This window comes from Tiliqua scincoides, chromosome 8 (genome assembly GCF_035046505.1).
Source record: "Tiliqua scincoides isolate rTilSci1 chromosome 8, rTilSci1.hap2, whole genome shotgun sequence".
In the NCBI taxonomy this organism is placed as follows: domain Eukaryota; kingdom Metazoa; phylum Chordata; class Lepidosauria; order Squamata; family Scincidae; genus Tiliqua; species Tiliqua scincoides.
In genome coordinates this window covers 155872-227515 of record NC_089828.1, presented here as the reverse complement: position 1 = coordinate 227515, position 71644 = coordinate 155872, and the positions used below count along the sequence as shown (strand labels likewise).

Genomic DNA, 71644 nt, shown 5'->3' with positions numbered 1-71644 from the left:
AGAATGAAAATCTGTCAGAACCCACTTGAAGTGATGTCATGACTGGAAGTGACATCATCAAGCAGGAAAATTTTTAACAATCCTTCCCACACTTGCTCAGGAGTAAGTCCCATTTACTATCATGGTTAAAAGCATATATATGATAGCTTGTTGAAAGTACAGATGTGTCACATTTCCCCAAATGCAGTCACATACCATAGTAGCATCAAGTCTAATATATTAAAAATAAAATACTGAAATGAATGGGGACTCACCAGGAATTGGCTCGTGACCCACCTAGTGGGTCCCGAAACCACAGTTTGAGAAACACTGTTCTAATTAATATTGGCGGTGGTGATTTACTTAACATCATTAACTTCCCAGTATTACATCATTTGTGTTTAAAATGCACACATGCACATGTCCATAAAAACCAGAAGGTAGTATAAAACTACCTGTCAACACAGGGAGCAGCCTTTGTACTGAGTCAGACCATTGGTTCATCTAGCTGAAAACTGTCAACACTGACTGGCAGTAGCTCTCTAAGATTTGAGACAGGACTCTTTCTTTGCCCTACTTGGAGAAGCCAGAGATTGGAGCTTCAGTTTATTATACAGAAGATGTTCTTCCACTGAGCTGCAGGCCCTCAAATCAAATCAAGAGTTGTTCTTGGTTTTGTGTTTCTATATTGAGTTCCTAGCTGTGTAGGGTTCACTCCCGACAACTTGTGATTCCAAGCACAGCAACAATGTACAACACAGAATCAGCTTTATGAAGCAGTGCCAACGTTCTGGAACTCCCAAAGAACTGGACGTCCTTGTACGTTTCAAACCTTGTGGAGGACAAGCAAGATACGCTGCCCTGTGTGATGGTCTCATCTGAAACACACCAACTTGGCTGTAGTAACAAACAACAGATGTAGCTCTCACAAAACAGGCTTTCTGCCAACCAAGAAACAGCAGCTATCACCTGCAGGTGTGCACATAAACTGTATGCCGGCATAACTGGTCACATTCCTTAATGTTTGCTGTTTATAACTTTCCGTCAGCGAGTGGAGAGAGGAATTTGGGATGTGTCCAACGTTAGGAAGCTCCCCCAGAAGATGTGAACATTAGACACAAATGGCTCAGACCTGACTTTCTGTAGAAAAGCATTGTCTATGGTGTGAGAAGTGAATGCTGGAGTGTCATATCTCTTGGAATTGCGTGTGCAATTTTGATCAAATGGTACCAAAGTACCAAACATTTATCATAGTGGATACATGCAAGCCTCTGTCTCTGGTTGTTTGTCCTTCTGGTGCTACTGCCTGCCCCCCCATCTGTTAGTGTCTCCTTGCCCTTCCTTCTCCCAGACGTCTCCCAGACTACAGACCAAGACCCCCTGGCATCTGAGGTGGTATGCTCGAAATACCCTTGTCTCCTTCACACTTCTGCTCTGCTCTCTGCTTATTTTCAAAACAAATTTTCAGATAAGTGGGAGAATGAATAGCCATCAAGAAGGCAGCCAACAGAGGTGAGTACCGCCTTCCAATCTGCCACTGGAGGCAATCGTGTCTGACCGTCTCAGTTATGGGCTGGCCCAATATTGCATGTGCATTTCATGCCAAAGCTTTACTGCCAAAGCACAGCGCAATCCAAAATATTATTAATGGTCGCATACCAATTATACAACTGCTATGTTCTCATATTGACATACTATGCACATTTGAATAGGCTCACCTGTCTGTAAATCTTTCTATGGGTAGAGGTGGGATTTTCAGTGATAAAATAAAAACACACTTCTCATTTTTATAAAAAAAAACAAACAAAAAAAACCATTTTCTAATATCTCTGCATATTCTCTAGCACTTCCACATGCATCTGCTGACACTCTATCACCTACCTAGTACACTTTTAAAGCAATTGTAATTTATAATTAAAATGTGCCCTTGGAATAAAAATACATAACAGCACTTTCTGCATTTCTAACGTTGGAAAACAGCAAAATCTGTGGAAAAAATAAAGCTGTTTTTACCCACCTCTGTCTATGGGGCATGCATTTTGGGTGTCCATCTACAAAATGTTGACCCTGCTAAAGCCAAAAATGTTACAGGATCAAAGCAGGCTCCCACCTGACCTCTTGTAGAATTGTGAATTCCTCTTGTCGGGAAGAGAAGGAGGATAAGAAGGGCAGAGATAGGATGGGAAGGGGAGACACAGCTCTGATGTCATAATCTTCTTGCTTATGTCACAGCTTTACTGCTTCCAAGGAAGTAGTACACAGGGCAGCAGAAGGAAAGAAAGAATGTGAACAGGGGAAGAGGAAAGAAAGATGAAGAGGGTGAAGAGGCATGGAGGAGAGAGGAGGTGCTCCAAAAATCTGATGTCCTCAGATGCCTGACACACACCTTCAGCCGTTAGCTGTACAGTTTGACTTGTGGTTCTTCAATGTGTTCACGAGTGTGATGTTAAGGACACTCAGGACCACCTTCAGCCATCAAATTCCTCTCCTCTATGGTTCCTGCATACTTACATAGAAAGCCGTGCCTGGCATGTACTGTGGATGGTTGATGTGAGATCGGTAAGTGCTCTATGCATGTATCTCATTCTGTTTTGGTACAGGCCAGCCATTTTCAATTGGTGTGCTGTGCCACATGGATTGGAGTGCAGTGAAAGGTCCACAGCTGTGCTGCAGGAGTCTGTGTGACGTGGCTGTCCCCAGTGCCTTTCTTGCAGCCATGCACTGACTCAGTCTTCCCACCTAAGAACAGCCCTGCTGGATCGTCATTCTAGGCCCATCTGGTCCAGCTTTCTGAATCTCACAGTGGCCCATCAGAGGCCTCAGGAAGACAAGAGTATCCTGTTGCCACTCCCTTGCAGCTGGCACTCAGATACAAGTTACATCCAAAACCCAGAGGTTGCATATAAGTCATCACAGCTTGATAAGGCTTCTATCTCATCAACCCTCTCTCACTCTGTCCTCCTCTTCTATCTTAAATCAAGGAATTGGGAGGAGAAGGTGGTGGCATGTAGATGGGCACCTCCCACCAATCTGCTGCGGAGGCAACCACCTCAGTCGGCCTCATAGGCAGGCAGGCAGGCCCTGGCATCACTCCTGCTGCCTTATCCCAGTGGTTCTGTGTTCAAGTCTTTCTTGAGAGATTGTACAATTTGGGGAAGAGGCCAGACCAGACTGCATGTGAAATGAGTCTAGGTGCTAAAGTCCCAATAGGAGAGAATACTTGTCTTCAGAGAAACATTTTGCTGTGGGGGTAAAGAATTACTTAAAAAGAGAAAAGTTTTGTCTTGCGTTGGCAATGCTACTTTCAGCAAACTGTGGGTTGGGACCCACTGGTGGGCCACAACCTGATTTTGGCGACTTGTTAAAGGGTGATGGAAAGATCAGATAACTAATTGCCTCAAGCCCTGAGGCTATTCCAAAATCAGATATTATACTGCTAGTTACCCTGCAAAGAGCAGAGCTTCTGCAGTTTGCAAGTTTGTGTAAATATAGGGAGATAAACCTTTGAGGGTCTCTTTTTCTGGTTATTATTACTTATAAATAAAATATTATTTCTTTCTAGACCTTTTTAAATGTCTGGTAAATCTAAGTGGGTCCCGACACAGTTTCATTTAGAAAAGTGGGTCCCAGTGCTAAAAAGTTTGGGAATCACTGTGCTACAGTATGACGGACTATAAAAAGAGACCACATCAATTGTTCTGAAAATGCACAGCTCGTCTGCGAGTTTAACCTTGAATGTATCCAAGAGCAGGCCATTGCATCTTTCTGAATCTTGCCTTCCTGACTCTAAACTGGTCTGAAATTGTGCTCCCAAACCCTTTCACGCTATTACCTAAAGCAAGCATTTTAAATGTTAAGGATGCAGTCTTATGCATGTTTACTTGGGAGTAACCTTCATTGAATATGTACAGTCATCGCCAGAGTAGTCCTTTCAGATGGAGTCAGTTTACAGGTGCAGCTGGGAGCCATTGAATGTATGGACAGTAAGCCAGCAAACAAGGATTGTGGTGTAAATGCAAGCATGAAACAGAGCAATCAAAATAATGGGGAGCTCACCTTTCATTCAAGCAAATGTTGAAGAATTTCAGGTTTTTTAGTTAGGAAAACTAATGACTAAGGGGAAGGAGGAATGAGAGAGGTTTATAAAAGTGTGCTTAGTGTGGGTAGAGAGAAGCAGTGGCTTAGGTAGAGGGGGTGCAAAGCACTAAGTTTTGCAGGCGCCTGAACGCGCCGTGCAAGTGGCCCCCCCCTCCCCTTTGGAACCATTCTGGTCTGTGGGAGCAAAACAGAGGTGTCCCACCTTTACGTACACAGAGCTTTCAGATGCCTGCAAAACTCAGAGCTTTGCACCCCCTATAGCTATGCCAATGGAGAGAAGTCCTTCATCATATGAGAACTTGGGATCATTTGATGGACTTGATTAGTACTTGCTTCAGAACAGACAACAGAAAGTACGCCTTCATACAGCATGTAATGAACTTTTGGAATCCATTGCCACAATACATACTGATGGCCATTAATTTAGATGGCATTTTAAAAGGATTATATAAATTCATGGAGGCTCTATGAGGATTTCTAACTACAGGCAGGGGGTGGACTAGATGACCTTGTGCATCCTATCCAACTGTATGATTCTAACCATCAGGAGCTATGAGCCATGATAGCTAAATAGAACATCTAGGTTCAGAGGCCATCAAGTAATAACTGCTGTTGGGCTACAGCAGGAGAAAGCGATTGACTTCATGCCCAAGCCCAGCTGATGGGCACCCCAAAAACGTGATGGGAGTCCAGATGGACACATGGGCTGATGCAATCGGTCTCTTCACTGCCCTTACAAAATCAATGAAGATGAATTTGCTTCAGTTGAAAGAGGATTGTGGACTGGAGTAGAACAGATTATCTATCTCATCTTCTGAGACTTTTAGAGGGAACGGTCGATGGTTTCTATTAATATCAAATGCAATTTTCCCTTATATCTAGTAATAGTTTTGACATTAATGATGGAATTTGGGGGTGTGGGGTGGGAGGAGGAGGAGGTGAGCAGATGACAACTGGCCAAATGAGAGCAAACTGCAAATGAGTTTAGCAGAAAATTGAAACAAGATCGTGTCCTCGGGTGGAACCAGAAAGTGCCAGAGGAGAAACCAGAGACAAAGGAGTGCAACAGCCCAGAAATGCACCTGTGCTTCATGGGCAGCCCACGATAAGAAAGCAACGGGAAAAATGGGAGAGGACAGCTGTGTAACCAGCAAGTCTTCCTTTGCTGCCTACACAAGCAGCCAAGTGCATTGTTAAGAACATAAGAACATAAGAACGGCCCCTTTGGCTTGTCTTCTTTTGGAGTTTGCTGTGAATAAACACAAGGAACTATATGAGCAGAAGCCTCTTCTCTTGAATTTCATTCGTCTACTCCAGTGGTTCTCACATAGTTAGCACTGGGACCCACTTTTTAGAATGAGAATCTGTCGGGACCTACGGCAGTGATGTCATGACCGGAAGTGACATCATCAAGCAGGAAAATTTTTAACAATCCTCGTCCGCAATCCTACCCACACTTACCCAGGAGTAAGTTCCATTGACTATCATTATTAAAAGAATATACATAGCAGCTTGTTAAGAGTACAGGTCTGTAACATTTTCCCCAATGCAGTCACATCCCATGGTAGCATCAAGTCTAATATATTAAAAATAAAATATTGAAATGAATGGGGACCCACCTGAAATTGGCTCACAACCCACCAAGTTACTCGTGACCCACAGTTTGAGAAACACTGGTCTACTCTATGTAGGGCAGCCCAATTCTAACCTGTGCTGGAACAGACAAGCAGGCTGGCCTGAGCTGTATCCAGTGCAGGATTGGGGCTGGCTGCGGTACAACTCAGAGCAAGGGGAATTATTTCCCCTTACCCAGTGTCACATGGCAGCCACTTCAATAAGACTACTCAGAGCTGCACTACCGAAATAGGTGGTGCAGATCCGAGCAGCCCAGCGTAAGGCCGAGCTGCTCAGGTGGGGGGGGGGATAGGATCATAGTCCCGCCACTCTTCTGGGCCTGGTCTGCTCACCAGCTCACCCACCCTCACCCATCCCAAAACGCCCTCCTCCACCCTTCCAGAACTCCTGGTGTGAATTACCTTTGCCAGGCCTGGATCTGGCATGGGGAGGCATCCTTGTGCAGGCTTCCCCAACTCCTACTATGGCATAAACGTGCTTTACAGCATGTTCACAACGTCTGGAGGTTGGTGTAAGGGACTTGTTCTGGCTTAAGGGCTGCTTTGGATTGCACCCTAAGAGAAAGTTCTGCTGACTGACTATGAGCCAGTGGAGTCTAGTGGACAGTTATCAATGGGATCGATACTAGCTCCATTTTATTATTATTATTATTATTATTATTATTATTAACAGTATTTATATACCGCTTTTCAACTAAAAGTTCACAAAACGGTTTACAGAGAAAAATCAAATAACTAAATGGTGCCCAGTCCCAAAAGGGCTCACAATCTAAAAAGATGCAAATGAATACCAGCAGACCGCCACTGCAACTATTAAAAATCAAGTGGGTTTTATTTCAGTTTGTTTTGTCCTAGGGGTAAGGGGAAAGACCCCCCCCCCCAGATCTGTGGCCAAATATGAAAAATTAGAATAAGCAGATGATCCCCAAGGCTGGTTATGAGTCTGTAAAACACATTAGTCCATTAAACTGCTATTTGAAGGATAAAAAATAATATCGTAGGATAACACTAGAAAAACAAGTGACATAATAAACTAGGAAAGCTCATAAAAGTGACTTTGGTGCCATGAATGTATTTATGAAACCAAATAAAGTTAACTGCACATTTTTTATGTCCAAAACAAAATAAAGAGAACATGCCCTGTGCATTTTATTTTAATAAGACAGAATTATCTTGGTTTCCAGTAAATAGCAATCTCTTTCTAGACGGAAGTCTGCAATGCAGGGAGCAATAAATAAATAAAAAATGATATAAAATTAAAATATCAAGACACCTGTGGTTTATGGTAAGAGCTAAGCTGCTTTCAGTGTGCTTCATGGCTGACTGTGATTTTTAACCCGAATCTTCAAGGTCTGAGCCTGACTTTCTAGTCTCAAAACTCTTACAAAGCTCGCACAAAGTATATGCTCAGAAACACGGGACGCACCTCACCTTCTCCACCTCTCTCTTGCTGGCTTATGTGCAGTTGTTTCTATTGGCAAAGTACCTCTGGATTAGGTGTCATTAAGATTTCAGTGGCTGAAGTCACACAGGACCTATGGCTGAAAACACACACTAAAATCCTTGTACATCATGGGTGAGGTCTAGTCCTTTACACAAGTAGTGCCTAAGGGCCCAATCCTAAACTTTCCCAGTGCTGGCGCTGAATCCTAACACTGGCAACTGGGTGCTGCAAATGTGCCGTAAAGCACATTTACGACATCCGGTGAGTAGTGAGCACTGGCGCTGGGCCCTCGCCAGTCAGGCAGTAGGTTCAGCACTGGCTGGAGGAGGATGCACAACCACTGTGGGTAAGTGAGACCATCGGGTGGTGGAGTGACCTCTGGGGGCAGGAGGAGGTGGAGGGATGGTGGGAAGAGAGGGGGCATGGGAAGAACTGGAGTGAGGGGGTGGGCCAACGGAGCTCCATTCCGCTGGATCCTGAATTCCATGTTGGGCCAGAAGGCCAAACACAGAGGCGTTCACATCTGTACTGGCAAAATAGCCAGTGCAGAAGTGAGGAGACTCATTGCCAGGGCTGGGACTTTCCTTCCCCCATAGAGACTCCCGGCAGCTTCCCAGCTGGACACAGCAATAGCCGCTTTGGCACCACTGCTCCAGCGGGTGCTGGGAAGCGTAGGATTGGGAGGAAGACTGCAATCCTATCCATACTTTCTTGGAAGTAGACACAATGGGATACTTCTGAATAGACATCCCCATGACTGGGCTATAAGTAGCTGTGGGTGAAAATGGTGATAATGAAATAAAAATACGTAGCACTGCTTCCTGCACTTTTTTTGCAAAACAGAAACAGAAACAAAAACCCTTACATCTTTGAAAAAATAAAACCATTTTATTTGGTTTTCATTTATTATTTAATGGGGGGTGTATGGGTAATGACTGTGATTGCATCTGCTGACACTATACCACCTACATCACCTACCTAGTACATGTTTAAAGTTATTATAATTTAAATTTTGGATAAGTACACATAACACCACTTGCTGCACTTTTAACTTTTGGAAATACCAAAATCCACAAAAAAATAAAACCATTTTCTCCCACCTCTAGCTATAAGGCACAGTATCCATTCCATTTGAGGGCTTATTCTGGCTGAAGCTGCAGTGGTGATGGAGGTGTGCCAGTCTAATGTCAGGAACCACAGTCTATCTCCTGGTGGAGCTGAAGCTGCACCAGTAAGGCTTCTCTGCTTCCAGGACGGCTGTCTTTGTACCAGCATCCAAGGATAAACACTTATCCTATAGCGCTGAGAAAGGCATTTCTGAACTATAGGATTGGGCTGTTAATTTATGTAGCCAGAATCACAAAGCATGTGTCACTTAAAGAAAAACTTAGCTGGCAATGAGACTGGGAAAGCAGAAAAAAGAAAATAAAGTTTTTTAATGAAATTATTTCAAATGTGGCAATACAACCTAAGAAGGAGAGAGAACTCTGGTCCCAGAAAAGGCTCTTTGATCTCACTCCAGAAAGGAGAGCAAAATTCAGAGTGGAGCAAAATTCACCAGAGAGGAGCAAAAATCAGTTTTCTTAGTTGGGAAAACATTTCAAGAATCTTGATTCCTGAGGATCTGATGCAATCAGGAAACTGTCTTTCCCAAGGATTGCTTCAAATCTGATTCAATCATTCTTTTAAGTACTGTAATCAGATTTCTTATCTCAAACCTGCCACTGTTCCATTGTTTACTATAAGACATGCAAATGGTGACAAAGATTTAACAGAAAAGGACAATGTCATTTGCAAAAGACATTGCAGAAAAGGACACAGACAAAAGGACATTGCAGAAAAGACACAGAAAAGGATCAGAAAAGGACAATGTCATTTGCAAACATGCCTATGAGATACATTTTGTTCCTCATGGACCAATTCTGCATATCAGGGCTATTCCAACATAGAGCCACAAAAGATGCCGACCAATTTATAAATAATTTAGGGGAGTGTACCAGGAGAACGCAGGCTGATTGAGGGGAACAGAGCCTAGTGGTTAGCTTCCTGCTCTCAGCTTTAAGTTTTTGCAAAACTATTCATGCCCATTAAATCATCCAGGCCTGGGTACTTGAGATGTTAAGCTTCTCCAGTATTTGTTTGGTTTTGTCCCCTGAAACACTTCAATTAACTAATTATTGATGGTCTGCACTGATTGACTCCAGCCTTCTGTAGAAGGCTATTGATGTTAGATAAATCAGGGGCATTAATGCATTGTATAAAGGTCCCGACAGAAATTGGCAAATTGTCTATCGATTTCATAATTGTAAAACAAAAACAAAAACCTGACCACCATTTGCTAAGTTGTCAGTTCTGACCTTAGTTTGCCTCCAACACCCCTGAGCCATCAGCAACTTAGTGAAATCCTATGCATGTCTTTTCTACACAGATGTAACTCTCCCCATGTTCAAAGGGAGTTACTTCCAGGTAAGTGTGTATAGGATTGCAGCTGTAGAATTCTTTTGTCCTTACTCATAATATCTCAGATGCATAAATGCTAGAGAAATGCTTTGCCCACCCAAAGCTTATTTATTTTGGACCTCCCTATTGTTTTAAGTTTAATGTTCAGTTGTGTAATCTCTTCCTGGAGGTGCTACTGCATTTCTGTGGATTCTTTTGCAGCAGAGCTGTTTTTACTGATGCAACCACTCAGTAAAAGTAAAGACCACATCCAAAGGAACCATTCCATACAAATGGGTTGTGTTTTTTTTTAAGAATCCAGTTCTTCTCAAACTGCCCCCACACCTGATTCCTGATGCTTGAGAAGGACTTGGTTTAACCTCCAGATTTAAGTGCAAGCCCTGGGAGTCAGAGCATGCCAAGTCCTTAACCAGTTGAGTGTGGTCAGAGTCTGTTATAGGGTTATTTTCCTCCCTCCATATATTTATTAGAGAATTATCACACAATAACTCCTCCAACCCTAAAGCTATAGGACAACAACTCCATTGTAAGAAAAAAAAATTATTTTGGGATTGGAATGGGAGGCACTGCAGTAGCAGAACTTGGGTCAAGAGAAGCTAAAATGTAATCAGGCCTTGTGTATGTTTTCAAATTTTTGAAAAAGGAGGTGAAATCTGAAACCCTGGGTTATTTTCCTCCCTCCATATATTTATTAGAGCAGTGTGGGTCAGGACCCACCAGGTGGGTTTGCGAGCCAATTTCAGCTGGGTCCCCATTCAATATTTTATTTTTTATATATTAGACTTGATGCTGCCATGGTATGTGACTGCATTTGGGGAAATGTTACAGATCTGTAATTTGAACTGGCTATTTATTGATTGATTGATTTGATTTGATTTGATTTGTAATCCGCCTTTCTCCCTGGAGGGCACCCAAGGCAGCTAACAACATTAAAAAGTCATAAAGTACATTAAAACAACAGTAATAAAAAGGTAAAAAAACAACCAGCAGCAATAAAATCAGCAGTAAAAACAGGCTCGGGGGTTGCATAACTAACAGGCTACCATGCGTATTCTTTTAACAATGATAGTAAATGGGACTTACTCCTGGGTAAGTGTGGGTAGGATTGCAGCCTAGGATTTTGAAAAATTTTCCTGCCTGATGATGTCACTTCCAGTCATGACCACTTCTGGTGGGTCCTCCTGACAGATTCTCAGTCTAAAACGTGGATCCCAGTGCTAACTGTGTGAGAACCACTGTATTAGAGAATTATCGCACAATAACTCCTCCAACCCTAAAGCTATAGGACAACAACTCCATTATAAGAAAAAAAAATCCTTTTTGCAGAGAAGCCTGTTCAAGCTAGTGAAGGCTGCAGGTGCAGAAAAAGAGCAAGAATTTCACTGACCCTAACAAGATCCACCATCTGTTTGCAAGAAGCACACCCTGGCTTGGGGGAAAAGCTTCAATATATAATCTAAACTGGAGCCAGATTACCATTGTATTGGTAGGCACAGTTGGGTCTCCTGCCAGCCTTCGTAACTTGTTGCGTCTCCTTGTACATAATCATGACTTCTGCAGTCTTGTTCACTGTACTGTATGTACCCTCTCAGGGCTGCTGGCTCTCTTGACAGCCCTCCTTTCCTTGTTGCTTCTGGATTGTGGTTCTGCTGCAACTGACAGCCCAATCCTACCCACACTTTCCTGGAGTAAGCCCCATTGTTGACTCTAATGGGACTTACTTCTGAGTAGACATTATTATTATTATTATTATTCCTCATGAGGAAGCTGCTTGAACCATTCTCTGAGGCTATGCTATATCTCCAAAACTAGACGTGATAGGGCAAAACGGATGCCATTTTTGGAATCAGCACCCCAAATTCATATCAAACCACCATAAAGTTTGGGAAAAACTTTTCTGACCCTCAATTTTGTAGGCCTGTGTTATTACTGAGCTCAAAACATACCTCTTTTGTCTGGCATTTGTTTGATGGGTGGATATTTGCCTCTGAAATACTGCCCTGAGTTGACTACTTCTCTGGACTAATTTGTCCCCCCCCCCAATTGCTCAATTATATTTGTTAAATTTTGCTTTGTTGCGGTTTATGTTTCACTATGTAATATTAAAATTAATGTTTTAATCATGCTTTGTTTGATGTTTTCAGTTTTACCTGTTGTGATACTTTGCACTTTATTATATAGCTTTGTAAGCCACCTTGGGCAGTTGCTTCGGCATGGGAAATGTGGGATATACATTTTGTAAATAAAATCAAGTAAATATCACTGTGGTTCCCAAACTGTGGGTCAGGACCCACCGGTGGGTCACAACCTGATTTTTGGAGGTCGCCAAAGAGTGAAGGAAAGATTAGATACTGTAACTGTTAACTGCCCTGCAAGGAGTTGAGCTCCTGCAGTTTGCAAGCACGTGTAAATATAGGCAGATACATGTTTGAGGGTCTTTCTGGTTATTATTACATATAAAAAAAAATTATTTCTTTGTAGATCTTTTTTTTTTAAAGTCTGATAAACCAAGGTGGGTCCACTCAGAGTGTCGTTTTAAAAAGTGGGTCCCGGTGCTAAAAAGTTTGGAAACCTTTGACACATACATGTGTATGTGTATGTGTGTGTGTGTGTGTGTATGTGCATGTGTATATATGTGTACACACACATACACACACAGTGCTTTTCATAATGATGATGATGATGATGATGATAATGATTCTTGGAGAAAAAGCAAAAGCAAAGGATGCCTGAGAGCCCAATCCTAGGCATGTCTACTCATAAGTAAGGCCCATTATAGTCAGTGGAGCTTACTCCCAGGAAAGGGTGCATAGCATTGTAGCCCTAGAGCCCAAATCCAGGCATGTCTACTCAGAAGTAAGTCCCATTAGAGTCAAAGGGGCTTACTCTCAGGAAAGTGTGCATAGCATTGTAGTCTGAGCCACCTGCCTGGGCTGCTTCTCTTCTCTCTTCCCCCCTTTTATTGATCTAATTCTAATAGAAAAACCCGCCCTCCCGCCTCTATCGGCTGCGCCCACAATCCCCCTTAACCCAACCCTCCCTTTCTCTCTCTCTCTTTTGGTTCACGTCGCCCGCCGTCCTGGGTCTTCAGGCAGCAAGAGGAGGAGGAGCCTATGGCCCCGCCTCCCTTTTCATCTCCTTCCTCCCCCCACCCTCCCAATCGGCTCTGCCCAATCAGCGCCCGCCCGCCCGCGTCGTTCTTTCGGGACGGGGCGGGGCTTGCTGAGGAAGGGAAGGCGGAGGGGGGAAAAAAGTTTAGTCAGGACCGAGGAGGGAAGAGGCGCGGGCGGGCGGAGTCGGCGGCGCGCGCGAGACCACCTCAGCCTCCCCCTCCCCGCAGGCGGCGCCAGGTGAGAGAGACTCAGTGCGCGTGCGCAGGAGCGGGCTCGCGCCCCGCTGAGGGAGAGGAACGTTGGGGAGCTGCGCTGCTGAGCAGGGGAGGGGCGCCCACTCCGTGGGGGAGGGGCTCTGCGAGGGGGGGCTCTGCCTCGTCCCCCCCAGGGTTATCGCAAGGGGGGCCTTAAAACCTCCTCCTTTTGCTCCTCCAGTGCCTCACACACCTGGGATGGGGGCAGGGCACTTGGGGGGCAGAAAGGGTGGGGGGCTCTGCCTCTTCCCTCCCAGGAGTATCTCAGAGGGGGGGCTTGAGACCCCCCTCCTCTTGCCCCCCCATGCCTCACACTGGGATAGGGGGCAGGGTCCCTGGGAGGGGGCCAAGTATGGTAGGGGGCTCTGCCTTGTTCTCTCCCAGGAGTATCTTGGAGGGGGGCTCAAGACCTCCTCCTCCTGCCCCCCACCTCACACCCTGGGATGGGGCAGGTCCCCTGGAAGGGAGGCAGAAAGCGTGGGGGGCTCTGCCTCTTCCCCCAGGAGTATCTCTGAGGGGGGCACGAGACTGCCTCCTCTTGTCCCCACCCACACACCTGGGATGGGGGGCAGGGCCCCTGGAAGGGGGGCTGGTGGAGTGGAGGGCTCTGCCTCATTCCCCCAGGAGTATTTCAGAGGCGGGCTTGAGTCCACCTCCTCCTGCCCCTGCCTATGCTAACACAAGGGGTGGCGGGCAGGGCCCCTAAAAGGGGGGCAAGTAGGGTGGAGGGCTCTGCCTTTTCCCTCAGGGGGATTAAAGAGGAAAGTGTGCATGGGAGGGAATACAACCTCTTCCCCCCCTTAGGGGGTGTTTTGCCCCACAGAAAGAGGGGTGGGGTCTTGCCACTGGAAGGTCTGGGGGGTTTCCTCACCCTTGAGAGATTTACCTTGGAAGGAGTGGTGAAGAGGAAAGGTAGAAGAGGCGCTTGGAGGAGCATGACCTCTTCCACATGTTCCTAGACCGGTGGTTCCCAAATTTTTTAGCACTGGAACCCACTTCTTAGAAGAACAATCTCTCAGGATCTACCAGAAGTGATGCCATTAACCTGGCAGTGATGTTATGGCTGGAAATGACATCATCAAGCAGGAAAATTTTAGCACCCCCATACAAAAAAATCAAATTAAGCAAACTACTGACAATAAAAATAGTGTGAAGTTTACAATAAGTTCAAAAATTTATTTAAAATAAAGAGCACTCCTGACCCTCCCAAGGAGTTGCTGATGTGTTAAAAAAAAATCCCCAAACATCCCAAAAGCTGCAATTTGATCCACATTTACCTGGGAGTAAGCCCCATTGGCTCTCATTGTTAAAAGCATATACAAAGTAGCCTGTTAAAAAGAGCTGTAACATTTAAAAAAATCTAACATTTCTGTAACTGCAGTCACATACCATGACAGTTTCAAATCTAATAGATTAAAAATAAAATATATATTGAAATGGATGGGGTCCCACCTGAAATAGACTCGCGATGTGGTTTCCAACTCACAGTTTGAGAAGCATTGTATTGAGTAGGCAGGACTGGGGGGTTGCTATTTAATGGCACTGACAATGTGAGGTGGGTAAGAGGAAAAGGGGAGGGGCTGTGGGCATTGCCTCTAACTACCCAGATAGGGAGCCTCCTGCCCTCTCTTCTCCCCCTATACTCATGCCCACAAGGTGAGAAGGGAATTCTGTGAGGAATCTTCACTTAAAGGCTCTCAGACAAGGGAAGATGGAAAGCTGAGCACTGGCCAAGCGGTTGTTCATTATTCCCCTCCTCTTCCAGGAAGTTCATGGGGTTTTGTGTTTAAAGTTTCACAACAACCCTGTGAAGTAGGTTACATTGAGAATGCGGCGACCTTTTAACCAACCTTTGGGCTGAGCATAGATCCTGATCCCAGTCATCATGGTCTGAGCCTAGTCACTATACCAGACTTAAGGGGAAGGATCCGCTATATCTGCCTTTTCTGCTCTTGGAGCTCTGTAGGTGAGAATACAGTGCAAAATTAAAGGAAAAGCACCACATATCAGTTGCCTCATTCCAGTGCTGGAGCTTTCAGTCATTCCAGTTGCTCCAGGTAGAAGGAAGGAAGAAAATGGGAAGAGAAAGGAAGTATAGGTTTCCATGCCTTAATTGCTTATGGGAGTCGAGGGGTAAGGACATAGACTATAGCAATTCTCCGCTTTGGGGAAACTTAAAGGGAATGCTGCTCTTGCTTTGGCTCTCACCTCTGCATGCTCCTGTAGAATTATCGGATATTTGAGAGGACAGGAGAAAGATAGTTAAGTGGAGAGGAGAAAGAGGTGTGTGAAGGACATTTACCCATATTGAAAGGGTTGAAAGGGAGTAGCAAAGGGGATGCCAGGACCTCATAGTGGGACTTGGAAGGCTTGGTAGGATTGCATGAGAAACAGGAAATGACTGTTCTTGCTGTAGGGAAGTGGAAGAATTGATGGGAGGGGAGATGCAAATCAACTCACAACAAATAAACATGCTGAAGTCAGGGAAGTGAGTTTAACCTCAAACAGCTGTTGTTGTCCCATCTGTCCTGCCCTTGGGGGGGTATGAGTCAACCAGGTGTCTGAATATCTAGGAAATAAATCTGGGGACTGATTAACAGTTACTGTAGTGGGGGTGATTTGATTAGAACTGAGTGGAAAGGGGCTTTAATCTACCTTTTACAGCCACCAAGGTTTGTCAACGTTTTTGGCGTTACTTACTGTATTCAGTGTGAGACTGTCTCTCCTTTCTGTGTTCTGGGGCACTTGCATCCTGATCGCTAAACATGTTTGCTTTGATCTCAGTGCAGTTTGTTTTACAATAAGGGTGCTTAGGGTTGTAGCTTTAATGTCCCTCATACATCATATCTGCATTATTCTTAATCATATGAATTGGGAGTGTGGTCTTTTGCCTACAAATTCCCTTTCTAGATGGTTGTGTGCTATTTAATCCCTGTCCCTAGTAACTGTAGACAATGTGAAGCATTTTATGAGTTTTATCTTGTAACAGAACTGATCAGAATACAAACTCCTTGTAAAGCACAGTCAAATGTGACTTGGAGGGAGGAAAAATTATAAGGATCTCAATCTCTACGTATTAATTTTTGCAAGCATATACAAAGTGTATATGTATATGTGCATATACAAACCCTAAGTACCCTAACCCTAAGTATCTGCTGCTTATTTAACCTGGATGCAAATATGGTAATGAGTTGGCTGGCCCCTGAGCATCAAGTAAAACCTGTTCATTCAGGGGGCAGTTGCATCTACTTTATCAAATTTCAGTAATTTTGAAATACTTCATTTCTGCACAGTTTGCACTAGCACTTCAGTAAAAAGTAAATTGATTCTCTTGCTCAATGCTTTGTTCATTGACTGTGAAGGGAAAAGGTGTTATCTAGCCCAAAGTCTGTTGTACTAAGAGAAAATGAAGGTTTCTCCCCTTCAGAAAGACATGCTATCCAATTATTAACATTCAGGAAGACAAAACTACACAAACAGAGTAGAGGAACCTTTCATATTGTGTTCCATTTCAGATGCAACAAACCTGACCCAACAAACCATGGTTTGATAGATTTTGGAACATGTGCTCACACTGCCCCCTGTTTCACGCTAATTCAATATTTTGTTATTTGTTACACCAGAGCTTGACAAACTTGCTTTGGATCTAGGAGTCAACCCAAAACTTTAGGAGCCAGGCAGATTTTTCAGCTTTTATGTTTTAAAGCTAGCCAAAAACAAAACCTCCCATGCCACCAATGAATGCTACAATTTCATCTTTAGATGTGCTTTTAGATGCTTGTTCATATTTCTAACCACTGGCAGGAGGAATGCTACTGTGACATAATGACAAATGCTACTGTGACAACAAAAAGACTTAAAAGTCTTTGACTCAAAAGTAAGTAAAGGTGTTGCATCAAGAAAGCTTTGCCTAAAGTTAAGATTTGTGACACTAAAGCTGGAATCCTATACTGTAGACACTTAATTGGAAGTAATTGGATTCAGTCGACTTCTGCATAGATATGATGTGAAACAACCTCCTCATCCTGCACAAGCTCACCTTTGCATACACAGAGGACCTATTGCAGGGAGATAAGGGGAGGTGTGTGCTCTGTGACCCTTCCCCCCCCCCAGTGTTTAAGAGAGGCTCCCTCCATAACTAAGTCCCCTCTCCTTTTCAGTGGCTCCTCCTGTACCTCCCCTCAGTCCATTCACATCACAGATTCCCATTCTTGATGACATAAGAATCTGGTTGAATAAACTATAGAATAGAGAATAAAGGCCTGGGCCTCATTTCTAGTCAACATGCTATGGTTTTGTTCAACAGGGATATTGCTGAAAGGCCTAGCAATTATTTAAATTTCTTGGTCTTTCAGCAGTACATTTCTAATCAGGTGTGGTCCCTACAGGCAGATTCAATGTAAACAGCCATTGCAAACCTACCCTGAAAGAAATTTGCTGGTATATATTTTTCACCTCCGTCGTGACCCTTTGTGGTGACAGTGCTTGTATGGGTATCTTTCATGTGGCTGGATTGTGAAAATGTGGAACTCAAAGATTAGGTTTCTGTGAAAGTGGGATAGGGGAATCTCCTGGGTGTGCAATGTAAGACAGACTGATTTGAGTGTACAGTAATCTGTTATTAGAAGTGATCAGATACTGCATACTTTGTGTCATCTTCCAGTTTGTGGCTTTTGAAATTTTCATTTGCTTTTCTATAGAAACCAAAAATTTTAACGTTTTTGAAAGCCTTGCATGAAGTGATGGAGAAAAATGCTGATTTGTAATGGATTCTTCTGTAATGATTAAATACTTAAAAGCAAACGAAATGCACGTGTGTACACACACAGAATACCTCTTTCTGGTGCGTCTGCTGTGTTTGGGCCCTGTAGATACAGTAATAGAACTGGGAGCACTAGTGTAAAAATAAAAATAGAACTGGAAGCACTAGTGTAAGGAAATGCCTGTTAATTGCCTTTTTTGAGTTGACTGTTTAAAATTTAAATTGTGAACTCCTGGGGAGCATATGTCTTTTGCTTATGTTACCTGGAAAAGTGTCTTGCTATACTGATGTTTAGTAAATAATGAAAGAGACTGGCCTCATTCTGACTGAGGTGATAAACCTGTGGCTGGGCTTCAAATTGTGTCTGCTTCAAACTGCAGATAGAGGCTCCCTTGATGGAATACTCCATACAGATTGAACTGCCTACATGTAGGAAACTGGCATGCTGAGGATGGGGGAAGGTTTTGTGGCCTGATTTCTTGCTAGCATGCTAGTTTTCTATGTGTAGGAAATGTTTTTGTACAGTGGAACATTCGGTTATGTGAGTTCCCACCCACAGTCCAAAGTGGTAGAGCCCAAAAATAGGTTTACCACTTCAGTGAGACCAACACCAAGTCAGACTTTATGGTGTGTGTGTTCATGCATGTTTTGGGTGCTTTTTCTTGCATCAAGAGGAAGCCTTGAAATCAGATTCAGAAATCCTTCCTAGGTAACCATGTGACTCTGATTTTCTGACTGCTGCAAACAATATTCTGTTCTTAGCTGTGGTATTGATAAGACAGATGGCTGGCAATCATATCTCAAGTTTGCAGGTATGCCATGCAGACTTTCTTAAGTCTGTGCCCGGACTTGTTCCTGAATGCAGTCTTGCCCATGATGAATGAGAGCACAGAAGGCAATTCAGTGCTGGACTGTTGGTTTCTTGCAAAAAATTAGTGTGGCACTGTTCATTGCCAATTTCTGTTTAATGCTGGTAGGGGACTGTTGTGGTTAAGGATGGTACATAATCAGGCTTCTTAAGGTTTGCTCTGAAACCACAATGAAAGCAGTGCACTAAAACTACTTACATGTGTTGTCCCTATGGAAACTACTTTAGAACAACTTTTGTCCCCTTTCTGAATTGTACATGTCCAATACAAGGGAATTGTGTATGCACCCAGTAACAGGCAACTATCTATGTTCTCTTTATATATATTTTTTCTAAATATCAATACACTACCATGCACATTACCATTTTCTGTAACACACAAAGTGCTATGGCTTTGAACATGAATTGCATGTTTGTATCATCGCATGTTTGTATTAAGGCCACCTGTAGTACAATAGTTGGTGTTCATGAAATGACTTCTTTTCTTTTGAGAGATGTCTATGGATGCTGCCTCCATGCAGAAAATACTTGGCAACTCAGACAAGAATGATTCTATGTTGGGTACCTGTAAAATGTATTCACCGAATTGTCCATGAATGAACAGATTTTACAGTTACTCTTTTTCGTGTATATTCATCTAGTTGATTAACTGCAAGAAATCTATCCCACTCGTATTGTTCCTGAAGGAAGCTCCAGCTGTTTAAAACACTAGCTTTAGGAATCTCCCTTGTTCTGAGACCATTGGTTCATCTAACTCAGTACTGTCAACACTGACTCACAGAAGTCAGTCTAGACCAGTGATTTTTCAACCACTTTTCCACAAATGGTCCACAGACATGCCTTGGGAGTTTGGCCATTTATTAATAGGGCCATTGGAGATGTGAGTGGGCCATGGCATGCCTTGTCAATTGTCAAAGAACTGATGGTGTGCCTTGACATTTTTAGTGCCTTGTCAATGTACCATGTGACTTATTCCCAGGTAAAGGTGTATAGGGTTGTGACCTTAGTCATGCTGACGGCAGTATTGAAACAGCGATCAAAAGAATAGTTGCTTCTTTTGTAGTGCTAAAGCTTCTTTAAAATGTACAGAAATGTTTGAATTGTGTGGTAAATGTCTGGTTATTAGACATCTAGATCTTGTGCCTTTTGAATACTGGATGATGTATCTGTTTTGGCAAGGAAAAAAAGATTTCTGAAATGTTCCTCAACTTAGTAGCAAGAAAGCTGTACCTGTCCTTGAGCTTCCCATTGATTCATATACTCAGTTAAATAGCACCTGTTAAACACCTGTTTAGGATCATAGTGGTGAAAAAATGCTTTGAAATGGTTTGAATTCTTTGAAGATTGCAGTTTGAATATATTGATGGGTGACCCCTTCTGTAATTGATCCATTTTCAAGCAAACTCTGCAAACAGGTAATGAGATGTTGCTTGGGCATATTTATCTGTCAGCAATGTTGCAAACACTTTAACTGTTGGAAGTCTTAACAATAAACACTTCTGAGTTATGACCTCAAATATGTATCAGTCAGTGTCTCATCTGATATTTCATTCTCTAGATCAGTGGTGCTCATACATTTCGCGCCGGGACCCACTTTTTATAATGAGAATCTGTCAGGACCCACCGGAAGTGATGTCATGACTGGAAGTGTCATCATCAAGCAGGAACATTTTTAACAATCCTAGGCTGCAATCCTGCCCACACTCACAGTAACACTTCCCCAAATGCAGTTACATATCATGGTGGCATCAAGTCTAATATATTAAAAATGAAATATTGTAATGAGTGGAGACCCACCTGAAATTGGTTCGTGACCCACCTAGTGGGTCCTAACCCACAGTTTGAGAAACATTGCACTAGATCTAATTCCTTTTGAACAGTGAATGAGATTTAGCCCTTGTTCTGAAGGCTAACTGGGACACGAAGTACCTGCAGGACTGCCTAACGATTCAGGAGCCTGGCAGTTTGCTTTTGGGAAGTGAAACCTTATCCCATTAAGATGTAAATATCATTGTCACAGAAGATGGCATGATAATCAATCAAGGCTGAATGTACAGTAGCAGTCATTTAAACTGCAATAACAGAGTTACCTAATTTGCAGTTGGTTCTGGTCCTGATGCCAGCTCATAAGACAGAAGGCAAAACTCATGTTACCAAAGCACTGGCGAAAATGTTGACTTCATATGCACTGTGTCCTGGTTTTTCAAGTCAGCCCCAATGTGTATCAAAACTACCAGCGTTGTTTGGCATTTCTGGTTATTTTCATAGTGGTCTTAAGTGTGTCTCTGGGTTTCTTAAGTGTGAAGTGAAACTTGCCAAGTAGGCACCTGTGGTTGCTAAGGGAGAGGCTTAACTGTTCACCACCCTCAAACTCAGTTTTTGTTTTGTTTTGCTTGGACCAGGGTATAATGTGCCGAGCCCATGTTTTGTGCTTGCTGAGTTAATGTCGGTGCTCAAATAATGGAACAGTTTACTGTGTTTTGCAATCTCTGGCTGTTGATTTACTTATACTGGGAAAGAGAGAGGCAACTTAGGGCCCAGCCTTGCTTCCAGCACAGCCCCTATCCAAAGAGGCCTTGCCCCACAACTGCGTTCCTTCCACACCATTGCCCCTTGTGAGCTATGCTTTCTCTATCTCTGTGAAATGGGTGTGCCTGTGGGGCTAAGAGAATGTGTGCTGCCAGTTCATTTCAGCCTTGCCTTAGGTGCCCTTGGGAAGGAAAATTTGTTCTTGCCTTGAAGAGGTTCTTGGCTTCCATACAATTAGCAAATGAGACATGAAAGTTTACTCTCTTCTATGATGAGCAGTGGTGACGGCAGCGGCAGTGACATCAGCAAAAAATAGAGGTTTTTTGATACCCTGAAAAGTGCTCAGTTCTTGGAGTTAGAGTTTGCAACTGCTCATTTCATTTATCACTTTAGTTTCGCTTGGTGTTTGTGGAAGAAGTTTTGAAATCAGTTGAGAGGAAACTTCAGAGTCTGAGTTTAAGGCCAGGCAAATTTGCCTCAAGTGACGAAGCAAGACTATGAACTCTCTTGCAAGGTGAAGTACGTGAAGTCATTTTGTATTCTTGCCAGCCTCTGGGACTAGGTAAAGTCAAAACAGCACCAAATAAAGAAAAATCCAATCTCTGCATTGTGCAGTTCTGTGTATGCTTTGTTCTGATCATTATAATGATAGGGAACAGCTGTAAACTGGCTTGGAATCTATTTCCCACCTCTCTCATTCAGGGTCCTCTCTGTGTCCAGATTGTACCAGAAGAGCAGTTAATCTCCACAACAGCCCTAAAATTGCAGTGTGATTGGATAGCCTCCTTCCCCCTCCAGATTCTCTTGACCCTGTGTGTTGTGGCAGTTGTGCATCCATATGTTGCATTTTGTTTGCAGAATGGGAGGGGGCAGGTGAGAGAAGGAGTCAGCTACATTTCTGGTGCTGCGTCTTCCAGGAATGACTACACAGAGCAGAATTATTAATGTAATGTTTTGCATTTCTTTTTGACACAGAGCAGAAACCTCCTTGAGCATTTGACAGACATGGAAAGATGGCATATATTTAAAACAAATGCCAGTATAAGGCACTTGTCATGTTGTTATACCACTAGTACTGTATGTGATGCTGAATAGGGGAAGGGATCAGGAACTGTTTTGGGGGCCTGATAGACTGGGTAGGGGTAGGCAACTCCTTAATCTAAGTAATTAACTCTTGGTGATTAAGGTGTAAGTTGACTGTTCAGTGGTAGTAACTAGCAGTTCTCTAATCTCAAAGTATCCCATAATATATAGTTAAAGGCAAAGAGAAAGTGCACGGGGCACTATTCCAATGCGTTTTATGCAAAAATAGCATTGCTTTTGAGAGCTTGAGCAGCAATTTAGAAAGGCTAGAGCTTCCCTTCCCAAAATAAACTCAAACACACCACACCACACCATTTGTTCACAGACAAGTTGAAGCCCATGGAAGACGCTGGCCTTAGCAATATGAAAGCTGGGGATATGGGTGGGGTGTATTATTTTTTGCAGAACCATGTGCTCAACCATATGAAAGAGCAGTTTCAAATACTTGTCTGAAGAGTGAGTGGTTAAATATATATTTGGTTTTTGGTTGGGTAAAAGGGTCAATGGGCGAACAGTTTACTAGGCTTTTACATTTTTCTAAAGGCTTTTGAGAAAATACCCTGTAATTTAAAATAAACAAGAGCAGATGCACTTATATAGCAGCTTTTTTCAGCTTGTGAAGTTTCACATTTAGCTTTCTAATAATAGACTGACCTTTTTTCACACATGTGTGTTTGTAAGGTTACTTCACCTTCCTTGGTATGTGTCATAGGCTGCTTGGCGAGTGTATAATTACTACATTCATTATGCTAAACAATGATTGTGCTTTCCTTTTGTTTAGCTTTCCTGTCCAGAGAGTCCAATCCATGTGTGATTGATTGCTATTTTGGCATCAGTTTTAAAATGAACAGTGCCTTTTCCCCTTTAAATGTGTACTGTTTCTTTAAGAAACCAGCTTGCTCAGGGTGTCTTAACCTGCTTAACCTAACCTGCTAGCAAGGAAAAAGTTCTTTAAATAATGGATATTAGCTTTTACCAATTAGGATTATAAGCTTTGCAAACTGGGTGGAGTTTTCCCAGTCCAGCCAGTCACATTTTAGAAGGTGGAGCATAATGTTCAGGGTAGGTTGCACTGGAGATACAGCTTCAAGTGAAGTTAATCTGGGGTGAAGCAAACAGAAATTGTGCAGATTTTGTTGGTAGGATTTATTTTTGTGTGTTTGTTTCTGATGTTTGTGTTCCCCCCTCCCACTTGGAGGCAGTTGCATCTGGGTGCTTGTAGCTGATTTAGTCATTGTTCGTTTTTTGTGTTGGTGGCAGGATATTAAAATTTATGCAGGGAACCAGAACAAAAGGGATCTTTGGACAGGAAATAAGGTGTCGAGAGACAAACTTGACCGAGTTTATTTTTGCATGTACCTCTAGTTTTTAGGCTTCCTTTTCATCCCCAAAAGTCAATTTTGTGTAAGAGCATTTTTTTTTTCCTACAGTGCTGTGGGCACTCAGATCTGTTTTTGTATGACACTGCAGCTCCTAAATCTCCTTGATCTGCTTTTAACCTCTTAACTTCTTTGGTTCTGATGAGATGGGGGGCTCTCTCTGTAGCAGCATTTGTTGGATTGTATAATGTTGGCATCTGCTTTCCTGGATGTTTTCTCTGTGTTCTAGATTTCAGTTTTCATCTTTTTCCATATAAATACAATCTTTTAAAAAGCATGATCTCTGATGTTTCTGTTTAGAAGGGGCTATGGGAGTCCTGTGAAAATATGGGAATTCTCATGCATTGGTAGCAGGATTTGGAAAAAATGTTCTAAAGTTCTAAATCTTAAGTGTGTGTGTGTCATCAATTCTGATGTTCCCGAATGAGACTTACCTTAAGTTATTTTGTCTCTTTCTGATTCTTCAGTGTATGAATAGCATTTCTTGCAAGAGTTGATCAGTACAGTACCTGGACAGAAATCTCAGCTCTGTGCTTTTCTGAAGGGTGTGTGTGTGTTTGTGTGTGTGTGTGTGTGTGTGAGAGAGAGAGAGAGAGAGAGAGAGAGAGAGAGAAATGAGACTAGTTCTTATTGTTGTGAGATAGATGTTAATACCTTTTCTAAGGTGCTTCAGAAATGCCCAAGGAGAGGGGCAGGGCTTAATGCTGCCTGATATTCTAGAGAGAAGAGGTATTTGAGTCTGTATTGCATGAGTTGTCCTCTGTAACAAGGAAGGGTTTAACCAAATGTAAGACCTTGTTCATTACTAAAGAAATGAGTGTCACAGTTTCCTTAAGTGATGTGAAGCTTAGCTAGCATCATACATGTCAATGCCCTTTCTCAGGTAAAAGCCAAAGGGCTAATTCCCAATAACTGTTTTGAGCAGATGCTGATTGCCAGTAGCAAAACATCAGGAGGTGATGCCCCTTGGAGAGCACCATCTGGCCTCCAATTGCCAACTCAGAGGCAGTGAGGAGTGGTAACTGTAGCAGTAGGACTTCTTGGCTGGCCATTTTGCAGGGTAGACAGGACCTTGACCCAGCGTTCCCTAGCTCCTCAGAATGGTCTTCCCACAAAGCTAGTTGCTGAGCCCAGGGGCCTGTTGAGTTTGACCACTGTTTGATGTAACTTTAGCCTCAAAACGTTAACCACATAAAAGGCAACCTAAACTTTTACTCTAAACTTCCAGTGCTGCTAGAGTATTTCTGCACATGGACACAGTTTGTGCAAGCTATTTGGAAAATCTTCCCTGAAGGATAAACATGCCAGCTCGCTGGTATGGCTGGAGAGCATGTCTTTGAGATAGAACAAATATTTTTGACTCTACTGAAAATCATAGAAAGCTGACAGAGCCTGTTCATTCTGGCATTCCAGTTGACTATTATTATTAACAGTATTTATATACTGCTTTTCAATGGAAAGTTAACAAAATGGTTTACAGAGAAAATCAAACAAGCAAGGAATGGCTCCCTGTCCCAAAAGGGCTCACAATCAAAAAGATGCAGAAGAACACCAGATAGACACTGCTGAGGTGAGGAGGGCCAGTTACTCTTCCCCTGCTAAATAAAAGAAGAGCACCCACTTAAAAAGTGCCTCTTGCCCAGTTAGCAGGTGTTAGAAACTACCACAGAAGTTTGTTCTTGAGAAGCTTTGTTTTCTGTATTCCTGCTTTAAGTCTTCAGTGGCCTGAGAGTAATGCTTCTGGGTCCATGAAGGGATCTCCGCATGTGCTGATTTGGCAGGTGACGCTTGTGCAAAGAAGAGAATGCTCATGTGATGATTTATTTTAAATTTATATCCCACCTCTTTTCCATAATGAAACTCTAGGTGGGATTCTGTACTGGTCACTAATGCAGGCAGACCTAGACTTGCTTTGTTTTAGCACGGTGGCTATATTGTGAGCCCTTAAATATATCCCAGAACCTAATTGAATGCCTTGCTAAGATGGCAGTTTGTGAAGTGAGAAAACTTGGCTAAAGGGCTGAGTATTCCTCCAGACCCCCCAAATACAGCAAGCACTTAGCAAACTACCATGTTAGCAAGAAGGTTAAGTTAGAACCCCTCTCCTGGAATGCTATTTTTATTTATGGAGGAGCGGAAATTAAACAATTTGATACTTCATCATGCGAGTTCTCCACTTACATTCTGAAATGGTACAGCTCAGACACAAGTTTGCAAGCTTCTCCCCTGTTTCGTGAGCACTGGGCTTGGGTTGTATGTCCAAGGGTCTTTAGACTTGTATTTCTCAAAGAGCAAACGTCCACACCCTATCTTGTCCACATGGCAAACCACTTTTGAAACTGAGAGGTCTTTCAAAAGCCGTTTGATTCACCATGGAGGCCAACTTTAGTCAAAGGGGAAGCCCATGGGACTCCAAGGCATGTCTAAGGTATCTCTTTGCATATTAGCTTTCTTAACAGATCCCACAGAATGTGGCACATGCCGAAGCAGAATGAGGTGGTAACGGAAGTGGCAGAGACCTGAGGTGGTAGAAGGGACTGTCATTTCAGACTGCAGGCGGAGGTTCAACTTTTTGAATGCTCCTTAATAGGCAAATCTGCAGGTAGAAAATCAACCCTTCAGGGAGCGGACTAAGGGCACAATCCTAACCCACTTTCCAGCACCAACATAAGGTCAATGCAGCTCCGAAGTAAAGAAGCACTAATTCCCTTACTTTGAGTGCCAGCTCCATGAGTGCCACCCAACTGCGGGATGCAGTACACGTCCCTTTGGCACTGCTATGCCTGTGCTGGAAAGTTGGTTAGGATTTGGGCCTAAGCTAGAGAGTTTAAGGTAAATTTAGCTACAGGCTGGGGGGGGGGGAGTCAAAATAGTAGATTAGGTAATAAATATGTTTTGGGGCTGCACATAGTGGGGGCAGCATACAACTGAATACTATAAACAGAATATGAGATGATGTATGGTTCTACCCAGTGCAGTGTGAATTAATAAGAGAAGGTAATGCAGAATGGACTGGTCAGCAACAGAAATTTGATTTTTCTCCAGCAATCCAGAATCTTGTGTGGTAAACTTTCTTGAGATTGTAAATGAGAAACTTCTGTTATAATGTATTTTTAATGAAAGAAGAGTGCAAAATATTCCAGAGAATGTTTTTAAAAGAGTTTTTAGGGTAGGTCAGCACCAACTCACTTTTTGTCCTCATGTGATTTGTCACTGAGAACAAATACAAAGAGCTGTTGCACTTTGTCCTAGTTTCTGTCACGTGGAGCTCTTGACTAGTGTTTCAGGTCCTGTATTCTTGATATAAAAATCAGTACCTTGTTAAAGGCAATAAACTTCAGTGATGACTGTTGGCAGTTGTCTTAGCAACATCCCTCCTTTCCTCTGCATTGCATGAAAACTATTGATATGGGTTCATAGGTACATTTTTTCACAGTCATATATATTTATATATCCCATAGCAGGGAAGAGAGGGTGAACATGCTTGCACATATACATAAACCGAAAAGTTTAGTATCGGGAGGTGACGAAGCAGAGAATGGACAGCATGAAATGCAAAAAGAGCATAAAAACGCTGATAGATATGATAAAAAGGCATCTTATCCAACACTGGATAGTGGCCAGGAGGATGCGGTCCACCCATAATCGGGTCACAACCTACAGTTTGGAAACCACTGTTCTATACATCCCATAAGCAAGGTGTAAAGAGAATAGCACTCTTCTACTCTCTTCCCAGTAACTGGTTAGAGGTTGCTCATGGTCACCGTGACCAATGTTTAGCGATGGGTCTATCCATTAATTTTATCCCTAGCTTTGATGGTTTTCTCCTAAAAGCAAGGCATGTAAGTGCCAACAAGATGTAAGAGAATGCTGGATATGAAGCCCTTTAATAGGGCTTTAATGTTTTTTGCATTTCACTGGCAATTCTACCCCCCCCCCCCCATACTAAACAATGAAATATGCACTTTCTGTACCATGTGTCAGTTGTGCAAAATAAACCAGCATACATGTGTGCATGCATTCTGTGGTCCATGTCTTTTACAGTAGATAGAACTTTTAACTCCCAATTGCCCTGTGAGTTTTCTTGACTGCTCTGGGCAAGTTACTGTGTTTTCAGCTTTGTTTTCCATCTGTAAACAAGAATATTCATGCTCAGCAATGCAGGATGTTGGAATAAATGGGAAGATTGTGAAGGACGCTGCGTGCTAGACATAGAAATGACGAGTGTGTTTTTTTCCGAAGCTTTCAAAAGCCTAAGGAGTACGCCAAATGAATGGAAGAGAGAGTAGCAGGATATGAAGGGTGTGCTAACCATGAACATGTGACCCGAGCACTGTATAGTGTATTCTGAAAACTGCCTCTTTTCACTACTAGAAACCACTTCAAGATGTCTTTGGTGCTTTGCTGTGCTGGTCTTTTCATCCATCCATGAGGTCTAGAAACCTGCTTGAAAGAAAATTGTACTCTTCAGATGCTCTGCATTTAAAGTGAAATTTTATTATGGGGAATCTCGGATATCCCTAATTAAAGGCAATAAGGTCTTGTTCCATATTTGTATTTTTTTTTATAAACGTGAAACACTACCTTCAGTAGTGGTGAGAATATTCTCTTAGGAATATCTGTTGGGTGACTCTGAGCTTCCTAATTCATAATTTATATCTTAAACTTTGCTAACCTTTGCTAACCTAATGATCTAGTTTTAGATCATTTATTTAGGTGAGTTTTGAAAAAAAAAATTAATGGGAGGTTGAACTGGGTAGAGATCAGACTTCACTTCCAGTTTGTTTAGTGGTCTCTGCAGACTTTGCTTACTCCTGAATCCCTAATGTTCAAAAGTGCAGAAGCAAAGGTCTTTATTGACCATGAATTGCACTGGAGTAAAACGTAGGTTTTCATAGTTTTCCTCCAATCCCTTTTATTCTCCTTCAGGGCAGTGTTGTGAATCTGTGCCCACAAGCAACTTGAAGTTTTGAACTTTGTGTCCTGATCAAAGTGTAGGGACTGGAATCCTCAGCGTTGCTAGGGGAGCGGCAACGGCCTCTTGGAGTGTGTCCTGCTTTGCCAGAACAAACACATACAACAAAACGAGCTCCTTTTGCTACTACAGGGTTCTCTCTGGATGATTTAAAACTCTTGATTCCCAAGCAATAGGGTGGGGCTAACTGACGTGCAGCGAGGGAGCAACTGAACCAAAAAATTAAGTGTTGGATGTATCCACCACACTTCTGCCCATTGGAGCAGGGAAGCCCTGTGCACATAAGAACGGCATGATTGCATCAGGCCAAAGAACCGTCTAACTCAACATCCTGTTTCTCACAGTGGCCAACCAAATGCCTCTGAGATGCCGGATACGGAGGCAGCAGTCTTCCCCTGTTGCCCCCCCCCCCTTGTATTCAGGGGCAGACTGCCTGTGAAGGTGGAGAGGTTCCTTATAGCCCTCTCCATAAACTTGTAAGCTAGTGGCTGTCACCACCTCTTTGCAACAGTCAATTTCATCCATTCAGTTCAATTATAGCACTGACCTGCTAATGAATGAACACTGATTGAGGGGTGGGGACCTGGAATTCCCTCATGCAGCCTGTTCTGTGGTTGACAGATGCAGAGAAATACTGGAAGTGTTTCTGTTGCCTGGCAAGTATGCTCCCATTGCTTGGTTTGTATGACAAGGCAAAGGGGTCTGCTGGAAGATGATAGTGATTGGGATATCCTTGCAATACCAAGGAGGTTGCCTTGCCTGTCCATTGTTAAATGTGCCTTTAATCCAGAAGGGGAGGAAAATTGTTTCACAGAGATCACAAACTTGGGAATAAGCATTCTGTAGTTAGAGCCTTTCTGATTGTTGTGAACAAGATGTGAGGCTCTTGTGACATATTCTGGGCCTGCTTTTCCATTATGGGTGTCAAACTGGGTTTGCACTTACCAGGAGCAATGGTACCACGTAATTTCAGTATGTGGTATTTCTGATATGTAAAAGATTTCTTAGGCCTACCCTGAGATTGCAGAACCTGAATCATCTCCGCATTCTGAGTTGGGGGTTGCTGGTCATCAGAGATGACTCTTCTCTAGTCATTTTGTACCATGCCATGATGCATTTGCAGTGTGCAGAGGTGGGGAAAAAACAAGGTTGCAAATTCTTTCTGCTGGAGCATAGGAGCATTTTTCAAGTCTTTATTTGATTCTGATGGACATGTGCATATGCTACAGTCTGAAGTGGTACAGCCCAGAGGTGGTTGATCACCCCAATGAGAACTAGGCTACTACCAGAAGATGAGGGTAAACAGGAAATGAAGTACTCTTATGCGTCACACCTTGTTTTGGCAGCTTCAAGTCAGTAGAAGTCTGTAGTGAATTGTTTTTGTGACCAAGATTGAAATTTGCCATCTTACTCTGGGCCAGTAAAGGAAGGGTCCTGGAGTTGTAATGGCAATGTGTGTGTCAGAGAAAAACTGACTTGCAGTGAATGCTGACAACCCCAAATTTTGCAAACATTCCCAAACAGAAATTTCCTTCCCTACCTCTTGGGCACATACCGGTGAATACTGACTTACACCACTGAATGTGTTGATGGCCATCTAAATATTTATTTTTTTGTGAATGTTTTTTTTGTTTATGCTTGTTGGCATATGATTTGCCTGCTTAGCAGTTGTTGCTGCTTGTAGGCAGGAGGTCTGGCTCAGTTGGTAGGGCTGCCACCTTGTATGCCTGAAGATCTGAGGCTGCCAGTTTGAAACAACCGGAAGTACCCCAGAACTGACGACACGCTGATATACTGATGAGCTGACCCTCAGAGGCAGAGAGGAGTTGCCGTCAAGTGGAGCGTGGGAGGCGAAGGGCCAGAGAGAGGCCAGATCTGGAAGGAAACCAGCTGGAAGGAGGAGTTCTATGAAAGACCAGAACTATTCATTTGTAAAAATCCCTACGGGGGTTTAGAACAGCCTGCCTATGTAGACCGCCTTGGATTAAAGTCCGAGGAGAAATCTGACAACCAAAGAAAGGCGGTATATAAATACCTGTATGTATGTATGTATGTATGTATGTATGTATGTATGTATGTATGTATGTATGTATGTATGTATGTATGTATGTATGTATGTATGTATGAATGAATACTTAGATTTCAGTAAGCCGCCGTCTCCTGCTTTGTAGAGAGAATTGGGATATGAAGTACCCTCGATGTTGCATTGTGTTCTGCAGTGCCTGGTGATCATTACTAAGGGTATTTATATACAGTATCATGTTCCAACAAAAAAGTTTCACAAAACTTCTTACAGGCAGTATCAATTAAATGGTTCCCTGTCCCAAAAGGGCTCCCAGTCTAAAAAGATGCAGAAGAGACAGCAGCAACACTAGACCTCAGCCTTCGATGAGATGTTTTTGGAATTTTCTGCATCTTGTATTCAGAGCATTGGGCCAAATTACAGATTATGATAGAGGCAGGAAAGCCACCAAAAACAGTCGCCTTGTGTCGTGTTCTTTCCTTTCTCCTTGTAACGTGATGTTACATGTTGCATGATGTTGTGCAGCTTTGTAAGCTTCTTCTCCAGCCATGATATGAAGTAGGCAGAGAGATCCTCATAATGATGATGGCACAACTGTGGCACAGCTAAGTGAAATGACTCATTGCAAGGCGAGAGGGACAGCAGTGACACTGGGCCGCAGCCACCCTGTGGGTCTTCCTGTAGGTTGCCCTGAAGCTAAAGTTTAATAGGTGAAACTAAGTCCAGCTGCTTACCCTAGAATCCAGTTTTAATTACGAGGTTGTGTGACAGGAAACGGTAGATGAGAGGCTGCGTTTAAGACATATTGAAATTAAAGATGCACTTTAAGCCAGCAAACTTGGAAATCAGTTGTTTATATTCTTTTACAGCAATTCTAGCCTGCTTTTCTTCTGCTGTTTAGGGAACTCAGAGGGGCTAATATGTATTGGCAACCTTCAGTCTCAAAAGACTCTGGTATCGCGCTCTGAAAGGTGGTTCTGGAACAGCGTCTAGTGTGGCTGAAAAGGCCAATCCGGGAGTGACAATCCCTTCCACACCGGGAGCAAGTGCAGTCTGTCCCTGGTCTGTCTCCCTGGCTATGGGCCTTCCTTCTTTGCCTCAGACTGTTGGCAAAGTGTCCCTTCAAACTGGGAAAGGCCATGCTGCACAGCCTGCCTCCAAGCGGGCCACTCAGAGGCCAGGGTTTCCCACTTGTTGAGGTCCACTCCTAAGGCCTTCAGATCCCTCTTGCAGATGTCCTTGTATCGCAGCTACCTGTAGGGCGCTTTCCTTTCACGAGTTCACCATAGAGGAGATCCTTTGGGATCCGGCCATCATCCATTCTCACGACATGACCGAGCCAACACAGGCGTCTCTGTTTCAGCAGTGCATACATGCTAGGGATTCCAGCATGTTCCAGGACTGTGTTGTTACACTTCTGTACTGCAGGGAGTCATGGACTCTCCACTCACAACAGGAGAGGAAACTGAACGCTTTCCACATGTGCTGCCTCCGACGCATTCTCGGCATCACCTGGTAGGACAAAGTTCCTAACAACACAGTCCTGGAACATGCTGGAATCCCTAGCATGTATGCACTGCTGAAACAGAGACGCCTGCGTTGGCTCGGTCAGGGGCTAATAGACATTGCCATAAAGAATTGCTCAGTCATTGCCCAAGGACCTCTCTCAAAGAGAGGCACTGGAATGTTCATGGCATGTCAGAGCATTGGCACCACAACCCAAAAGACCTTACTCCTCACACTGCTGAACCTTGGTTTTGTATGGAGACCTGTAGCCAGGAGTCTGATAGTTCCTTGTGGACCCAACCTCACAAATACTTGAAATTTTTGGGCTTGTTGGGCACTCAGAGTCCAAATTCTCTCCTGTGAAAGTCTCACCATGTTCTCAGAGCTTCTCTTCACGACTTTTCAACTGTGAACCAATTCATGCAAAGGAGCCATTTGTTTTTGGAACTGAGATGCTAAATTATGCAAGGACTCTGCCACCCAGGAGGTGTGTATATATGCGTTGACCAAACGACTTGTTTCTAACCTGAGGGATTCTCATGAGCTGGTCTATTAAATGACCTCTCCTAGGGCAGCAGCTCAGCCAGCATGTTTTTATTTTGTGGTTCAGAATTTATCTACTGTACTGGAGCATTTCCATCACCCTCCCCTTTTCTCCCTTGTGTCTCCTTCATTACAAAAGGAGCACATTTCTCTGCCTCTTTTGTTAACTGACTCCCTGCCTTTTCCCTGCTCCCTGCTCCCTGCCTTTTCAGATCATGACTAACTTGGTGTGCTGCAGAATCGCATGGAACTCTTGACCTCTGTTTGTGCCTTGTCATAGTCTGTGTCAACAAGTTCTTGCATAGCACAGCTCATTACCTGCTGACCTTATTTTTCTGCTGCTGCACCACCCACCACCTTCATTGAGGAATCTTTGGCCATCTCTTGGCCCTGTCAACCTGCCAAAGTTCTAGATCAGTCATTCATCCTGTAATTAAATATTGGTCCCATCCTGTTTATTTGATTATTAGACCTGGGGAAAAAAACCGTGCTGCATTATTTATATGTACGTACTATTATTATTTTTTGTTAGCATTTATAAGGTGTTTGAAACACTTAAAAGGTTTCTTGCATACATTATCTTTGTAGTCTGTATAACAGCCCTTGAAGGCCGGGCATTATTAACGCCAGATTACAGATGAAGGGTGGAGGACTTGAGCCACCACACTACGCCTGCTCTCAGAAATACTGATATGAAGCTTCTAGTCACTTAATCTTGTGCTGCATGTTTAAAAATTGCTCATTTCACTACATGCTTTCCCCACAAACATGTATCTAAACCCAGTGTAATCTTTTTCCCCTACTGCATGCTGCCACTGCCTCCCTCAAAGTGAAATGTGAAATATGGTCAATTTCTGGCACTCGTCTGAGGTATTACAGTGATGCATTACGCCATAGCCTTGCTGTCCAAGGCATTGAAGCTGTCAGGTCGCAGATCCATTTAATGGATCTTTGGAGTAGAGGCTGAAGGATTTCTTCGCTTCGTAAAGGCTGCTGCCAGGGGTTGTGCTGAGATGCTGTTGGGCTTGGAGGTCTGGCTTGAAACGGGGAGTGTGTGATGTGAAGTTGCCTCTTCAGTGTTTCAGACATTTCTGTAGTCCTACCTTAGAGATACCTAGACCTGAACTTCGGCACTTGCTATAGGCCTTTCTAGGAAGCGTTTCTCTCACTCAGTTTCCAAATCCAGTTTGAAGTATGTGTGCTTCTTTATTTTTCACATTTGTATGCTGCCTTTCCTCCAAGGCGCTCAGTGTGTTGTACATAGTCCCTCCCTCCTTTTTTCCTCACAACAACCCTGTGAGGTAGGGAATGCTGAGAAATAGTGACCAACAACCAAGTTTAAGTTGTTTAACAGTTAACGTTGTTGACATTTGCTGTTTCTAATAATAATAATAATAATAATAATAATAATAATAATAATAATAATAAACTTTATTTATATCCCGCCCTTCTCCCCAAAGGGACCCAGGGCTTTACAACATGTTAAAAACAGATTAAAAACATAATTTAACAGCAAATAAAAACGTATTAAAACACATTAACAGATACCATAAAAACAGTAGTCAGATAAAAAGAGCAAAACGCAGCAAATCATAGAGGAATCAGGCCTGTAAAAATACTAAAAGATATAGAAAAGATGTTAAAAAGGCCATTAACTCAGAAGGCTTGTTTAAACAAAAGGGTCTTCAGGCCTCGCCGAAAAGTCTCAAGAGAGGGAGCCATTCTCAAGTCAAGGGGAAGGGAGTTCCATAACGTTGGTGCCACTACTGAGAAGGCCCTGTTTCTTGCCGCCACCCCACATGCCTTCTTAGGCGGCGGCACTTGTAAAAAGGCCTTCTCTGATGACCTAAGAGGATGAGCCGGAGTGTACGGAAGTAGGCGATCTCTAAGATACCCTGGCCCAGAGCAGTATAGGGCTTTAAAGGTCAAAACCTTTAATACCACACTGTAAGCTCTGGGGGGGGGGGGGAGAGGGAGGGGAGAAGGATAGGACATATTTGAATAAATATCTGTGTCTAGTTACTTGAATCATGACAACTCCATTGGTCTCTGTCCTCAGACCACAGCAGTATGTGTGTTCTGCTTAAGTATTTCGGTTTGTGTAAGAAAAGTTCTGGAAAGAGGAGGATGTGGTTCTCAAGGATACTGTTGTTCTGTTAGTCATGGCATCTCTCTCTCTCTCTCTCTCTCTCTCTCTCTCTCTCTCTCTCTCTCTCTCTCACTTGTAAACAGCAACTTGTCTGGTAACTTGCAGTAAGAATTACCTTTCGATGGGCCAGGCAGGAGAGCTTTTGTAAAGTGATGTGGTTTGGGGGCTTTTTCTTTCCATACTGGTGACAAATACCTTAAGAGAGAATTTGTACAATGTAGTGGACTTAACATGTCAGGCTCTACTGTTTCAACAAGGACAATTTATTTTCTCATTTAATAATTCTTCTAAATATTCTGTGAAGGTCCTGATGGTGCACTTTGCAGATTTGTCCTCCGACAATACTCCAGTCTTTACAAGCAAAAAACTAGGAGTGATGCGCATTGCCAACCACGTTCTGGGACCTATGGCTACCTTATTCATATTCACTGTGTGAACATTGTCTCTGCCCCCTTTCATGCTCCAAGTGCACCAGTGTTTGCTGCAGTCTGTGTGCCAACTTGTCAGTTGACTCTCATTCTTGAAAATGTTGGGACCTTGTTCTGGCAGCTTCTGGTCTGCTGTGTTCACCTAACCATCTGATTTGTGCCGTCACGATGTCAGCATGGCTGGTTGAAACCAGTGTTGGTTATCGCATTGTAAGTTGGATTTTAGGGCTTGTTTAGATGCAGGGCTCTCCAAAACCTGGCCAATGGGCTACATCCAGGGTTTGGAAAAAGCTCCTTTCCCGTGAACAGTGCTTACCGTTCTGTATCCCTGTGCCCAGATCGGCTTGAAAGAAACACAGTGCAGCCGCAGAATGGTAAGCGCTGCTTGGAACGGGACAGGCTTTTTCGGAACACAGTGGTTTCCAGTTTGGAGACCTCTGCTTTAGAGTCTTGGAAAGGACTGGAAAGCCATTAGGTCTAATCTGCTGAACCAAGACAGAATTCTCCTTATGTTGGCCTTGAACAATTGCAGTCTGTAGACATAAGCTGAGAGCAGGAGTAAGGAAAGGAAAGAAAAGACTGCAAAACTATTTTCATTTATTTGGAAGCCCAGTATTAACTTCAAGTGGCTGGCTCTGCTCAGGGTAGAAAATGTAATGAGGTAGGGGTGGGCAGACATTAAATTCTGAACTTGATTATGAGCTAGTCTGTAAGGTGCTCTGAAAATGCATAGCTATTTTAGACCAAAAGTGGGGCAGACATCAGGCTTACAGGATCTGCTTTATCTTTGACATGGCCTTAGTCATGGTTGGGACACATGCTATGGCCACTTTGCTGAATCTGAGCAAGAGTAAGTCTGGTCAGTGCCTGGATTGGGAGACTATCACCTTGAATTCTCTGATGGAATAAAGGCAGGATAAAAATACTAGGATTCTGAGGTCCACCAACTGGAGCCAGCTGCAAAACAGTGGTGGTGGGGAAGTTTACTGCTTAAAACTGCAGCTTGCCCAGAGATCTACATGTTACTGACTCTTGCTGTAGACAGTAAAAGTTAGAAGAACGTTTGCTCCTTTTCTTTCTTCAAAGAAACTCCCTTGCCATACCACAAACTGCTTTTGAAAGTCCCCTTTTTCAAGAGCAGTTTTAGGTGAGGTCTGCTGTTCAAGCACAGAGAGCTATTGGACTACAAAATTAGTTGGCCAGTGCTTTGTTCCTCTCAAAATATAGCTGCCAGAATCCAAAAAACTATTCTTCAAAATGAACCAAGTTTCTTCCTCCTCCTAAAAATAGTGCCCCTTTCCCCTTCCTATTCATTGACTCTGGTTCAGAGAGTCAAACCAGGAAGCAGTGGTTAGGAAGCAGCTTCAGTACTTCCTAGGGGGTTACAAGTATAGGATAAACTTTGTATATACATCAGGCAAGTAGCTAATCCTGACTTCCTGTCATGATTCTTGGGATGTTCCTCTTCCTTTCTAACACTCCTGCAGCTTGACTTAGGGCAGATATGACTCAGTAGGAAATCAGTGGCCTGTCAAACTGCATGTTAAGTATTGTGCTCTTTCATTAGCTGGAAAGTGGGTGTGACGCAGTTGTCAGGAGTGTTTGTGTTGCTTTCTGCATGTAGAACATATGGAATCTGAAAATCATAGAATTTTTTTTGGAAAAGAATAACTGCCTCCACAACATTGAGCCAGTAGGCATGGCAACATCCACCATATGTAACAACAATGGTAATGTCTCTTGGTGATGATGTTTTCGGTGCCTTGGGCAGAAATGGCATTTTTCCACATTCTAGAATATTGAGTGTTAGAAAACCGAAAAGTGTGATACTGGGCACCTTCAAATGAAGCATTGGCAAGGTTAACAAGCATAACATAGTTGTAGATCAGCTGCTTTGCATGAAGAAGATCCCATGTCCAATCCATGCCCTCTCCAGGCAAAGTGTTTTAAGTAGCAGTGGTTAGAAAAATATCTGCCTGAGTCAGCCTTGAAGAGCCAATGCCAATTGGAGCAGACCATCCTGGACTTGTGGGATCACTGAACTAGCCATGGTACAGTGCAGCTCCTGTAGGCAGAGTACATTAACATTCATTTCCTTCAAGGACAAGTTCAGTTGAATTGTCCATCCAAGAATAATTTCTGGGTCAATGAAATGAAAATGAAATCTTCCCTGCTTCTGCCTGCAAGTGTGCTCCAAACTGCACATACATTAAAAGCTTTTATGTGCTTCTAGTCCAGGCCTTCAGGGAGGAAGAGAAGCAGACACAGATGTCAACACAGATGCAGTAGAATATGTGTAAGTGCATCAGTTGAGCTACTGTCTGTGTGTATATCCTCCACTTAACGTGATAAATTGTCAAGATGAGTTTTTGGCAAGTAAAATATCAAAAGGCACGAATGCCTGCTTGGTGCTTTTGCTCTGGTTATCTCAGTGGTTTCCCAAACTGTGGGTTGAGATCCACCAGTGGGTATACCATATGTAATATTATCTCTCATTCAATAGAGCAAGCAGTCTCATCTGACAACTCCTGTAATGTGTTTTTTGCTTGGACCACTTCATTTTGTACGTTTTGCAGTCTTGATAGGTGCTCAGCATAAAGTGGCATGATCAAAGCAATTTAAAAAGTAGTTAGTAACCTGTTAATAAACCTTTTTACTGCTCAAACTACCACTTCTATGGAACTTTTTCAACTCATGATCAGCTAGCTTGTATTTTGTTTAGCCTATTCCTTTTAAATCAACATCAAAATGGCACATCATTATCATTGTGTGTTAAACAAAAAGCCAGCATCATGTCCTTTTTGGGATGACATTTCTGATTATTACTTTGATACAGCAGAATGAGGAATTTGCCTGTTTTATGAGTAAATGCCACTTGGGTACACAGCTGGGTGTCGTGAATATTATTTTGTTGAAAAGATTGACCTTTTCTTTCCCCTCGGTGCTTGTCAGGAATGCTTTGTATAAAAGATGTTTTCTTGCCATTCGTATCCTCTGTCTGAGATTAACCAGAGTTATTGACATGTTCTGCTTTATAGCCATTATAATCTTTGATCCTCCAGCCCATGTTCTCCTAATCTGTGTTGCGGCTGCACTTAACCTTTGTGTAAGAGGTAATTACTGCTTCTGTGTAACCAGGCCATTTACTACGTGCTGTCTCCTCAAAAACATGTGCTGAAGAAAGTTCTTTTTCAAAACAGGATGTAATCCAAAGGGTTTCACACACTTTCACAGTTTGTCTCCCATGCTTTCCCAAAGGCAAAGCCAAGGTTGGGCTGTGCTCTTCTCTTACGAGGGTTGTATTCTCCTGATTTGTCAGTTGACTCTTCCAGCTCTTCTGCTCCTCTTCAGCTCCCTCCTCTCCCAAGTTTCTGTCTTGAATTCGAAATCTCATAATTCTGCATCCCTTTCTGTCCTTGCCATGTTGCATCTTGGCTTTTAGTATATCTTGATTTGAGGGTGACCTGGCAGTTATTGCCATAACCAGAGTAAGAATTTCTAAATGGTTTCAGGAAGCTGAGAACAAAAGGTGGAAAGCTGTCCTAAGCTCTGTTGTGCGTCCTTGCATCATGGGTAGTCTGGGGCCAGATTCTTTTCCACATTTATTATACCTCTCCATATAAATGTGCAATTGTCTTAAAAGAAGCTGGATTACCTGATATCAGTTTAGCTGTTCAACCCAATGTAACAGTGCCCCCCCCCCCCCCAAAAAAAAAACCTGATCTATGCAGGTTGCCATCTCATAGTGATGGCCCCAACCCTGGCCCCCTGCTGCCCATGACCAGGACCACAAAATCCCCCCTACCGAGGAAAATGTTGCGTGGGCACCGGTCATGCCCAGAGGCCCTCTGGGGACCTAAAAATGTCACTTCCAGTTTATTGAGAAACTGGAAATGATGTTTTAAGGCCCTGTAGAGGCCTCAGATGGTCTCTGCATGGGGAGGCAGCAAGCGCAGGCGGTCCTCAAGGTGGCAAGCCTGGGGGCGGCACCCTCCAACCGTGCCACCTGGGAGCACTTGAACCCATGGACACTCCTCCAACAGTACGCCAGTACTGTCTCATTTAAAGTGCACATGGATCCCTGCATATGTAGGAGAAATAACTTTATCTAAATGTTGCACTGGCTGCATTAAATTCAGTACACCTAAGAGTTTGGGGCTGCCTTTGCAAGCCTGAAGCATTTAAATTTGGTCTCAATCTGTGTTTCTCTCCTACTGTTCTCTCCCTGCGCCCCCAGCACATTCCATAATTTTCCAAATCAAAATAATCAGTTACTTGATATGAAAGTTAGGCTCACAGCAGTACCTGAGCATCTAATTGCTTGCTATTCTTAAACTGTATGCCTGCATCTTCACCTCCATGCATCCGTAAGGATGGATGGGTTGTCAGAATATTCTTCCTGTTGACCTGAAATGATTGTGGAAGGATATGCTTTTATTAAGAGTCATTAGCATTTTTATCATGGACAGCTGTCCACTCTTAGTTGTTCAGAACTAGGGTGGTTGAACAATGCTTGAAAGTTGTATTGTTTCTTAGGAATGATGTAGATGTAATGTAGAAAAATGCATAATTGGGAAATTAGAGTACAGTTCTCGTATGTTAGGAGAGAATCCTGGTTCAGAGCTGTGAGCTTAAGTTCTAGTCATGTACCATCTTGCAAGCAATAATGAACAGAGAAGTTGTGTATCAACTTGCAATGTACACATTGTGCAAAAATGAGTTTCAGGCATGAGTTCCAAGAACATTCTGGGTCTTGGTTAGAGGGTTTCAGGAGCCATGGAATTCTTTCCTTCCTTCTCCATGGTGTCGAGTTTTACATGATGTGCAACATGACATGGTGTTGTGTGCTTGGCCAAATCTCTGGCAGCAGGATATAGCACATCTCAGCGGTGTGTCATATTGCGCATTGTGACCTGGGAGGAGAGGGAATGAGACTTGGAGCATTGGCAGTTCTGTCTCTTGTAGTATCTGACTAGATGTTTGCATCACTATGCAGGTCTACTGAGAAGTCTCATGGAGTTCAGTAAGGCTTACTTCTAAGTAAATGTAGGATTTCAGCTTCTGGTAACATGGGATAAAGGTTCCATGGAAGTGACAACATGAATTGCAGTATAGCTTGTCTGCTCTTCGACATTGTAACAAGCAGTTGATAACCTGTACACTGAGAATCTGATTTTTTCCCCCCATTGGGATGGCTCTATGTACAGAGGGATTAAAAGCCTGAGATTTAGGACTAATCCTACTAAATGCACCTGTCACTGATCCCATTAATTGGCTTCTGCAGCCTAGGGAAGCTAACAGGTATTTTCAGACAGTGGTTATATACTTTACAGGGAGGAATTCCGTACCTATTCTGTGACCAGCTTCTTGGTTGGTATGCAACAGTTTCATGATCTCTGCAGATGTGTATAAAACCGCCTGAATCCATCTTCTTGCTTCCAATCCAGAATTCCACTGCAAAAATCCTTCTCTTCCCTTAATGCTTTGTGATCATGTGACACTTTTTTCTGAATCTCTCCCCAAGCTTCCTTTTGAAACCAGCAGAAGCTTCCTATAGCCTGGCCTTGTCCAGCCCTGGTCCTCATCTTAATATATCCCTACACTACTATGCTTATCCCACCTGAAGTTCTTTTGCACTCAGACAGCTCAGCCCTTTCTACTTTGCTTGCCTTATCCATGTACAGGTTGAGCCTCATTATTCAAGTGGGTTCCATTCCAAGCACTCAGGTGGATGGCAAAAAAACTTTAGCAAATCAATTTAAAAAACAAAGTTTCTTTGCTCAGGTGATTTAAAAACAGCCTTGCTGACTTTTGTGATGTAAGATAAGAGTCATTAAGAAGACAATCCATCAATCAGTCCTCCTCCAAGCACTTACAAAGGCGCTTCACTCAGCCCCTCCCTTCACCAATGCAAAGTGATCACCTTTCTTTCACAGGCTCAGGGGGAAGGGAGGTGTTGCCTGGAGAGAGAAGGATTGATGGATTGTCAGCCAGCTTCCCCCCCCCCCCATTAACAAGGCTATTGTTAAAGGACTGTTCAGTTTTTTTAACTGATTTTAAAGGGCTTTCTCCGGGGATCAGCACATTCCTTCTCATTTGCAATGGCCATTCAAAGTCAAATCCGTGCATAAAAAATCTGTGTATAACAAGGCTGGACCTGTAACTCAATTCCTGAATATGTATGCTCTTTTCTTTCTTTCTTTCTTTCTTTCTTTCTGTCTGTCTGTCTGTCTGTCTGTCTGTCTGTCTGTCTGTCTGTCTGTCTGTCTGTCTGTCAGTCAGTCAGTCAGTCAGTCAGTCAGTCAGTCAGTCTTGGATTTACTAAGTCCTAATTCCCACTGGAAACAAAGGCCCTGTGTCCCTGAGTGCATTTAGATTGCATACATCTTTTCTACTTCTTTTACATTGTCTGCTCTTTGGGGCAGGGGCCTGTCTTTTCTCGTGTTGCTCTATACAGTGGTTCTCAGTCTTTTTAGAGACTGCTGCCTGATTTATAGGGTGTGGCTACAACAGTGATTGGGCAGCAGTGCTCTCCCCTCCCCAAGTAGCTGCTTGTCTAACCCTTAATGCACATATTGGAATCTGCTCTGTAAAGTATGTATATAGCTCTATAAAGTATGGTGTATTAACATGCTATATAAATGATAGTATCAAGCTATTTGTATTGTTAATCAGATTAGTCGTACTTTCTAACTATGTTGCACATTTTGGGAGGGCTAAATTACAACAGTGTAAGTCTTTCCAACTTTTTTTTTTGGGGGGGGGGGATGAATGGCAGCCAAATGAGCTTGTGAGTCCTGTTTAGAGAAATAGCAGGCTGGCTGTGTGTTTACTCCAAATCTCACCCTGCCCCACTGTTTTTCAGCGGGAAGGAGAGAAGCAGCTTTTAAGGAAAGAATTAGGCAGCCCCCTCTGTCTCTTATCTCTCACCCCAATCAAACTCTCAGCCTCACAGCTCCTTTCACTGAAAAGAAAAACCACATTTGAGAGATGGTTCAATGTGCTTGTTTTCCCATCTAGTTTGCCCTCATAACATGGTGAAACTCCATTTTATATTTCAACTGCTTTAATTACAGCCTAATGTTGTCAAAAAAACAAATTCTCACACCTTTCCAACTGCACAGAGTGTTCCCAAGTTGTATTCTAGTCGCTGTATTCCATTTTTCTCCCCTAGCTAAACAGACATGGGTAACTGGCTTAACAGGAACTCAGTCCAGTCTATCCTGTTTTTCCTTCCAAGATATATTCCTTTCTGTGCTAGTTCTTTCTGTTTGTGGAGCAGTTCTTCCTTTCCAGTGAAGGCGCTGTTGTTGAAATTAATTCAAGATATTTCTCAATATTCAGTTGTGCATAACCCTAGTCACTTTTGTACTTAGGTGCCCTTTCTGCTCTGCCTGTCTTGTTGGGGACCCCTGATGATCACATTTGCTGGAAGTCTTTGGCCTCCCCGAAGGGTTCAAAGCGTGTTGCCTGCCAGGTTGTGTGCTTGGTTTACAGAGCCTATTGGCCAGGCCAGAGGGACTTCACTGTTGCCCTGTTTGAGCTGAGAGTGCACCTTTTACTCGTCCCCTCTGGCTGCACATCCAGGAAGGCAGGACCAGTCCATCCACGAGGCCAACGGAAGTGGTTGCCTCAGAGAACAGATTGATGAGGGGTTCCCATTTTTCTCTGCCTACTTACCATCACTGCTTCTCTGTCACCTTCCATTCCCTGGATTGGAAAAGGGAGAGGAGGATTGAGAGGGAAATATAGAGGGGAAGAGAGTGGGAGGAGAAGGCCATCATCCGGTAAGGGGCGCTGCCTTTGGCATACCACCTCAAGTGCAAGGAGGTCTTCAGCTTGCCCTGTAGGGAGAACTTAATAGTGGCAGGCAAGCTGTCTGTCAGGGATAATTGCTTGCCATTATTGGTTTTCTCTGCTGAAGAAACCTGACTTTCCCAGAAAAAACACTTTTTAAAACCACTTCACTGTCTGGTTTTTGTGTCTGCACTTATAAGAGAAGAAAATGACATCTATATAGTGCTTGTTTATATGCATGGCAATGAGAAGCCAAACCCTTGCCCCAGAGGGTGCACAGTTTAAAATGGACAATAGGGAGACAATGGAGGAAAGGGAGGCATCTGGAGGCAGGAATGGGCTAAGACAGAGGTTCCCAGACTGTGGGTTCGGAACCCACTGGTGGGTCATGACCCAATCTTTGTTGGGTTGTGACACTGACAGCAGAGTAAGCTATATGCCTCAAGGGTTAAACAAGCTAGTGTGTGGGGGGAGAACACTGCTGCCCAGTCACCATTATAGCCACACCCCTTGGCATTCATAAATCAGGCAGCAGCCTCTAAAACATTTGGGAACCACTGAGCTAGAAGACAATGCCGTTGTTTCATTTACATGCAGTGAAGCCCAAGTAGAACAGAGTTTGGCCAAAGGCTTTGCAGGAAAGCAGATATTTGTGCTGCATGTGTATATATAGTACTGCAGTGATTCCCAAACTGTGGGTCGGGACTCACTGGTGGGCTGCAACCTGATTTTTGCTGGGTCCCCAAAGGGTGCTGAAAAGATCAGGTAACTAATTACCTCAAGCTCTGAGGCTGTTCAAAAATCAGAAACTGTAGCTGCTAATTACCCTGCAAAAAGTTCCACTCCTGCAGTTTGCCAGCATGTATAAATATAGGGAGATAAATATTTGAGGGTCTTCTTTCTGATTATGCATTAAAAAAATTATTTCTTTCTAGATCTTCTTTTGTTAAAGTCCAGTAAACCTAGGTGGGTCCCGATAGAGTGTCATTTTAAAAAGTGGGTCCCCCAGTGCTAAAAAGTTTGGGAACCGCTGCAGTATTACCTTCCTGCCAGTGCACTCAAGGTGGTTCATACTTTTAAAATAATGACTTTTATTGTAATAGAGAAGATGCAAAAGAGATGAAAGTTTGGGAAGGAAAAAGAAAATAAGCAAAATTCTGGTACCATGAACATTGCATGGGAGAATTTTGGGAACATATGAAAGTCTATTCTACTGATTCAGACCATCAGTCTTTTGAACTCAGCACTGAACTGGAAGTGGCTCTCCAGGATTATAGGCAGGAAGTTTTCCCTGGCTGTACCTGGAGATACCATGAACTGAACCTGGAGAGCAGGTGCTCTACTGCTAAGTTACGGCCACTGGAACACTATATGGCAGTTGTTTCCAGGTGAGCCAGTGGAGAGGACCTTTCTCTGAGGCAGCCATGTGGCACTGCACAAAACATAAGTGTGTCAACTGATGCAGAATCCATTTAGTTTAATGGGACTTGTTTCCTAAAATCTATGTGGGCTTATGTAAGATTTCTACCTGCACTTTCCTCTTCCATTAGGGAGGCTCTTGAGATGGCTTCCAATAAAAGGAAAAAATACATTAAAAAGAAAAACTAAAATACTTAGGATTGCAAACTTTGTCACTGAAAGTTGTGAAAACACAACTGTTGAAAGTTGTGTTTTCTGAAAACTGGATTATCCAGTTTTTCTCATGACAGCACAGTGTCCTGTATGCTCAGCTGAATTGTCACCTTGCTTTTGAGTTTAAGAGTTTAAATAAGTGCTCGAACTAGTTGTGCAGTTGTTTTGAAACTGTTCCTGCTGTCCCTTGCTGCAGTGTGGCTTGCTGGCAATCCAGGTGCTTGGTGATCTCCATTCTGCTGTACATCTGCTCAGGCCTTACTACTCTCTGTGACCTTGGCTACCTAGATCAGTGGCTACCTAAATCAGCAGGTGGACTTGGATCAGTGCTATGGTTGGAATGGTGCTGTGACTTAGGCTGTTCAGCTGAACTTACTGCTATTGTTCCCTTCTAACTTCATGATTCGTTGAATTGATGAAGGTTAATCATCTGTAAACTATTCAATTTCTAAGTCAAAGGCAGAAATTTCAGAGAATGTGACTCCAGCAATCCTTTCCTTTTATAATCCATAGTGGTTTAAATCAGGGGTGCCCAAACTCCGGCCCTGGGGCCACTTGCGGCCCTCAAGGGCTCCCAATCTGGCCCTCAGGAAGGCCCTAGTCTCCAGTGAGCCTCTGGCCCTCCGGAGACTTGCTGGAACCCACGCTAGCTTGATGCAACTGCTGCCAGCGGGACAGCCAACTGTTCGACCTCTTGCGTGAGCTGTGGGACGAGGGCTCCCTCCACTGCTTGCTGTTTCAAATCTGTGATGCAGCAGAGGCAGCAAAGGAAAGGCTGACCTTGCTTTGTACAAGGCCTTTTATAGGCCTTGAGCTATTGCAAGACCTTCATTCATTCATATTGCAAGACCTTCATTCCATCCCTAATATATTCATTATGTAAATTTAATCAAATTTGAAATGTAAATTAATTCTTTTTTCCCCGGCCCCCGACACAGTGTCAGAGAGATGATGTGGCCCTTCTGCCTAAAAGTTTGGACACCCCTGGTTTAAATGAAAGACAATGTTTTGGGGCTGGTTTAAACTACTGGTCTCCTCCATGTAATCATATATATGTGAATATACTGCTTGAGAACAGCTAGTGTAATGTGTGTGTGTTTGGGGAGTTCCCAGGCATTTGTGGTCACAGCTGCTGGGAAAACTGAAATGGTGATCATTTGACTGGTTCACACTAATCTCTCCTTACAGTTATATATGCAAATGGTTGGATGTATTTTAGTATTTATCTTGTAAGTCTATAGCCCACCCCACCCCAAGGGCTCGGGCGGGTAGAAATACGCTAATTATTCCACCCTATCCATGACTAAGAAATATTTTACATAATCAGACTTGTGCCATGTACAGAAAATGTGCAGTTTCAGACTTTTGTGGATCTCCAGAGGAAGATGTTTCTGAATAAAGTTGAGGGGTGTCCCTAAGAGCATGGTCCCATGTGCCCTTGTCCTGATTGGTACATCAGTGGTATAGCTCAGTGCAGCTGTATTCAGTGTTCTTCTTTTCATGGCACACTCACCTTTATGGTCTTTGATGTTGCTTCTGGGAGACTCTTCCGGGTTTTGCAGCTTTGTTTCCAGGGCAACCATCTTCAGTAATGAATTGTCTATCCCTCTTCCTCTTCCAGAGAATAGAGGGGCAGACATTTTTTTTACTACAGGCAGTTGTAGAGTTTTCCAGCCATTTTCAGCACTATGCTCCAAATTCTTGCAGCACACCAGTTAAAATCAGTGGCTCAGTGTGATGTATCCAGAAAACAAAGGATCTGAATTAATTAACCATCTCATTTTGTTTATCCTCAGGTAACTAGAAAAGGAATATGGCCCAAGAAACCAACCACAGCCAAGCGCCTATGCTTTGTTCCACTGGATGCGGATTTTATGGAAACCCTCGTACGAATGGCATGTGTTCGGTATGCTATAAAGAACATCTTCAACGGCAAAATGGTAGTAATGGTAGAATTAGCCCGTCAGGTAAGTGTTGTCACTAAGAAGTGGTAGATGGGCTTGGCACCCCCTTCCCAGGTTCACAAGCTCTTTCAGCAAAGTACTGTGCAATTGTGCCCACCCCCGAAGTGGGGGTACAGGAAGGGCAAAGTGCATTTCTGATTTGAAGGGGATTTTGTCTCACATAGATTTCTGTGATAGACATAATTATTTATTATTTATTATTATTAGTAGTAGTATTTATATACCACTTTTCAACAAAAAGTTCACAAAGCGGTTTACAGGGAAAAATCAAACAACGAATGGCTCCCTGTCCCAAAAGGACTCACAATCTAAAAAGATACAAAAGAACAACAGTAAACAGCCACTAGAAAAGACACTGCTGGGGCGAGAAGGGCCAGTTACTCTCCCCCTGCTAAATAAAAGAGGAGCACCCACTTGAAAAAGTGTCTCTTACCCAGTTAGTAGGGGTTAACTGTGTATATGTTGACATATTTTCACATTATTTTATTAATTATTATTAACAGTATTTATATAACCGCTTTTCAACTAAAAGTTCACAAAGTGGTTTACAGAGCAAAATCAAATAACTAAATGGCTCCCTGTCCCAAAAGGGCTCACAATCTAAAAAGATGCAAATGAATTACATTACAGCTCCTATTCTATACTGAATCAGATCTGAGTTCATGGGCAACTTCTCTATTACTCTTTATGTATACAGTAGGCCAGTGGTTCTTGAACTTTTCCAGCCCGCGCCTCCCCTGATCCTTGTGGCCATTGGCCACGGCTCCCCATTACAACACCTCACCTCAGTTACCCCCAAAATGGGGATGAAGGTGTTATAATTATACACTAGAAACAAAAAAAAAACAGCTGCCAGCACTCTAAGGCTGCAATCCTAACCACACTGACCTGAGAGTAAACCCCATTGAACAAAATAGGACTTACTTCTGAGTAGACTTGGTTAGGACTGTGCCCTTAGCTTGTTAGCAGCACACCTGGAGGTTTTTGGAAAGGGGGGGGGGAGAGAAGTGATGAATTTGCTGGCTGAGGGAAAGACTTTGATTTGTGTATCTGCTAATTGCAAACTGATGCAAACTGAGACCCAGAGACTGTTTGGCTGCAATCCTAACCTCACTTTCCTGGGAGTAAATCCCATTGAACACAATAGGACTTACTTCTGAGTAGACCTAGCTAGGATTGTGCCTTTTGTCTTAGCTGTCTTTTGGCAGCTAACATGGGAAGTAACACCCCCCCCCCCCGCCAAAGGAGGCAGGAGGAAAAAGGGGGGTGGCTGAACAGGAATGGGTGTTCTTATTTTTTAATCAATTTTTGGAGGCAAAGCCATCAAGAGTGGCTTTTTTTTCTTTTTTGAAGGGGGACGAAAAAGAGAGAGGTGAAGATCCTTAGTTAACCTGACACAGACCCCAGCCTATGTAGGTCTACTCAGAAGTAAGTCCCATTTGAGTCAGTGGGGCTTACTTCCAGGAAAGTGTGGATAGGATTGCAGCCACACCCAGCAAGATTACAACTCACCCCCAAAGTAGATGGGGGCTGCTCACACACATACACCCCAACGTGAAGATGCCACCCCTGTTCCCCCCAGGCAAGACGGAGGGATGCAGGCTGGGGCATTTGGACACCTCGCCAACAGCAGGCTGGGCTCCCTCTTTCCCAAGCGCTTTGCTGCTCTCTCTAGGTCAGGCTTCCCTCCCAGTTTGAAGCCTGCCAGGAGCATGCCCTGTGCTGATGAGATGCAGCACCTCTGAGCTGCCCAGCCAGCCTTCTCTCCCACCTCCCCCCACCATGTTTCCCAAACCCTCCCCACCTCACGCTGCCCCACCCACCTCATTCTCAGCCTGGAAAAGCAGCAAGTCAGGAGGCGGCACGTGGAGCAGCGCAGCGCAGCCACCTCTGTCCCCGAGATGCCTCCTCCCCACCAAGTTTCACACTGCCCCACCTACCTCGTTCTCAGCCACAGAAAAGCAGCAAGTCAGGAGGCAGCACCTGCAGCTGAGCAGAGCAGAGCAGCTGCTGCCACCTCTCTCCCCCAGATGCCTTGCAACGCCCCTGGAGGTTGGCCACGCCTCACTGGGGAAGCACAGATTGAATACCTCAGCAGTAGGCCCTCGGAATGGGGGGGGAGTGCCCTGGTGAATCAGAAGTGCTTTCCAGTCAGGCCTGGGAGGTCTTCTGAGATGCGGGGAGGCGCATGCCTCTGGTAGGTCCTTAGGGTTAACCCTAACCCTAACACATCTGGTAGGTCCTCTGAGGCCTTCCCTCTGTGAATACCCACAGATGCAGAGCTGTGGGTATTCAAATCCATGCTTCCCAAACCTCCAGATAAGGACGGCCTGCTGTGCATAGCAAATGAACAGCAGGGATTCAGCAATTGGGGATGTATGAATTATGGAGGGGCACTTCTTCCCTCCCCATATCACCGTGATGGACATGGATCTTGTTGCCCAACTAGGGCAGATGGGAGTTTCAGCATATGTAGAATTAATTTGATTGAACAGACCTCCTTTCTCTCTCTTGCATCAAGCAGCTGCTAATTGCAGAGAGAGGCTGCAAGTGTGACTAATTACATGGAGTCTGTAGTATCACCATATAGATTATGATTCAGCTTTAAATGGAACATTATGCAAAAACAGTTAACACTTCATTGTCAGTGTAATTATAGCAAGTGTCATTCTTGCGTCTCCTGTTTATTTTTGGCAAAGTATAATCTCCAACATGGTGTTTTTTTTTTAACAAAACAAAACGTGTCTACAAGATTTGTTTGTCAATGAAACCTTTAACTATTGGGGAGGAACTTGGGGTGGGGGTAAACCCAGATACTGCAGAATTGACATTGAAACATGCAACTTGAAAAGTTCCCATTGCTGTATTGATTTCTCATTGGGATTCACTTTCAAAGTATAATACCGTATATGTATCAAAGTGCATATCGTGTGCTACAGTACATCTTTTCTAGGGAGTGATCTGGAATTTGGGAGAGTGGGAGAGAAAATGGTGACTTGCATTAGTAGTCACCCATTTTCCCCATATACCCCTACGAATGAAACGGTCATAGGTGCTGAGACTTAAAGCCTTTCCCCACCACATCAGAGTCCCAATCTGAATTGCACCCTCTTCTGCCACTGTCTAGAAAAAGACATAAAGTGCATATTATTTACTCAGAAGATTTGTGTACTGCCTTTCTCCCGCTAAAAGCCTGGCACTCATGGGTCTTTACAACTTTATTATATGTAAAAACAATACTTAAAAATCACAGCGGCCAAAAACAGCAGATTTAAAATCATCAGGCAAATAGCTGATAAAAAGTCAGATCAGTAGGTCTCCCTCCCCCCCCCCATGTCCTCAACTGTTGGAAACCACTCTCCCATCCAACCCACCACCAAAAACTGTTTAAAATTAAAAGTGTCCAGGGAGGGGGCTCATCATAATTCACCTGGGGGTTCCACATTCAGGGAACTGCCACCATTGAGACGGTACTTACTGCCCCCTTGCTTCAGTCAAGGGAAGCATACAGAGAAGGGCCCTCTCTGGAGATCTTGGGGGTTGGACTGGTCTGTATGGGAGAACATGGTCCTTCAGATACCCTGACCCCAAATGGTTAAGGTATAGTTGCCTCATAAGCACACTGTTCTTGCGCAAAATGCAAGCAAAAGCATGCCTTGAAAAGCTGGCAGCAAAGGGCTGGATCATGAGCTATTCTGAAATCTGAGCCTGAAATTAGAGTCTCCTCTAATCCAGAGGTTCAGGATAAAGCTAAGGGTGAGCAATAACCTGTTAGCATAACCAGATGCTTTTTTTAAACATTCATGTCTCTTCTTTCAGCAACTTCTGTTAGTAGCCTAACTGAGTCTTTACCAGTTCAATGCACTGAAGGCAGCATCCAGGAAGCTCCATCAACACTAGATTCTACAGCTATACCGCCTATGCAGCCAAGGTAAAAGATGCCGATTTGTGTTGGGTGAAAGCCTGCATGCAGCTCACCCTAGCTTCGTATTGTACTTTATTTGGGGGGATACAATTGTAATGGTATTTACATGGATCAAAGCAATCTCTCTTTTTTATTGGACTGGATTGTATGGATCGGAATGCAAGACCAGCATGCTGTCTAAGGTGTGTGGCCGCACAGCTCAGAGCTTGGTTGACCTGGAAGTTGGCGTTGATGTGATTGCAACTTCCAAGAAGATTCACCTAAGTCACTGCACAAAATGGGAGGACTCTTCACAGTGGCGCTAATTCGTAGAGGAAACACTGGGCAAGATATAGCGGCTTTTGTTGAGCTCCATGCATTGGATCGGAACCATTCCGATGGCCTTCCGTTCCTTTCTCCTGGCCTTCGAGAACAGCTGAGACATGGTTGCCAACTCAAGAGTAAATGTGCACGTGTAGCTGTTTTGCTTTCCATAGGGCTCAATACATTCTCTTTGTCAGCTTGGGTGGGGGACTTCTTGAGAGTGAGCTGGGGCCTGTGTTCATCAGATCAGGACCGCTCCAGTAGTGTTGCACTCCCCTCAGCCTGCCCTTCAGAGTGGACCGAGGCATGTTTGACTACTCCTGAGTTACTGTGCAGTTAATTTGAAAAATAATGCATCAAGAAAGTTTGAATACAGGTGCTCCATGCTTGAGTGTTCTGTATGTAAGCTAAACAGCCTTCTGTCATACTTTGCAACCTGAAGGGCATTTTCTCACTCTGTTTCTTGCTAAGGATGTGTTGTTGCCTACTTGTGTCATTGTGGGCCACTGTACTTTGGGGTTGTATTGTACCTAATCAGGATGCAGTCTGCCCTCATACTGCTCCCTTTGCATTGCATATGCCTTAATTTTCACACACACACCCCCACCCATTAACCCCTGAGCCAGCATCCAAGAAGCACAATTGCTCTCCGTCAGGTTCCATAGAGTTGACTACCAAATGCCACTTACGGCCCATTCAGTCATGTGTTTGCCTTTCCAAATGTTGCCTTGTTGTGATGTGAAATATACAGCTGTGTAATATTGAGCTCTTTTATTTAATAAGCTATTGAAATGTTTACTGTACATGTCCTCTAAATGTCACTGTACTGTAAACAGCTAGCTAGTTCTGGAAAAAACCATTTAATGAATGAACTTTTTTTTAGCCCCGTGTCAAGCCCTTCATTACTCTTAGCAGAATCTGTAGCAACATCTGAAGTGGAAAGCACAGATGTAGTGGACAAAACAATACCTGAAAGAGAAGATGTGCAAGGTTAGTATACATACTCGTGGCAAGTCTGTACTGTTTTTTTCTCTTTGGTCATAAATGGACTAAGATGATAGAAAAATCATTGTTGCCCCCCTTGACCTTGTTCATATATATTTCTGAGAAGCTCTTGGAAATTTAAGTGCTTGGAGCTGGGCTAATAAAAAGAGATTGTGCAAATCTCCTCGTTTACCTACCTGCAGCTTTTGATTCCAAGTCTGGAATGTGCTCTATATGGTTTCTGCATTTATCTTGCTGTATAGTCTTGGGGGCCTTTTTAAAGTCAAGCATGTTTATTATGGCCTGAGCTTTTGCAGGTTCTTGCAAGACAGTTTGTGCTGCAGTAACTTAGTTAATCTTTTAAGTTGCCACAGGATGCTCTGTTCTGTGTGGTATTTTAAACAACATTAAAACTGTTTAAAATTTAGGAAATTCCTCTTTGGAATTGCTAAATGTCACATTAGAGATGCAGTAAAAACTGAGTGCTTGTAGCACTTTTAATGGCTAAAGCACTGGTTCCCTACCTTAAGAGCCCATGGACCACTGAGGCAAAAATGGAAATCATTGTGGACCACATGCCATTTCCCACCCCCCGAACAGAAAAAATACCATTAAATTTGCAATAACTAGCGAGTATTTATTAGAGATTTATTTGATGTATTTATAGAGAAGATTTTGTTGCTGGCAGTGACTGCAGGCGGTTTGTTCTCAGCCCTCTCTGGTGGTCCTTGTGGGAGAATCTCCTGAGCAAGCAGTCCACCCATGGACTACCAGAGAGGGCAGAGAACAGACTGCCCACAGCTGCAGTTGACATTTCAGTGCTCTCTGGTGGTCCTTGGGGAGTGCTTGCTTGGCGAGATGTTGGATTTGTTAGAAGATCTTTTTTTTCTGAGACCTTGTGGATCACTTCTCAGGGTCTTGTGAACCACTTGTGGTCCACAGACCACTGGTTGGGAACCAGTAGGCCAAAATGTATTTCAACATAAGCTTCAGCGTGGAGTTTTATCCCAGGTCATTTGTAGAACTGAGGTTCCCCAGGTCCTTCAGACACAGGTAATAGACTTGCAAAACTTACCTTTCAAATTTTAGATGTGCTGTAAAAAAGTTCCATTTCATATTTAGGGTATATTCCAGAGCATGGTCTTGAGGGCATGTGATCCAACCACCTTGCTCAAGCTGAGCAGGTTTAGGTTTGGATCTGGATGGGAGACTGCCTGGGAACCCCCATATGTACTGCCTTGAATTCCATGTTGTAAGGAAAGTGAGAGATAAATGTAATAAGTAGGTTGAATTCTGTACAGTGATTCCTGTGCATATCCTTATCTCTGCCGCAGGGGAGCTATTGTAGACAGTTCACAAATTAGGCTAGATCTTGTTTACTCATCCAGCAACAACGTCCTTAAGATAAGAGGGTAATATCCAACCTGCCCTGTATCCTAGAGGAGGCAAAAGCTCTTCCTTTTGTCATTTCACTAGAACAGTGCAGGGTTGATCTGTCTCATTGGTTCCCATGTGGAAATGTCAGTTCCTCTAGGTTTTTCTTGTTTTGAAGCTCAGCTAAGTAAAGTCAGTGTTGCAGTATCTACCACCTGAACTCATTCCCCCCAAATTCAAGACTTTATTTTGTTTTTGGGGCTGCAGTGAAGTCAGTGGAAATATGGCCTTAGTACCGAGCCACTCCCATGTTGTACTGGGAAAAAAGGACAGTAGCAGGGCTTTGTTGCCTGTTGCACAGCTGCTTGTAGTAAATGTACTTGTTTCTAGAACACTGTTTCCCAACCTGTTAACAGTTAGTGTTAACTGTTATTTTTCCTGTGGCTCTAAAATACTCTATTTTCAAGTGATTGGGATGTAGGTATTTTGTATGGAGTCTCAGCAGAGTGAACAAGGACTTCTAATGGCGATTGAATGGATATCATGTAATGATTTTTGCAGTAGCTTGTGCACCTGGGTCCTGGACAAGAGCAGGTTCACTGAATTGCTCTATGGAAGGCCCAGTAAGGTTTCCTGTTTGCTGCTGTGGTCTGATTGGTGTACATGGCACAAAACAGGCCCAGCTTTGGAGGAGCAGTGTGCACTGAACAATGTCCTTGGCAGTGGTTTCCAAACTTTTTGGACTGGTGGCTCTCTTGACCTACTGGGCCATTAGTGCGGCTCCCCATTAGGGTTGCAGTCCTGTACATTGTATAGGGAAGCATGTTTTTCTCGAAGCTTCTGCATCTTCCCCAGTTGGTTTCCACTGGCTCACAGCTTGGTGACCACTGTCCTATGGGGATCTTCTCTTTCCCTCATACTCTATGCAAAATTGGGAAGAATCACACCAACCAGTCCTAATTCACTTGAAGCTCCTAGTCATAAGTGAAGTGAGCTGCATGGTGGGTGCCGGGCATGTTTGCACCTTCTCCTGCATTCTTGTGGAGAAAAGTGGGATATGTGGAATGAAGCTGGCAAAGTGTGATGCAAGGTCTGTGTGACTGGAATTCCTAGAACTCTTCATCTGTTTACATGTGAAGCTAGGTCATAACGAGACAATTCTGATTCCCGTTTTTGTTTGTTTATAGTAGACTTCATTGGCATACTAAATGACTATATAAAGTCTAACATGCTTCCCCTGTTCCTTCTTGACCCATAGTTCTTTTGGTAGGGAATTCTTCAGTATAAAATATTATGTGTGAAAGTTGGAACCCATTAAAGAGTGTTTTAATGTGGACTGGAGACAAGTAGAATTCTGCTTAAATCAGAAGATGGGAAGTTGAATCCTGCCTATTAATGTTCTTTTCCCTTGCTGCTTCATTGGTCCCCCCACCAAGCTGCTTTCCCAAGTTACATTTAGACATGAATCATGAGTGGCATCAAAGTCTGCAGATATGTGAAAAGTACAACATGCACTTCGATTTGGAGGGAAGATGATCTTGCGGCTCTTAGCAAAGTTAGATTTGTATATATCAAATTTTAACCTAAAAAGTATACTACAAGTTGTAACTGCTCTGATTTGGAACTTTGTAGAAGTATGGTCAAATGTGGATTTTATATTTTATAGGCTGCTGTTCCATGCTGAGGTTTCCAAAACAGCATACATCACAATAAAATCCATTTTAAAAAAATCAATATACTGTACGTAATAAAATGAAATAAGCAAAAATGGGGCAACGGAAAGCAAAATCAGCAGCAACATAATATCTGAATAGCAATCAAGGAGAAACCAAGGTTCTATGAGTGTCCACATAGAACAACACTTGTAAAAACCCCTTTTGGAAGCAGTGGGAGGAGCAAGAAGGAAAATATCAACAAGACAGAGAACAAAGAAAATACTAAGACAGGAAGGGAAAATGGCTGAATAACAAGTGGAAATTTTTTTTTTTGTAGATATTAATGGATTGAATTCTCCTCAGAAGTGAGGAGTATTCCATTAATTATGTCAAATCAAATAGATGTAAATGGAAACAAAGTTGGAACACAAATGTTAAGATAATTAAAGTGGTATTAAGATAATTAAAGCGGTATCTTCTAAAGAGAATTTATATAAATTGTTTTATAGATGATATTTAATGCCAGAGGAAGTTGCAAAAATGTACCCTGGATCATCAAATAATTGTTAGATATGCAAAGAGAATGAGGGAATTCTTTATTATATGTGGTGGTTATGTGGAAAGTAAAGAAATATTGGAAAATGATATATATTGTTACAAGAGATATTGAATTGTGTAATACCATTCACACTGGAAATATTCTTTTTAAACGTGATATTAGAAATTGAAGACCAATATAAAAAACATTTTATTGTACATATCAGTATAGCAGCAAGAATATTCAATGTGCAAAATTTGAAGCCTTTTTATGATTGGATAAATAATTTTAGTTAAACAATAGTGATTGTTTAGTTAAATCATTAATTAATATAATGATAAATAGGATAATTTTTGTATTAATTTTTTTTTCCCAGTCATTGTTGATTTCTTTTTTGGATTAAGACATGTTGTAATCTATGGCCAATATCCTCATGTGTAACCTATGTAGTCCCAACCCTAAGTATAACCCATTTTCCTTACCTGTATCTGTAATAAAAAAATAAACTTTGCACACAAAAAAACAAACAAAAAAAAACCCTTTTGGAAAAAATGGGGTTTATGGCCAGCTTGCCAATGTAAACCACCTTGAATCTACCAGAAAGGCAGTATATAAATACTGTAATAAATAAATTCCAGTCCAAAGGTCTAGTGCCAAAGTCTCTGGAACCAGCACCTGGGAAAAAAGCCTTTCCTGCCATGCATTACTTGCTCATGGGTGCATTTTGCTATATGTATACATCGGTATATGCTCAGGAGGCATTGCCAAAGGCAGCTTTCCAGTGTGTACCTGCCACATGTACACTCGGAAAAAGGTATGGGTGGGCGGCTAAATGTGGATCTCACACTTCCTAGGTGGAAGTGCTTTTAGTGTAGGGGAGAAGAAAATATGAAATGGCGTGACAAGACCATTTGTGTTGCTTCATGTCCTTCCTGTGTGTTAACTTGCCTTATTAATTCCCCCCTTTTCTCGGTGTTAATTTGCTTGTCATTTCCTCTGTGTTACAAAAATCTTCATTGTGAGTCCTCATGTGATTTGGTGCTGCAAAGTGACTGATGGTATTTTGCCAAGGAAGGGTGGGCTGGGCTGCGGAGAAGCCTTTTGTCAAACTACTTTAAAATGGGAAAAGTACATCTCTTCAATATCCTTTCTTTCCTCCACAGTTCCAACACTTTTCCTGTTCTCTGTTTCCAGTGATAACAGATCAAAATCACATGTTTTATTAAATTATCCTTTCTCACTAGCAATAGAGTTGCTACCACCCCAAGTATGCTTGCAAAGTTGATAGGCTCTATATTGTAACCCTGAAATGCAACTAATTGAAAAAACTTTGTAACCAGTGCAAGCAACCTTTAACGCTGAGTACACAGAGTGTGTGTGTGTGTGTGTGTGTGTGTTCTTAAAAAATACATACCTAAAATACATGTCCCGTTGAACAAATAGAACCAACATCAGTGGACCTTGCCGAGACAATTTCAATAGACAGTACCGGAGAGGAATTATCGATGGATAACTCAGATTTACCTGACACTGCCAGGGGCTCTGAAACAGAGTGTGATTATGATGCAAGCATAGAAAATAATATAGATGACCTGGATTTCGCAGATGAGAGCACAAAAGTGAGAACGAAGAGCCACGATACAGATTTAACACTAAACACAGTAGGTAAGTGAGTTTCATTGTTAACATAACCATGTTATGTTTTAACAGTGATTCCCAAACTGTGTGCCACGAGAGGGGCTGAAGCATGCCGTGGAAAATTAAGCCACCATATTGGGTGCCTCCATTGCGCAGGGGGCCCTATACATTACTGCCATGATCTCCCCGACCCACACTCTTCAACTATCTGAAAGTGATGTCACCTCAAGAGAGGGAATAAGAACATAGCAAGATGCCCTGATGCAACCCATGTTGTGACTGAAAAGCACAGGGGCGATTTCAGGTGCCCTGATTGGTGGGGCAAACCACCAATGTCTAGCTTAAGGGCTCCCTGCAGTTGCAAAGAGGGTGCATGTCCCACTTCTGGAAGCTAATTGAGAAAACGTGTATCATCCCGGGTGTGACTGAAGTGTGCCTCCAATTTAATTGAGAAGGGGGAAAAAAAACCCGTGCCCCAGGTATCAAAAGTTTGGGAAACACTGGGTTGTAAATTAGGAGAAGTAGACTAGAAACGGAAACATCCACTTCTGGGAATGTCCAGGTGGGCACGATCTAGCACTGGAATCAATGGGTCTTCAAAAGCGCTTCAACTCTCTGGATCCTGCCCAGTCTTATCACTTGATAGCAAGTCAGAACTCCAGCATTTCCCACATATATCTTTTTTTCTTTCCCCCATTATCGGTCTTGCTGCTGCTTTCTATTTGCAAATGTCCTCTCCTTAACATGCTTCTGCTACTAAATGTTCGAGATTGTGTGTGCATTATGTAGCTGAGAAAGGAGCTTTGATTTTGTGACTTTCAGAATTTCACCAGCATTCAACCGTTTCTGCATGCTCGTTTAAATCTGTGTCACGATTCTTCTCTAATAATCTCATTTTTCTATTCATATTTCCATTTGCAGCCTCAGATCTTTAACTTCATGCTATTTCATTAAGAATCAGGGTGTTGCAGGCAAAATAACACAAGCTTCAAACACCTAATGCACCTTTCCTGCTGTGCAAACTCTTGTTTTCCCCCCTCAAATGTACTTGCTTGTTTGTAGGTGTGATGAAACAGGATGTGAATGTTTCTCTGTTAAGGAGACTTTAACTTGTCTGGAATTTCCAAGTTTCTAGACCACGTTAAGTAGGATTCCCCCCCCCCTAATTCCCTCACCTTTTGTTGAAAGCAATGGCAGGAGTTGCTGCCACCACCAGGGAACATGAGCTAATTGTCAGTTAAATGCCTGGTACATTCAATCACCCCAGGTGAGACTGAAAACTCAGTTGTTCCTTTAAGATTCCCCCTCTGGTATAACTGCTCCCCATGTGACTGTGGGCTTGAAGATCCATCACTTGGCAATTATCTGGGCTAAAGCAATTATCACAAAGGACTTCTCCCCATTTTCTATACTCTTCAGGTAGCTTATTAATAACATTACTTTCCTTAGTGGGGGGTCAGTAGCCAGATCAAAAAATCATATGGGCAGGACTCTCTTTTAAAACAAAAGATGAAAGCTTATTAATCCTATGCTTCTATCTAAGCAAGTAGATAAAAGATTACTTTTATCTACGAAGATTGGTGGGCCGCTGTGAGATACAGGAAGCTGGACTAGATGGGCTCATGGCCTGATCCAGCGGGGCTGTTCTTATGTTCTTGTTACTAAAATTAAGTTGCAAGTGTGTAATACAGGCTCATGAGCAAAAGAATTGATGAAACTGGAATCTGTGTTCGCCTGTCTCTAAATTTATATACATACTGTTTTAGCTGCTCCTAGAAGAGGCACAGTTTGCCATTAGCCCAGTGGTTCTCTCACACTCTGGGAGAGTTTGAGAGCCAGTAAGTCTTTGCAGGGGCAGGGGGAGGAGGCAGTGGGGGCGGGGGGAAGGCAGCGGTGCAATCCCCAGGATCGTGCTACTCAGGGGGCTGCAGCGGCTTGGGTGCACTTACCGAAGCCTCCTGCAGCCTCCCTGGGGTGCGGGGAGCCCGGTGTGACTGCTGGCAGAGCTCCCCGCAGCAGGGAAAGTGGATGCAGAGCTTTAGCGGGGGCGGGGTGTGATCACTCTGCATCCACTTTCCCTGCTGCGGGGAGCTCTGCCAGCAGTCACGCTGGGCTCCCCGCACCCCAGGGAGGCTGCAGGAGGCTTGGGTAAGTGCACCCAGGCTTCTGCAGCCCCCTGAGCAACACGATCCTGGAGATCGCACCGCTGCCTTCCCCCCACCTCTAGGCTGCCCCCGCCCCTTAAGGGGGCAGAGACCAGGGCCCTCAGACTGGGGTGTCGCAACACCCCAGTTTGAATAGCACTGCATTAGACCTTTGTACAAGGGTAGACTTAGAGGTAGTAGGGATTTCAACAAATTATGTTGCTTGCAGAAGCTGTAGCTTGCTTGCTTGTGTGTGTGTGTGTGTGTGTGTGTGTGTGTGTGTGTGTGTGTGTGTACCTGGTGCTTCATTAGTTTCCTTATGTTGCTTCAACCAGCTAATGAGTTCATGGCTGAGATGAATTGTAGACTGTGGGTATACAACTTGCACCCTTACTGTACAATACTGTACTGTACCAGGTCATCAGTGGGGGGGGGCAGAGATTCTGGTCTTATTTTATTTTGTATCTGAGTTCTCACTACCCAAATGGTGATTGTCAAACATGAGAATACTTGGGACACAGTTTTCCTTGATTAAATTAAAATTGGGTGCATATATCAGTCGTGCACTGAAAAAGAATACACTTATGAAATGTTCAGTTAGCTCCAAGAACAATGGGTAAGGCACCCTGTTCATAGTGACACAATATTGTGTTAGTGTTTAGCTCTCCCCATTGTCCCAGCCATTAAGGACTGATTTGGGAATGAGTCTTTTTGGGCTACAAGGGAGTTCTGACACCTGTCAGCAATAGGGAGGAGGTGCATTAGGAAACCAGCACATCCTGATGTCTGTCTTGGGTTGACATCTCTGCCTGTATATTGGCAGGGAATGGGGAGAGATCAAAGTAGTGCATAGCCTTCCTTGCTCCAGTGGAATATAGCATTGATTGCATCAAACATGGTAGCTTAATCTCCTTTGTTTATGAAAAGGAAGATCTAAGTTGGAAAAACTTAATTTGAGCTGCTTAATATTCCAAGCATACTTCAGCATCTCTCACAGAATATTTAGAATATTCTAGCTCGAAATTTGGGAGTAAATTTGCTGGATGCTACAGTATCTGTAGGCACTGTAAATTCAGGGCAACATTACTTTATCCCTGTCTCTCCTAATGGACTCTAGTGCAATAAACCCTTTGATAAAAACCTCCTGACTCGCTGAGAGGTCTCACTGGCTACCATTTGTCACGTGGCTCTGCAGTTAGCTCTTGACACTTGTACGTTCCATATTCATTTATCTGTCCTGCAAGGAACTCAGAGCGCATCTCCAGGAGTTAATCTTTTCAGTAGGATTCTGCTGGGTTTTTTGAACTTCATGTAGATCCCATTTATCTTCTGGAGTTCAAAGGTAAAAGAAATGAAGGGTCATTTGTGAACTCGCTGTTCTCAGCAGCCCAACAGTTTCTTGCTCCTTGAATATGGTTCAACCCTTTCAGCTCAGGTAGAATAAAAGGACCTGAGAGAGGGAATTTCCTAAATGGGACCTTTTTAAAATAAAAATGTCAAAGGCAGCTATCAATCAAAACAAATAAAGCTTTGCAAAAGCAAATTGCAGTGCAATTTTATGCATGCCAACTCAGAAATAAGTACTCTTGATTCCAATGGGACTTACTCCCTGGTGAGTGTGTCTTGAATTGCAGCCTCCAAATGACAATTAAAAACACAATATGACTTAAAACAATGAGGTTTAGATAAATTCTCTGGTAGATTACCAGCTTGGCATGCAGGCAGTTCCAGACTCAAATCCTGGCATCTCCAGATAGGACTGAGAAATAAATACATGGCTTTCTTGGATGCAAGCGAATGCATTTTAGGTTGTAAGAACCTTATTCATTTATCTATCCTAGAACCAACTCTGTGCAATATCTCCAAGAGTTGATCTTTCAGTAGGATTCTGTTGGATTTTTTTTTTTTTAACTGCAGGTAGAGAGCATTTATCATCTAGAGTTCAAAGTGAAGTGGGTGAAGAGGTGGCCTCATTCATTTACTAGTTTTGCCTCTGTGGTTTGGCTTCAGCAGTGATGGCGTTATGGAAATTATGTGAACCCTTGATTTAACAGACTTCAGAAACATCTGATGTCCTCTGCTCTTTAAAAACGAATCATACACATTTTGCACATGTGCATCTCCATTGACTTCAAGGCATTCAACTTTAATTTGCTTTTGGGCAGTAATAGACAACCCTTCCGCCCTTATTAGCCCATTAAATCCGCCTTATTAGTTCATTCTGCTGATATGACACATAATCCTTGCATAGTATAGTTTGCAAATCCCACCCTAGTTGAATCCTCTTCTGAATGCAAAGGATCTTGTTATTGTGGGTTCTCAAGAGCAAGATGATCGCGATTGCATTCAAGCATTAAAAGCAGTGAGCGTACAGGCCTGCTCTAGGCCTGCTCCTGCTCTTTCTTCAAGTAGAATCCTAGGAGCATAGTAACATCTGAGCCAGGACCCTGACCTGTCTCCAGCCAATCCTGCAGCATAGACCAAGGCAGACAACCAAAAGCTGGGACTGACCACAGTTGGATACTTTCAGGCAGCTGCTGCTGCTCCCACCTGTTCTGGATTAAAGGAAGAAGGGAGAGGGGATGATGTACACACAACACCTGTCAGCTAATCTCTGCCTTATTTCAACAGAGGCTCCAACCAACAGCAAAGAACATTAATTTAGTCTCTTTGAAAGCTTATCCAGTGCAGTCTGCAGAGTGAGCTGCACAAGGAAAGCCTGACTAATATGGAGGGAGTTCGTTCCTGCTGTTCCAGCTGTTCCAGCAACTTGACCTCCTCTGTCTCAGCAGATCAATGTTGACATTGTGGGGGTTGCTGATGGATGTACCAATGACTGGTAGTCGAGCGTTCTGTTTTTTTATAAGCAATTTTTAGCCACATCCTTTCCTTGTGGCACCTGAAACAACATGCAGTTGTAATATTAAAAGCAGTTGGAGCTGGACAGGACATGCTGACAGCATCCCAAAATAAAAACAGTGCAGCCAGATGATTTAAAAATAATCTGTGTGGCAGTTTTAAATGGAAGCAGTTAGTCCCCTTAGAAAACACCTCCGTGAAAAGCTCTGTCTGACTAGTCAAGTGCTGATGAAGCAGCAAGTGGGCCGGGGGCAGGGCACTGTTGCACCAGACAGCCAGGGAAATGCCACTGGTGAACTGGACGTTTGGATCATGAAGGTGCAGGACACTCCGTCATTGGAGGTCCTTCAGCAGAGGCTAGATAGCCAACTATTGGGGATGCCATAGTTGTGGACAGCTTACATTGCAGGGGATTGTACTCCTTTTTTGAAGGAGTATTATGTCCAGTTCTGGTTGCCGCATCTCAGAAAAGACATAGTGGAAATGGGAAAGGTTCAAAAGAGAGCGACTAAGTTGATTACGGGGCTGGGGCACCTTCCTTATGAGGAAAGGCTACGGCGTTTGGGCCTCTTCAGCCTAGAAAAGAGACGCCTGAGGGGGGACAAGATTGAGACATACAAAATTATGCAGGGGATGGACAGAGTGGATAGGGAGATGCTCTTTACACTCTCACATAACATCAGAACCAGGGGACAGCCACTCAAATCGAGGGTTGGGAGGGTTAAGACAGACAGGAGAAAATATTTCTTTACTCAGCATGTGGTTGGTCTGTGGAACTCCTTGCCACAGGATGTGGTGATGGCGTCTGGCCTGGATGCCTTTAAAAGGGGATTGGACAAGTTTCTGGAGGAAAAAATCCATCACGGGTTACAAGCCATGATGTGTATTTGCAACCTCCTGATTTTAGAAGTGGCCTATGTCAGATGCAGGGGAGGGCACCAGGATGCAGGTCTCTTGTTATCTGGTGTGCTCCCTGGGGCATTTGGTGGGCCGCTGTGAGATACAGGAAGCTGGACTAGATGGGCCTATGGCCTGATCCAGTGGGGCTGTTCTTATGTTCTTATAAAGTCTCTTTGAACTCTGATTCATTCTAACATTCATTGCACATGATGTGTGAAATGAAAGTTAAAAGCCCTTCTTCTTACCAGAGGGAGCTAGTTCTACATTTCAGCTCAACCACCAGTTTGACTTTATTTGGACTTGTTCTTGCGCAGTTGTCACTAATAAAAAAACCTGGGTGTGCCATATTTCATTTCTTTCCAATGCTGTTCAGTTTTTACTTTTTTAAATGGGATTAAATGCCACTATTAATTTTCTTTAGGACATTAAGCTTAAGAACCATTCTCCTCTTGGACTGCATACATGTTCTCATTCTGCATGCATGTGCCCGCCCACCCCCAGCAGTTGGAACATAGAAACCACTAGCTAATCAATATGGTAAAATAACTTGACAGATTGCAGCCAGTTTTGATCGTGAGGTTGTGGTGTTCTTAGTACCGAAGTAGAATTGCAGGAAGGAAGGAGTTTAGCATTGCAGAATCTAAAGTAGCAAGTTCCCATGCTGTGTGAGGGTTTTCTGTGTGCACACACACCCCAGCTGTTACTAAGGTTGCTTATAGTGATTTTTGAGGTAGAAAACCCATATGTACCTTGTGTGTTAAATTTCACCACCTCCACGATGCAGCCCTCCTTGTAAGCCAACCATGAAGGCCAACAGTTGAAATCAAAGCATTCTTTAGAGAAGTCCTTGGGCTTCAGGCTGACTAGAGGAATTTTGGACAATTTGGCCCTTGAGTTACAGGCAAATGTCCAGTAACTCAGTGGTGTTGAGCACCTGCTTTGCATGGAGAAAGTCCTGAGTTCAGTTCCTCAAATCTCCTGGTAGGCTGGGAAAGATTCCCCTGGAGCCCTGTTATCAGTATAATAATGAATTAAGAAGTGTGAGAGAGAAAGCAACAGTGTCTCTCAGTACAAGGCAGCTTCTTATGTTCATACAGATTACCCCTCTGCTTTTGAACGGAAAGTCGGTTTCAAAAATGATGTCCCATGTGGTATTTTGGGAAAGAGGAGGAGGGCCACCGTTCAAGAAACACAAGTCCAAAACTCCCTTGGGAACGTGGAACAGAGCTGTATGGTTCTTTGGATTCTGGCTGTATGTGATTGTACAGGCTACTGCTCAGTGAATGACCACATGTTGTGCATGTACCCAGTCCCAGATTCAACCCCCAGTATTTCCAATTAAATGAATCTCCGTGTGAGAGCTGTTGGTATGCACGACTGCTCAGTCTCTTCCTATGTTTCTCCTTTTCCCATCTTGAACTTGTGTGTGGGAGTTGCAAAAGTGGCTCTTGATCCAGTCTGTGGATCACCAGTGGTCCTTTCTACACTTTTCAGTGATCTCCCAAGAAGGCAAGGCTTAGAAGAATCAGGAGGTTTCATTGAAATTTCTACCATATCCTCATGAGATGTGTTGCTCAAAAACAGCTGCTCTGAAGTCAAAGAAACCCTTAACTGTGAGCAGAGTGGTATTCCTTTTCCGTTCCACACTCCAGCCCCCCAGCAGAGTGCATGTAGTTTCATTACCTTGTGGTCGTAGAGGACAAAACCTGGACTAATATTTCAAGCATCCTTCTTAGTGGCCCTACTGTAATGAATTCATGGTGGTCCTCAGTACAGCAGTCTTGCCACCTGTTTCAGTGGCTCCTAAATTAGGCTGGCATCTTTGTGATTTGGCTCATCGAGCAGTGCCTCAGAAGCAGGTCTGCACATCTGTCACTGTGGTCTGAGGTGGCATGATGCAGGCCTCTTGTTGAAGCTAAGCCTGGGTGGCCGGCCACCTGGGACCCCATGAATTCCAGTGTGAATTCTACCATGAAAGGAAGGTGGGTTTATCTGTAACAATAAGTCTGACCCATCACAACCCCAAGTTGCATGCTTACCGGACTTCACAAGTGCTTATCCTGCACGTACCCTGCTGATTCTGTAGCCTCAGCTGCATGGGAGGGGCCGCACAGGCGGGTCTGGAGAGCGGGCTCAGGTCTCTGCCCAAGTGCTGCTATTTGCGACAGAAGGGGAGCTGCCATTGATGGTGGGCACTTCCTCAGGGCCATGGCATGGGGGGCAGGGTTAAACCCACCCAGCTGCCGCTTATGAAACACATGCCTGCCCTTAAGCAGACAGCAAAACCAGGAAGTTTATGAAAGCCCTGGTGGGCAACCACGGGGGTCACAAGTTATACTTGCCACAGAACAGTGTTTCTCGAGCAGTGATACAGGTACCACCAGTGGTACTTGAAGTGGTGCCTAGTGGTACCTGTTGGATACCTACTGAGACCAAGAAGGCAACACAACAGTGTTAGGAGGCTCGGCTCAGCAAACAGCACTCCAAAGCATGCTTTTCCTGCCCACTCTGAGCCTCTTACTGGTGTTGGTTGTGTCACATCTGGCCACCCAACCCAGAAGTAACTGGTGAGGATGTCATCACCAGTTACTTCCTGTGGTACTCAGATGGGTGGACCATATGAAGTGACAAATGCTGAGAAACACTGCCGTAGAGAAACGGATCAGCTGAGCATAGCCTTCTATTTTTGCTAAAATCTAAATTTTGCTAAAATCTTTTAATATGAAGCCGTATGCTATATGTAATTTTTTTATTTGTCTTATGACCCAGCAAGATAATTACTGCACACCCTTTTGTAGTGGAAATGACATTTTTATATGTGGCTGGAGGAATCCAGATAAACATTTTGTGTTCAGGTTTGTAGCTTTTGAGGGAAAAGGATTATCTGCCAGCATACGGGATCTGCAGCTGCAAAATGGACTTTAGATTTGTCATGCATGTTGTTCCTTTGAGTCCACTTTTTTCCATTTATGCTTTATGTGTTCTCCTAGCTTCAGCATCAGATAGCGCAGAGCCTTCCTCTGAAGAACAGGAGAAGTCACTCGACAAACCAAAACAGAAAAAAACTCGCTGCTTTATGTGCAGGAAGAAGGTTGGTCTTACTGGTAAGTTCTAAGAGTCGGCTTCTGCTAATTCAAACCCTGCCTTTTGTCAAGAGTCTTAACTTAGACACGGTGTGTGTGATTTTATTTTTAATTTGCCTGTATGATTTAACTGCCCTTTCCCTCTGGAGCAGGGTGTCTGCAACCTGGAACTATGTCATCAGCTGCTAAGAGCCAGAAAAGAATTTTGTGCACTCATGTATTCCTGATACCTTGTATCTTTCTGATGGATTTTAATTGTTGTGAACTGGTTTAGGAGCCAGTCTTGGCTGGACAGCAGAGTGCAGAAATACAGAACTCCCCTACTTAAATGTTCAACTTACAAAAAACCCTTTCAGTCCTGACTTCAAATTTGCAACCCATGCTGCCGAGTAGGGAAGCCATAGTGTAACTGACTCCATCTCAATTGAAACAGATAACTAATAGCAACAGAAAGGGGACATTACTGTACTTAAGAACAAAATCTGCACACAGACTCCTGGAACCTAATGCATTTATAAAAATAGGGGAGCTTCTATAATAACTTGAGCAGGAGGGCATAAGACTCAGGGGTGGGGGGGGGAGAAATGAGTATTACATATTCCAGTGGTTCCTAAATTCTCAGGGAGAGTTTAGGAATTTGTAAGTGCTTGCAGGGGAGGGGAGGGGAGGGGAGGGGGCAGCGATGTGATCGTCACAGTTGCTCCACTGCCATGGATAGAGGGTTTTTACTACTCACCTGGGCGGTCGCTATGGCTCTCCAGAGGGTCCTGGGAGCCTGTGACCCTCTCTGCATTCCTCCTTGTACCTCCACACTTCTGTGAATAGTGCCAAAAAAAACCTCCCCAAACTTGCAGTTTCATGTCAAATAATAATTGGAAGCTCAGGGAGGACTGCAGGGGGGGTGGCCATAGGGTCCCTGGACCCTCCAGAGAGCCATAGTGTCCCTCTAGGTGAGTAGGGAAAAACCCATCAGTCCTGGCAGCAGTGCAGTCACGGTGATCACATTCGTGCAGTTGCTGTTGCCCTGCCTCTCAAGGGGCAACAACAGGTTCCCTGGCTAGAGCACTCTGATACCTCAGTTTGGTAACCTCTGCCGTACTCCATGGTTGATATTTCTGACTTCCTCTCCGGCCCAGTGCATAAGAAATGATTAAGGTAGTGGTTCCCAGACTTTTCAACTGGCGTCTCCCTTGACCTACTGGACCATTGGCCACGGCTCCCCATTAGGGCTACAGTCCTATACATTGCATAAGGCAATGGATTTCGTCACGGATTCCGTGGCTCCCCTGTGGCTTCCCAGGGAGCCGTAGCTCACAGTCTGGGAACCACTGGACTAAGGCTTTCATGTAAGGCTAGACTAAAATGCCTTTCCTGATCTGAAATCTATAGTCCTGGCAAGCGGTGGTGATTTTTAATAGAGAGGGCTGAGTCAGGGGCTTTTTAAAATAAGAAACGGTGCATGCACTTTTTCCGAATGCCAGACTCCTTAGTGTCTGTCATCTCCTTGCAGGGTTTGAATGCAGGTGCGGAAACGTCTTCTGCGGTGTACACCGTTACTCAGATGTCCACAGTTGCTCTTACAATTACAAAGCCGACGCTGCTGAGAAAATCAGAAAAGAGAATCCTGTAGTTGTTGGTGAAAAGATCCAGAAGATTTGAACTGCTTCTCTGGCTGGAATATTAAAAAAAAAAATGACCATCTGCAGAAGAAATTGACTTGACCTTCTTCCTCCCCTCCCTCTTCCTTGCCCTCCCCTTAAGCATCAGAAACAGAGGGGACGTGTATTTCGAATCATGCATGTCATCTGAAAGTAGATTTTTTTTTTCCTTTTAGAACATGACTGAACACTTATTTTATTGCAGGTTTTTTCTTCTTCCCTACAGCTGGAGACTTAAGTAACCTTTACACTTGTGATATTCGCCATGTGGTCATTTGGGTTACTGGGTGAATACCGTTGCTTTACAAGTATTATCCTTTAAGATAACTTTTAATTTTAGTTAATATATTGGAAGGCAGCAGCGCTTTTCACCCCAGTACAAAACATGCATGCATTAACTTGTCCGTTTGTTCCTTCCTTTGTATATAGCTTTTCTCTTTTTTTCCTCTGCAGCACGATTTCCCTCTTTTGATAACGCAACGCCTTGTGCGGCACAACTAGCGATCAGTAACTGAATGTATTTTAATCATTACGGCTGCCTGGTCTTTCTTTTTCCATTAACAAAGGTTTATACGTACGTTAGCATAATAGCTTGTTTGCACCCACTACCTATTTATGTATGAATCCTTTGTGAGGAGAGTGTGCGGGGCTGTTTGTATGTGCTGAGATTCTAACGTTTGTGTGGGCTTTTCTTCTTTTCAGAGATCTTCTGGAGGTTTTTTCCCCCCCCTGTGTGTGTGATGGGAGATTGTCTGCACTTCACTACCTTGACTGAAGGTTTCCTTTGGGGTTTATGTTATTGGGTCTTTATGTACACCAATATGAAGAATGATGAAGTTTAACTGTATTGTATTTAAGTTCATTCACGTCTTTAACTTTGATTAAATAAAATTTTTAAAAATTGGGACTTGGAGGCAATTGTGTGCGAGCGCGTTTAATTTTGTGCCAGGAAGGAAGATAAAAGCGGGGGGTTAAAGTGGAAGGACAAGCAGAGATGGGCAAAGGAAGGCCCAGAGTCTGGCCTGCAAGACTCTCCAGGTCAGCATTCCAACTGCTTTTCATGCAAGACCTTGGACCCTTCTGTGTGAGAACAGATGCTGCCTCATCTGGGAGTCTAGGGCTGTGGTTCTGCTGTGCACTCTTGCCTTTCAGAAGGCGTTCGACACGGTCCCTCCCCCAAGGCTGCTGAAAAAACTCCACAGTCAGGGAATTAGAGGCAGGTCCTCTCATGGATTGAGAACTAGTTGAAGACCAGGAAACGGAGAGTGGGTGTCAATGGGCAATTTTCACAGTGGAGAGAAGTGAAAAGCAGTGTGCCCCAAGGATCTGTCCTGGGACCAGTGCTTTTCAACCTCTTCATAAATGACCTGGAGACAGGGGTGAACAGTGAGATGGCTAAGTTTGCAGGTGACACCAAACTTTTCCGAGTGGTGAAGACCAGAAGTGATTGTGAGGAGCTCCAGAAGGATCTCTCCAAACTGGCAGAATGGGTAGCAAAATGGCAGATGCGCTTCAATGTCAGTAAGTGTAAAGTCATGCACATTGGGGCAAAAAATCAAAACTTGACATATAGGCCGATGGGTTCTGAGCTGTCTGTGACAGATTGGGAGAGAGATCCTGGGGTGGTGGTGGACAGGTCAATGAAAGTGTCGACTCAATGTGCGGCGGCAGTGAAGAAGGCCAATTCTATGCTTGGGATCATTAGAAAAGTTATTGAGAACAAAACAGCTAATATTATAATGCCGTTGTACAAATCTATGGTAAGGCCACACCTGGAGTATTGTGTCCAGTTCTGGTCGCCGCATCTCAAAAAAGTCATAGTGGAAACGGAAAAGGTGCAAAAGAGAGCGACTAAGATGATTACTGGGCTGGGGCACCTTCCTTATGAGGAAAGGCTACGGCGTTTGGGCCTCTTCAGCCTAGAAAAGAGGTGCCTCAGGGGGGACATGATTGAGACATACAAAATTATGCAGGGGATGGTCAGAGTGGATAGGGAGATGCTCTTTACACTCACATAACACCAGAACCAGGGGACATCCACTAAAATTGAGTGTTGGGAGAGTTAGTACAGACAAGAGAAAATATTTCTTTACTCAGCGTGTGGTTGATCTGTGGAGCTCCTTGCCACAGGATGTGGTGCTGGCGTCTAGCCTGGACGCCTTTAAAAGGGGTTTGGACAGGTTTCTGGAGGAAAAATCCATTACGGGTTACAAGCCATGATGTGCATGTGCAACCTCCTGATTTGAGAAATGGGCTATGTCAGAATGCCAGATGCAAGGGAGGGCACCAGGATGCAGGTTGTGTCTATTGTCTTGTGTGCTCCCTGGGGCATTTGGTGGGCCGCTGTGAGATCCAGGAAGCTGGACTAGATGGGCCTATGGCCTGATCCAGTGGGGCTGTTCTTATGTTCTTAACTACAATTCCCAGGAGGCCTTGCAGGTCTTCTTGTTATCTGGTGTGCTCCCTGGGGCATTTGGTGGGCCTATGGCCTGTTCCAGTGGGGCTGTTCTTATGTTCTTAGGAGTGTGTTTGGTTTTCCATATTACTGTAGCTATCAATGCCAAGTGGGCAGATAGACCTGGCCTCTGCATTGGTAAGACCAGTAGACCTGTAAGAACATAAGATCATAAGAGCAGCCCCACTGGATCAGGCCATAGGCCCTTCCTGTATCTCACAGCGGCCCACCAAGTGCCCCAGGAAGCACAGAGGATAACAAGAGACCTGCATCCTGGTGCCCTCCCTTGCAGCTGGCCTTCTGACATAGCCCATGTCTCAAATCTGCCCCAAAGACTTTTCTTGCTGTTGCCACCTGCCCCCTGCCCCGTTTTGCCCCCTCCCCACCCCTGATGCCACCCTCCCCTCTCTGTTCCATCCCCAGACAAATGTTGTCCTCCCTGACAAGATTCCTCTGGGAGACCCTGCCTGGACTGGAAGGCTTTCCGGCACAGCTGAGATCTGGCCAACCGGCTCTGCACGCAGCTGGGGGGGGGGCTGCATACAGAGGGTCCGTGCCCCCCCAAAACTGTCGCACCAGCGGGGTAGGGTGCCCCCAGGAATGGGGAGCAGGTCTCCCTGGCAGGTCGATCTGGGCTTCAAGTCCTGGTGCGACTGCAGGTCTACCTGGGCTCTGGAGAGAAGGCAGTCCTGGACCCCCCCCCCGCAGCCCCCCAGCCGCCACGGCCCTTCCGCGGGAGCGCCAGAAGGGCGTCCGCCGCGGTCCTGCGCGTGGCTCGCCGAGGTCCCTGCCCCCGAGGGCGCGGGCTGCAGCTGGTCTCGGCCCCGCGCGGCCCCCAGCAGGAGCGGCGCTCCTCGGCCCGCGCGCCCGCTCCGCGGAGGGGCAGCAGCTGGACGGCCCTCCCCAGCCCCCCAGCGGGCGGGCCAGCAGCGGCCGGCAGGCCAAGTCACCAGCTTGCGACAGTCCGCTCTCCGCCGAGGGTGACGCCCGCCTTCCCCCCCGGGGGGGCTCTGCAGGAGCTGCTCCCGTCTGCCCAGGAGGGGAGGCCGGGCGCTGATGCAGAGAGCACCAAGTGGGGGGGGGGCTGGCAAGGCTTGGAAGGGGAGCAGGTTCCTCTCACCCACGTGGCAGGTCCAGTCACTGCTCTGCCCAGAGACCCTCGCTTTGCCCCGGCCCACACTGAGCTCTCCGGAGCGCCCCAGCACTCTCCTCCCTCATTCACACCCCATGGAGCCACTGCTACCCCACGGGCTTCAAGGTTGGGGGCCTCAGGGCTGGCCCCTTCATGCAGTTTGTGGGTGGCAGCAGACTGGGGTGCCGTTGCCCCTCCACCATTTCCCTGCAGCCGGTCACGGATGAAGCCCCCCACCAATCCCTTTCTGCCTACCAAAAGTGAGGCTACAGCATTTAGGGGTCTTCAGTCTAGAAAAAAGGCACCTGCGGGGACGGGATTGAGACCAACAAAAGTACGCAGAGGGTGGATAGAGTGGATAGGGAGATGCTCTTTA

General features: G+C 44.0%; 1 protein-coding gene across 5 annotated transcripts; it reads left to right on the top strand.

Moving 5' to 3' along the window:
- Window positions 1-12859: 12859 nt before the first annotated feature.
- ZFAND6 (zinc finger AN1-type containing 6) lies at window positions 12860-68588 on the top strand. 5 transcript variants are annotated; one of them, XR_010794812.1, is made up of 8 exons: window positions 12860-12965; window positions 46453-46623; window positions 50440-50551; window positions 51732-51838; window positions 56843-57064; window positions 65931-66044; window positions 67534-67968; window positions 68384-68588. XR_010794812.1 is itself a non-coding variant. In XM_066635862.1 (7 exons), exons 2-7 carry the CDS (start codon window positions 46470-46472, stop codon window positions 67680-67682), a joined length of 696 nt encoding a protein of 231 aa, XP_066491959.1. In that variant the 5' UTR covers window positions 12860-12965; window positions 46453-46469; the 3' UTR covers window positions 67683-68588. The 5 variants fall into 5 exon arrangements, 4 of the variants coding, with proteins under 4 accessions (XP_066491959.1, XP_066491957.1, XP_066491960.1 ...); XM_066635862.1 differs by having other exon boundaries at window positions 57005-57064; window positions 67534-68588; XM_066635860.1 differs by having other exon boundaries at window positions 67534-68588.
- The last annotated feature ends 3056 nt before the right edge of the window (window positions 68589-71644 follow it).

Excerpts from the sequence above, each read along its gene's own strand:
- ZFAND6 (XM_066635860.1), top strand. The coding sequence starts at position 46,470 with ATGGCCCAAGAAACCAACCACAGCCAAGCGCCTATGCTTTGTTCCACT. Across the intron at positions 46,624-50,439 it reads TGGTAGAATTAGCCCGTCAG|CAACTTCTGTTAGTAGCCTA; the intron begins GTAAGTGTTGTC and ends CTCTTCTTTCAG. Across the intron at positions 66,045-67,533 it reads GAAGAAGGTTGGTCTTACTG|GGTTTGAATGCAGGTGCGGA; the intron begins GTAAGTTCTAAG and ends ATCTCCTTGCAG.